This window comes from Arachis hypogaea, chromosome 15 (genome assembly GCF_003086295.3).
Source record: "Arachis hypogaea cultivar Tifrunner chromosome 15, arahy.Tifrunner.gnm2.J5K5, whole genome shotgun sequence".
Lineage (NCBI taxonomy): Eukaryota > Viridiplantae > Streptophyta > Magnoliopsida > Fabales > Fabaceae > Arachis > Arachis hypogaea.
In genome coordinates this window covers 34,162,995-34,235,083 of record NC_092050.1, presented here as the reverse complement: position 1 = coordinate 34,235,083, position 72,089 = coordinate 34,162,995, and the positions used below count along the sequence as shown (strand labels likewise).

The 72,089-nt window shown below is 37.0% G+C and overlaps 1 long non-coding RNA gene and 1 other non-coding gene across 5 annotated transcripts; both read left to right on the top strand.

Moving 5' to 3' along the window:
• The first annotated feature begins 45,177 nt into the window (after window positions 1-45,177).
• LOC112752264 (small nucleolar RNA R71) lies at window positions 45,178-45,285 on the top strand. The gene has a single exon (XR_003176710.1). It is a non-coding gene; the product is annotated as a small nucleolar RNA R71 (small nucleolar RNA).
• Window positions 45,286-67,083: 21,798 nt separating this feature from the next.
• Window positions 67,084-70,850, top strand: LOC112750165 (uncharacterized). Of its 4 annotated transcripts, none has more exons than XR_011873372.1 (8): window positions 67,084-67,325; window positions 67,457-67,502; window positions 67,875-67,960; window positions 68,492-68,613; window positions 68,871-68,922; window positions 69,003-69,176; window positions 70,257-70,357; window positions 70,443-70,850. It is a non-coding gene; the product is annotated as an uncharacterized lncRNA (long non-coding RNA). The 4 variants fall into 4 exon arrangements; XR_011873373.1 differs by having other exon boundaries at window positions 67,451-67,502; XR_011873374.1 differs by lacking the exons at window positions 68,871-68,922; window positions 69,003-69,176.
• Window positions 70,851-72,089: the final 1,239 nt, after the last annotated feature.

The following is a 72,089-nucleotide window of genomic DNA, read 5'->3' as shown; positions in this document are numbered from 1 at the left end:
GAAGGAGCAATCTTCCCCATACTACAACAAGCCACACTCTCCCCTATATGAATATCAACCCCAAGGATATGAGAGATACCCCATACACAACCCTCAACCACCAAATATTCAAGTACTATACCATACACATCCATGGAACCAAAATGTCTATACACCTTGTTACCAATCATATGAACCATCACCCCTTTATACACCACCTCAATACCCCCACCCACATGAAACACCTGCCACATACACAACCTTCTCCCAACCTTTGAATCTTCTTTTCCACCTCAATATGAAGATTTCCAACCCTTGGCCTAAGAGGAACAAGACCTTCAAGCATTCTTCCAAGAGCAAGAAGGGTTCCAAAGGAAGCAAGGGGAGTGCTTGGCTACCATAGCCGAAGCGGTGAACCGCCTAGCCTCACTACGCTCAAGCAATCAAGACATTCTTCTTGAGGAATGTGGAGGAGCAACGAATGAGTGTAGAGAGAAGGATAACATGGAGCTTCAAGGAAAAGAGGAAGAGTTAGAGCTTGAAGTGCAATAAGAGGAAGAAAGGGAAGTATATGAACCGGAGGAAAGAAAGGGAGAATCGAGAATGATTGATCAAGACGAGGATTCCATCATTGGTAATTTTTTGTCCTCCTTGGTCAATCCCCTCAATGATCCTAAGGAGCCTCTTCCCGTTGAGTTTGATAGAGACATGGAGGTAGACTTCTCAAAACCTCCTTGTTATGACTTAAGTGATGGGGAAGGGGAGGAAGAAGTGGGTGAGAGAGCAATTCCAACCCAAGGACAAATTGAGTGGGTAACAATATCTTCAATGAGCTTCATAGGGCCACATCAATTTGCTCTCTTGGAAACGGATTACCAACTCAAGGTCCTTCTTGGGTTGGTACATGGTGGGGAAATGGATCTTAGTTGCAATAGGAATTCAAGGTACAAATGGTACAAGACTCAATTAGGAGGATTCCAAGGATCATTTGGATGCTTCAAAGGTGATTCAAGAAGTTGTTCATCCAAGTGCAAAAGCAAGAATCAACAAGAGGGTGATAGAGAAACTAAAGTATGGGATCCGGGCATTAATTTCAAAAGTCAAACCTCATGGATCCTAGTTGCTAGCTTGAAGTCTCTTAAGAGTTTGATGCAATTCATTTGGGACCCCGAAGGTCAAATTGATAGTAAACTTGGTTGGAGATTCAAGGAGGAGTGGAAACATAAACCGCCCTAACAAGGATCTCCTCAAAAGTCCAACTTAAGGACTTTAAACCAAAGTGCTAGGTGGGAGACACCCCACCATGGTAATATCCTTCTAACTTTCTCTCTTTTAGTTTTAAGTCTTGAATAATTGGTTATGTTGCTTAGTTGGTTAGTTTTATTTTGATGTTTGTTAGGTAATTTTAGTGGAATAATGTGTTTTTGGAGTTTTATGATGTTTTGGGACTTGAAAACATGTTTTGGATGTCATGTTTGGTGCCTTAGAGGCATAATTTTTGTTACAGGAACAGAGTCCTGTGCGTACGCACAGCATTGTGCGCGCGCACAGTTCCCCTGTTTTTTCATCCCTGTGCGTATGCACACTCCTAAACACCCACTTTGTTCACAGCACGCACACAGCTTGTGCGTGTGCACACTGCCTTCTTTTCTCCCTGTGCGTCCGGACACCTTGCGTGCGTACGCACACTTCACCTTGTTTCTCTTTAAAAAAAGAAAAAGAAAAAAAAGAAAGAAAAGAAGAGAAAAAGCTCCTCTGTGCATGCGCATAGCTCTGAGTGCACGCACAGCTTGTGACAACACCTCTGGTCGCGGCGCACGAACCCCTTGTGCGTGTGAACGCAACCCCTTTTTCCCTTCTGTGCGCACGCACAAGTCCTTGTGCGTCCGCACAGGTCGCGATACCTTTTTTGTTCGCAGCGCCCGCACACTGCTGTGCGCGCGCACACTCCTCATTTTTCCCTTCTGTGCGTCCACACACCACCTTGTGCGTACACACGAGTTGCTTTTCAATCGTTCATTCGAAAAGGGGACTATCGTGCTTCACAAACACCACCCCAACCCTTTCACTTCTTCTTTCTCTCTGAAACCACACCCACCTTCAACCATCGCCCAGACCACCACCAACCACCGCCACCTCCGTCAACGCACCACCACCGGTGACCACCGTTGCCCCCTCTCTCTCTCTCTTCCTTCCTCTCTTTCTTCCCCATTTCCTCCGTTTCTCCCCCATCTCTATGTCAACCCTGCCCGCGCCAGCCAGCCCTGTTTGCATCCTTCAGCGCCAGCGAACACCACTAGCGGCGGCAAGCTTCTATGCCGCCACGACATCCGCCTCCATGCCCCTCTCTCTTCTTCCTTTCCCCTTCACAGCGCAGGTTCTACTCCCATGTTCCCTGCCCCTGCTACGTTTCCTTTACTGTCTATAATTGCTTTTTAATTTTTGTTTAGTAATTAGGACGTCTTAGGTTAGTTTACTTCTGTTTTCTGGATTGAATGTTGATTGTTGGCTATTTGTTTTGGATCTCTTTGGGATAAATGCTGTTGTGTATGAACTGTGAATGCTGCTTGTATATCCTGCACACCATATGCCTGATATATTTCCTGAATGGATTTTTGATTCAATTTCTGTGTCTAATCAGCATAGGTTTTGAATTTTCCTTCTATTATGCATTGTTACTCATACCTGTGCAATTTTATGAGATTTTTGATGATGGTTAAGACTAAATTCATGGATGCACCTTGTGTTAATTTTGCTTGAACACCAAACTGAACTTGAATTTACAGCTGTGATTATTTTGTTTGGTGTCAACTTTTGTGGTGCATATCATACTTTATTTGATAATTTGTTAGTTATGCACTTAGTTGCAGATTTTGTGTAAAAGACGAAATAGAATTGAAATTACAGCTGTGATCATTCCATTTGGTACATTCTAAATGCATAACCTGATTTATTGAGTGAATTGAGGATATAGCTTATTCATGTGGTTTTGAACACAAATAATCACACACAGGGCCACTTGTTTTCTTCACGTTTTTGAGCAATTCAAATTGAACCTTTTCAACTTATTGCTTTCTGAACAAGGGCTGTATGTGTTTGATTATTTTCCACTTTTCAACATGAATAAGCAAGCTTTTCATTGTCAAATTGGTTATTGATGAGCGGATAATTTATACGCTTTTTGGCATTATTTTTAGTATGTTTTTAGTAGGATCTAGTTACTTTTAGGGATGTTTTCATTAGTTTTTATGTTAAATTTACATTTCTGGACTTTACTATGAGTTTGTGTGTTTTTCTGTGATTTCAGGTATTTTCTGGCTGAAATTGAGGGACTTGAGCAAAAATCAGATTCAGAGGTTGAAGAAGGACTGCTGATGCTGTTGGATTCTGACCTCCCTGCACTCAAAGTGGATTTTCTGGAGCTACAGAACTCAAAATGGTGCGCTTCCAATTGCGTTGGAAAGTAGACATCCAGGGCTTTCCAGAAATATATAATAGTCTATTCTTTGGCCAAGAATAGACGACGCAAACTGGCGTTCAATGCCAGCTCTCTGCCCAAATCTGGCGTCCAGCGCCAGAAAAGGATCCAAAACCAGAGTTGAACGCCCAAACTGGCACAAAAGCTGGCGTTCAACTCCAAGAAGGACCTCTACACGTGCAACACTCAAAGCTCAGCCCAAGCACACACCAAGTGGGCCCCGAAAGTGGATTTATGCATCAATTACTTACTCATGTAAACCCTAGTGACTAGTTTATTATAAATAGGACCTTTTACTATTGTATTAGACATCTTTGGACACCTGGTTCTTAGATCAGAGGGGCTGGCCATTCGGCCATGCCTGGACCTTTCACTTATGTATTTTTAACGGTAGAGTTTCTACACTCCATAGATTAAGGTGTGGAGCTCTGCTGTTCCTCAAAGATTAATGCAAAGTACTACTGTTTTCTATTCAATTCATCTTATTTCGCTTCTAAGATATTCATTCGTACTTCAATCTGAATGTGATGAACATGACAATCATCATCATTCCCTATGAACGCATGCCTGACAACCACTTCCGTTCTACCTTCGACTGAATGAGTATCTCTTAGATCTCTTAATCAGAATCTTCGTGGCGTAAGCTAGAATGATGGCGGCATTCAAGAGAATCCGGAAGGTCTAAACCTTGTCTGTGGTATTCCAAGTGGGATTCAATGAATGAATGACTGTGACGAGCTCCTAACTCGCGATTGCAGGGCGTTAGTGATAAACGCAAAAGGATAGTAAATCCTATTCTAGCATGATCGAGAACCGACAGATGAATAGCCGTGTCGTGACAGGGTGCGTTGACCATTTTCACTGAGAGGATAAGATGAAGCCATTGACAAGGGTGATGCCTCCAGACGATTAGCCGTGCCGTGATAGGGCATTGGATCATTTTCCCGAGAGATGACCGAAAGTAGCCATTGACAGTGGTGATGTATCACATAAAGCTAGCCATGGAAAGGAGTAAGACTGATTGGATGAAGATAGCAGGAAAGCAGAGGTTCAGAGGAACGAAAGCACCTCCATTCGCTTATCTGAAATTCCTACCAATGAATTACATAAGTATTTCTATCCCTATTTTATTATATTAAATTCGAAAACACCATTATCAATTTATATCTGCCTAACTGAGATTTGCAAGGTGACCATAGCTTGCTTCATACCAACAATCTCCGTGGGATTCGACCCTTACTCACGTAAGGTATTACTTGGACGACCCAGTGCACTTGCTGGTCAGTTACACGGAGTTGTGAACTGTGGTTTTGGCATCATATTTTTGGCGCCATTTCCAGGGAAAGAAAGAGCAATGAACTTTACATAATTAAAGTGTAATCACGATTCCGCGTACCAAGTTTTTGGCGCCGTTGCCGGGGATTGTTCGAGTATGGACAACTGACGGTTCATCTTGTTGCTCAGATTAGGTAATTTTCTTTTTGTTTTATTTTCAAAAATTTTTCAAAAATCTTTCAAAAATTTTTCTTTTGTTTTCGAAAAAAAAAATTTACTAAAAATAATGTTTTCAAAAATAAATTATTCTATGGCTTCAAAAATTTTTAAGAATGAATTCTAGTGTTTCATGAAGCATGTTGAAGCCTATCTGGCTGTAAAGCCATACCCAAACTGCTTTGGGATTGGCTAATCACCTCAGTGGAGTCATGCCCAATCCTTCTGGATAGGGTATGTCAGGCTTGTCATGTCTAAATTACACTCATATTTTTATTAAAGCTTGGCTGGCTATTAAGCCATGCCTGACCCTTTGATTGGAGCTTTAAGACTAACATGACAAGATTTCTGGAATTCATATTAAAGATTTTGAAATCCTTATCTTTGTTTTTCAAATAATTTTTGAAAAAAACCAAAAAAATTTAGAAAATCATAAAAATAAAAAATATTTTTGTGTTTCTTGTTTGAGTCTTGAGTCATATCATAAGTTTGGTGTCACTTGCATATTCATCTTGCATTTTTCGAAAATTCATGCATTCATAGTGTTCTTCATGATCTTCAAGTTGTTCTTGGTCAGTCTTCTTGTTTGATCTTGATGTTTTCTTGTTTTATGTTTTTTCTTGTTTTACATGTGCATCTTTCGTTTATTAGAGTCTAAACATGAAAGATTTCTAAGTTTGGTGTCTTGCATGTTTTCTTTGCATATAAAATTTTTCAAAAATATGTTCTTGATGTTCATCATGATATTCACGGTGTTCTTGGTGTTCATCTTGACATTCATAGCATTCTTGCATACATTCATTGTTTTGATCTAAAAATTTCATGCATTGCATTATTTTACTTGTTTTTCTCTCTCATCATAAAAATTCAAAAAAATAAAAAAAAATATCTTTCCCTTTTTCTCTCATCAAATTCGAAAATTTGGATTGACTTTTTCAAAAATTTTTAAAATCAAATCGTTTCTTATGAGTCAAATCAAATTTTCAATTTGAAAATCTTATCTTTTTCAAAATCTTTTTCAAAATCTTTTTCAAAAATCAAATCTTTTTCAAAATTCTTAGTTATTTTCGAAAATTCTAAAAATATTTTTCAAAAATCTTTTTCTTATTTTTATACCAAATTTTCGAAAATAACAATAACAATTAATGTTTTGATTCAAAATTTCAAGTTTGTTACTTGCTTGTTAAGAAAGATTCAAACTTTGAGTTCTAGAATCATATCTTGTGATTTCTTATGAATCAAGTCATTAATCGTGATTTTAAAAATCAAATCTTTTTTCAAAAACTAAATTCTATCATATCTTTTCAAAAATATCTTCTCATCTTATCTTTTTCAAAAATTTGATTTCAAAATATCTTTTCTAACTTCCTAACTTCTTATCTTTTCAAAATTTGTTTCAACTAACTAACTAACTTTTTGTTTGTTTCTTAACTTTTCAAAACTATCTAACTAACTCTCTCTCTCTCATTTTCGAAAATGTCTTCCCCCGTTTTCAAAATTTCTTTTTAATTTATTAATTATTTTAATTTTTAAATCTTAATTTTCGAAAATTACTAACATTTTTCAAAAACTATTTTCAAAAATCACTAACTCTTTTTCAAAAATTATTTTCGAAAATTCCTTCTCTCTCATCTTATTCTATTTATTTATTCATCTACTAACATCTCATCTCACATCTCAACCCTCCTCACAGTTGTGTTTCTTCCATTATATTGCATTCTTTGTCTCCCCCTCTTCTTCTACTCATACAGGGATCCCTATACTGTGGTATAAAGGATCTCTATTATTATTATTATTTTTCTGTGCCTTCTTCTTTCTCATATGACCAGGAGCAAGGATAAGAACATTCTTGTGGAAGCAGATCCAGAACCTGAAAGGACTCTGAAGAGAAAATTAAGAGAAGCTAAATTATAACAATCCAGAGATAACCTTTCAAAAATTTTTGAACAGGAAGAGGAGATGGCAGCCGAAAATAATAATAATGTAAGGAAGATGCTTGGTGACTTTACTGCACCTAATTCCAATTTACATGGAAGAAGCATCTCCATTCCTGCCATTGGAGCAAACAACTTTGAGCTGAAACCTTAATTAGTTTCTCTGATGCAGCAGAACTGCAAGTTTCATGGACTTCCATCTGAAGATCCTTTTCAGTTCTTAACTGAATTCTTGCAGATATGTGATACTGTTAAGACTAATGGAGTAGATCCTGAAGTCTACAGGCTCATACTTTTCCCTTTTGCTGTAAAAGACAGAGCTAGATTATGGTTGGATTCTCAACCCAAAGACAGCCTGAACTCTTGGGATAAGCTGGTCACGGCTTTCTTAGCCAAGTACTTTCCTCCTCAAAAGCTGAGCAAGCTTAGAGCTGATGTTCAAACCTTCAGACAGAAAGAAGGTGAATTCCTCTATGAAGCCTGGGAAAGATACAAACAGCTGACCAAAAAGTGTCCTTCTGACATGCTTTCAGAATGGACCATCCTGGATATATTCTATGATGGTTTATCTGAGCTATCAAAGATGTCACTGGACACTTCTGCAGGTGGATCCATTCACCTAAAGAAAACGCTTGCAGAAGCTCAAGAACTCATTGACATGGTTGCTAATAACCAGTTCATGTACACTTCTAAAAGGAATCCTGTGAGTAATGGGACGCCTATGAAAAAGGGAGTTCTTGAAGTTGATACTCTGAATGTCATATTGGCTCAGAATAAAATATTGACTCAGCAAGTCAATATGATCTCTCAGAGTCTGCATGGAATGCAAGCTGCATCCAACAGTACTCAAGAAGCTTCTTATGCAGAAGAAGCTTATGATCCTGAGAACCCTGCAATAGCAGAGGTAAATTACTTAGGTGAACCTTATGGAAACACCTATAACTCATCATGGAGAAATCATCCAAATTTCTCATGGAAGGATCAAAAGCCTCAACAAGGCTTTAATAATGGTGGAAGAAACAGGTTTAACAATAATAAACCTTTTCCATCATCCACTCAGCAACAGACAGAGAACTCTGAACAAAATGCTTCTAATTTAGCAAATCTAGTCTCTGATCTATCCAAGGCCACTATGAGCTTCATGAATCAAATAAGGTCTTCCATTAGAAATTTGGAAGCACAAGTGGGCCAGCTGAGAAAAAGGATCACTGAAATCACTCCCAGTACTCTCCCAAGCAATATAGAAGAGCTCAAGGACATCATTGGTTTCTCAAGAAGGAAACGCCACCATCACTAAGGTGGATTCATTCCTTGTTCTTATTTCTTCTGTTTTTCGTTTTCTATGTTATGTGCTTATCTATGTTTGTGTCTTCATTACATGATCATTAGTAGTTAGTAACTATGTCTTAAAGTTATGAATGTCCTATGAATCCATCACCTTTCTTAAAAGAAAAATGTTTTAATTCAAAAGAACAAGAAGTACATGAGTTTTGAATTTATCCTTGAATTTAGCTTAATTATATTGATGTGGTGACAATGCTTCTTGTTTTCTGAATGTATGCTTGAACAGTGCATATGTCTTTTGAAGTTGTTGTTTAAGAATGTTAAATATGTTGGCTCTTGAAAGAATGATGACTAGGAGACATGTTATTTGATAATCTGAAAAATCATAAAAATGATTCTTGAAGCAAGAAAAAGCAGCAAAGAACAAAGCTTGCAGAAAAAAAAATAGGCGAAAAAAATAGAAAGAAAAAGAAAAAGCAAGCAGAAAAAGCCAAAAGCTCTTAAAACCAAGAGGCAAGAGCAAAAAGCCAATAACCCTTAAAACCAAAAGGCAAGGGCAAATAAAAAGGATCCCAAGGCTTTGAGCATCAGTGGATAGGAGGGCCTACAGGAATAAAATCCTGGCCTAAGCGGCTAAACCAAGCTGTCCCTAACCATGTGCTTGTGGCGTGTAGGTGTCAAGTGAAAACTTGAGACTGAGCGGTTAAAGTCAAGGTCCAAAGCAAAAAAGAGTGTGCTTAAGAACCCTGGACACCTCTAATTGGGGACTTTAGCAAGGCTGAGTCACAATCTGAAAAGGTTCACCCAATTATGTGTCTATGGCATTTATGTATCCGGTGGTAATACTAGAAAACAAAGTGCTTAGGGCCACGGCCAAGACTCATAAAGAAGCTGTGTTCAAGAATCATCATACTGAACTAGGAGAATCAATAACACTATTCGAAATCTGAAGTTCCTATAGAAGCCAATCATTCTAAACTTCAAGGGATAAAGCGAGATGCCAAAACTATTCAAGAGGCAAAAAGCTACAAGTCCCGCTCATCTGATTGGAGCTATGTTTCATTGATAGTTTGGAATTTATAGTATATTCTCTTCTTTTTATCCTATTTGATTTTCGGTTGCTTGGGGACAAGCAACAATTTAAGTTTGGTGTTGTGATGAGCGGATAATTTATACGCTTTTTGGCATTGTTTTTAGTATGTTTTTAGTAGGATCTAGTTACTTTTAGGGATGTTTTCATTAGTTTTTATGTTAAATTCACATTTCTGGACTTTACTATGAGTTTGTGTGTTTTTATGTGATTTCAGGTATTTTCTGGCTGAAATTGAGGGACTTGAGCAAAAATCAGATTCAGAGGTTGAAGAAGGACTGCTGATGCTGTTGGATTCTGACCTCCCTGCACTCAAAGTGGATTTTCTGGAGCTACAGAACTCGAAATGGCGCACTTCCAATTGCGTTGGAAAGTAGACATCCAGGGCTTTCCAGAAATATATAAGAGTCCATACTTTGGCCAAGAATAGATGACGCAAACTGGCATTCAACGCCAGCTCTCTGCCCAAATCTGGCGTCCAGCGCCAGAAAAGGATCCAAAACCAGAGTTGAACGCCCAAACTGGCACAAAAGCTAGCGTTCAACTCCAAGAAGGACCTCTATACGTGCAACACTCAAAGCTCAGCCCAAGCACACACCAAGTGGGCCCCGGAAGTGGATTTATGCATCAATTACTTACTCATGTAAACCCTAGTGACTAGTTTATTATAAATAGGACCTTTTACTATTGTATTAGACATCTTTGGATGCCTGGTTCTTAGATCAGAGGGGCTGGCCATTCGGCCATGCCTAGACCTTTCACTTATGTATTTTTAACAGTAGAGTTTCTACACTCCATAGATTAAGGTGTGGAGCTCTGCTGTTCCTCAAAGATTAATGCAAAGTACTACTGTTTTCTATTCAATTCATCTTATTTCGCTTCTAAGATATTCATTCGTACTTCAATCTGAATGTGATGAACGTGACAATCATCATCATTCCCTATGAATGCGTGCCTGACAACCACTTCCGTTCTACCTTCGACTGAATGAGTATCTCTTAGATCTCTTAATCAGAATCTTCGTGGCGTAAGCTAGAATGATGGCGGCATTCAAGAGAATCCGGAAGGTCTAAACCTTGTCTGTGGTATTCCAAGTAGGATTCAATGAATGAATGACTGTGACGAGCTCCTAACTCGCGATTGCAGGGCGTTAGTGACAGACGCAAAATGATAGTAAATCCTATTCCAGCATGATTGAGAATCGACAGATGAATAGCCGTGCCGTGACAGGGTGCATTGACCATTTTCACTGAGAGGATAAGATGAAGCCATTGACAAGGGTGATGCCTCCAGACGATTAGCCATGCCGTGACAGGGCATTGGATCATTTTCCCGAGAGATGACCGAAAGTAGCCATTGACAGTGGTGATGTATCACATAAAGCCAGCCATGGAAAGGAGTAAGACTGATTGGATGAAGATAGCAGGAAAGCAGAGGTTCAGAGGAACGAAAGCACCTCCATTCGCTTATCTGAAATTCCTACCAATGAATTACATAAGTATTTCTATCCCTATTTTATTATATTAAATTCGAAAACACCATTATCAATTTATATCTGCCTAACTGAGATTTGCAAGGTGACCATAGCTTGCTTCATACCAACAATCTCCGTGGGATTCGACCCTTACTCACGTAAGGTATTACTTGGACGACCCAGTGCACTTGCTGGTCAGTTACACAAAGTTGTGAACCGTGGTTTTGGCATCATGTTTTTGGCGCCATTTCCAGGAAAAGAAAGAGCAATGAACTTTACATAATTAAAGTGTAATCACGATTCCGCGTACCAGTTATTCTCTTGGTGATGAATTTTGATTGAATCTTATACTTTGAATGCACTAAGGCAATAACCAAAATGTTTGGAATCAATTCACTTCCATTGATCATACCTAAGTTGTTTATGCTTTGATTTTCATTTATTCTTTTGTTGATTACTTAGGTTGCTTGATTATGGAAAAATACATTTCCTTTTTGAGTATATCACTTGTTTTGAACATGTTTTCCTCAATTGAGTGTTTGTTTACCTTATTGGCTCTAATATGCTTCATTTAACTATTTCCTCTTGGTTTCTGTGATTTTTATCTGTTTCTCCTGAGTTGTATTCTATTTTTGTCTTCTTCAGGATGCGTTGCAGAAGAAAGGAGAAAGCCAACCCTTTGGCTCCTCCCCCTCCTGTGCCTCTGAGTACCCAACCGGATATGTTCGTCAATCAAGTAGCCCAAGAATAGTATAATAAAGTGGAAATGAAAGCCTTCCACTACAAGAGGAAGCTGAACTTACCAGAGAAATATGCGGACCAAATACTTAACAGACTCAATTTCTACTAGTGGAAGTTCGTAGGATTCAACCAGGTGGAAATCAATGAATAACAGGTCAAAGAATTTTATGGGAATCTGCTTAAGAGGGATGCCACAATTGTTTTTCTGTGACACCTCTGATCATGCTTTAGAGGCCCTCTTGCAGATTTCGCATATTCCTCCGGCCCGAGATACTTACCCTCAGATAATGAAGGACTTGACATCAGGCAAGCTTTCATTAGATGTCGTTCTGAAGAAGATTGGCCTACCTGAGGCTAAATGGGAATACAGCAGGGGGGAGAATGCAGTCCCACAGAGCATCCCGTCCACCGACTTGACTCCTGAGATGAGGATCTGGTAGCAGATCATTGCTGACTACATCCTGCCGAGCACGCATGCCACTCACATTTGGGTCCGTGTGGCAGTTCTCCTTTGGGCTATTCTGGAGGGGAAGAGGATCTCTGTTCTTTCCTTTATCAAAGATTCATTGTAGAAAGTGACTCAACAGCAGAAGTACAACATTCCCTTCCCTTCGATGATCACCAGATTGGCTACCTTATCTGGGGTGGAGAGATGTCTGACAGACCGGACATCCGTCTTGAGCAGCACCCAGCCATTCCTACTATACGGCGAGTATGAGGGACCGCCATAGAAGAAGAGGAAGACCACTGAGCCACCGTCATCATCAGTAGAGCCCTCAGCACCTCCTGCACCTCCCGTGCCCATACCTTGACTTCAGACACCCTATGAGCTGGGTCGGGAGATTCTTCAGACCCTCCACCGTTTCGAGCACTACAACGCTCACCGCTTTCAGTGGATTGTGGCAAAGTTTGAGGGTAGAGACCCTGGGCCGCCTCCTCCAGATACACGAGAGCCCGAGCCTGAGACTGAGCCTGCTGAGTAGGAGCAGCCAGCCGAGCCTACTGAGCAGAGAACCGGGGAAAGGGCGGAACAGGCATTAGTTCAAAGAGTTCAGGAGCCAGCAGCTGGAGTCGAGCAGACCATTGAGATGGCAACAGAGCCAGCTGACCAGGCAGTTCAGGAGCCGGCAGCTGAGACTACCACAGAAACTTCTCACATCATTATTGTCTATCAACGTCATCACCACCCACCACTGCCAGACGGTGGAGCTTCTCAGAGTTGATCATCCCTGGTCCATTTCTGGCACAGATCACCGTGCATCATCTAAGTGTGGGAGAGGATCTACGATTTTTTAGGTGTAAACATTCTCTTCCAAACACTATCATTTAGTTTATTTTGAGTTTTATTATTCTCTTTGTGAATATTTTAGTACTTTATCTTTTGCTACATATTGGTACTTTGGTATATACATATATATATATATATATATATATATATATATATATATATATATATATATATATATATATATATATATATATATTGCATTTTATATTGCGTGGTATATAGTATAGATATGGATTGTGATTGGATGATGTGAATAGATATGCCTAGTTCAATTTTGGTCCTAATTGTTCATGTTAATTTTTGTTTCTTGAAAATTAGGAAAAGAACTAGGAAATTTTGAAAAATTTGCATCCATCACAACATACATACATATAGGAAATAATTTTGGTGAAAAACAGCAAGGATTTTCCAAGAATTTTGTTTTAGGGCACTCTATTGAATTGATTGGAAAATTATTTTTCAAACTTGCTTGAATGATTTCTTGGAACATAGAAGAGGAAAGAACAAATACCATGTGAGTTTTTGAGCTATATTGAGTGGTTACACATTTTAACCACTAATTTTGTTATTGTGTGTTATATCTCTTCTATGATTGTAATCTTGATTTTTCTTGATTCTTTATTTCCAAGGATTGATGTTTTAAATTGCATTGAGCATGGTTGAGGCCATCTTTGTTAAAAGCTCACTTTACCCATATAGCCTACCCTTTGCATTTACCATTGTTAAACCCTTTGAGCTTTAATTACCCCCATTGTTCTTGATATTAGCATATCACAACCTTAAGAGAAAAACCATGATTTACCTTGGATTGAATCATTGATTAGCTTAGGTTGAGGAGTGTGTTTCATTTAAGTGTGGGAGAATTTTGGGAAACATTGGTAGTGAAGGAAAATGTTTAATTTGGGTATTTCATTGAAAATATTGGAAAATGGGAACAACCATGTATGAACTACTAAACCATATGCATTTATCTTGATTCAAAAAAAAAAGAGAGAGAGATAAAAGAGAAAAAAGAGAGAAATGAATAAGAAATGCATATGTGATGTGAATGATAAAGCATACATGAGTGTTTATGAAAAAAAGAAATGATGGGAAGTTAGGAGTGCATATTTTTGTTATTGGATTGATAAAGGTTGAGTTGGATGCTTAAAATAATCAAGGATTCAAACCATTTTAATCCACTTAGCCATATCTATCTCACCTCAACCCTAACCCCATTACAACCATATGAAGTCCTTATGATAATTGCATTCATGCATCACTTGTTTGTTGATTGTTATATGAAAAGCAAATCCTTGAAAGCATGATTAGGAAGAGATTTGAGTGATTAAACCCTCGACACCGAGTGATTAGAGTGTATACACACCTAGTGAGGGTTCAATTACTCAACTCTATGTTTCCACACTTCTTATCATGTATTCTTGAAAGTTGCTTCATTTTGATGAGTTGAATCAATTCTTTAGATTTTGCTTGCATTGGATTATTTCCTTGCTTAGCCCTAAATGTCTATACTCTTGCTTGGAAATTTAATTGTTTGTTTTCACCAATTTCATAGGAAAGTATATATATGTATATATAGTATATACATACTTGCATGCATATAGATAGTTGCATTTCAATAAGTTGATTACCCCTTTTGATCTTTCTCCTTGTTAGTTTAGCATGAGGACATGCTACTGTTTAAGTGTGGGGGAATTGATAAGTCCATATTTGATGATATATTTTGACTCAATTTGGATGGATTTTATCACATAAACTCACACTTAAGCACCAAAATAGCATACTTTTGTGTTTTCTCCCTAATTTTATCTTAAAAATGAAAACATGCAATTTTATGCTTAAATTGAACAATTTAATTCTAATTTTATGCCATTCGATGCCGTGATATGATTTTGTGAGTGATTTCAGGTCATTTAAGCAAGATTGGCTAGGAAAAAGTAGAAGAAAGCATGTAGAACAGAGAACACATGGAGAAAACAAGGAAAAGAACATACAGCGAAGTGTGCGTGCGCACAAGAAGGAATTTACATGTGTACCCTGCACGTGATTTCATTAATGAAACACGTGCTGCGCGATTTCTGAAGGCCTTTAGCCCATTTGGGAAGGCTTGAAGGCTGAAATGGAGTGCTATATCAAGGGATATCAACACATATGAAGGCATTAGTTAGTAGAGCTCACTTAGATTAGGAAAAACACATAGTTAAGTAGGAGTAGGAGTAGAGTAGATTGCTCTCCTAGGGTTTATTTCAATTCTCCATTGTAGAATTTTATAGCAAGTTTTGATTTTGGATTTTGCTTCTTTACTTGTAAGTACTCTTAATTTCCTCTTTAATTAAAGCACTTTCACTTTCATTTTCTTTTGGTTCAAGTTACTTTGTTTATATTTACAATTTTGAGTTTCTTGAAGTTTTGATTAATGAATTTCATATCTTATGATTTCTTTATGCTTGATTGCTTGTCTCTTGTTGATATTGTTGATAGTTGGTTATAGTTTTCTAACTTTCCTTGCAAATTCTCATGTTTTGGTTTTATGCCCACCAAGTGTTTGTGAAAATGCCACTTGGTAATTTTGAGTAGAATTTTACACCTTGGCTTGGGGTTTGAATTCTTAGGATACTAGACTCATAATGTCCGATATTTAGTGGTAATTCTTGGGGAGTTTGTTGACTCTTGTTTCCATTAAAGCTAGCCTTTTATCAAATAGTTTGGTAAGTTGTTTAGGACTTATGGATTAAGGTCAATTATGCTTGCTTGACTTACTCCTCGATGTTTGGGGTTAACTAAGTGAGATTAACTCATGATAATTACCATAGTTGTGGTTATGACAATGAGAGGATTCATTGGATCCTCATTCCCAAGTCAAGGCTTTTTATAGCATTTTCGCTAGTTTTGATCTTGTTTCCTTTTTACTTGCATCAATACCAATTTTTATCATTCCCTAGTTCTTTTATTTCTTAGTTCTTTTAATATTTCGTTCTTTGATTTAAAACCCCTTTTCCTCACAACCGAAAGAGTAACATTTCAATTGCATTCCTAGGGAGAACGACCCGAGGTTTCATTACTCTCGGTTAATTTGAATTGAATTTAACATTTGATTAAGAGAGTTCACTGTTGGTTTAGACTATGCTACCAACAATTTAATTCTTGTCTTGATTTATTCTAAACCAGCAAAAATTCTCTCATTAGTAACCTAAAAACTAGGCATCGGGCCTTAAATAGAAGCTAGTGAGGTTTGAAAAACTAGAGGAATGGTTTAAAACTAAGAAAATACAATTTCTGCAAAACAGGGTGTCATGCATACGCCTGCCTCATTCGTATGCATGAATACAAAAACTCGGATAGTCACATACGCATGAATCATCCACATACACGGGAGTGCTGGGCAGAGCCCAATCCTCGCGTATGCATGCATCGAAATTTTTTGAAAAGCTGCTAAGTTGCAGAACCAGCTTTACACACCCAACTTTAAACACGCATAACCTTTTTCGTTAAACATAACTTTTAGTCCGTTCTTCAAACGTTATAAACTCCATAGACCTAATCTTTATTCAAACAAGTTTTACAAAATTTGAGAGCCCGGAAACCAAGTTATAGCTCGCCGAAGTTGGTCAAAAATCAGTCTTTACCAAAAACACCCAAAACTCTAGTTTTCTAAAATCCTCAATCCAAAAATCAATTCAACTATAACCAAAATCAATACCAATTACCTTCCCATCTTTCCACAATTTTTTCACACCCAATTACTCAATTCAATTCACAATTCATCATGCATAACTATCACCAATCTTTATCAATATCAATAATTATCATCGTTTTATAATCATCAAATCACACTCCAACACATTCAACTCATTCAATCCTCATGCACAATTCATATGCTACAATGTCAAAATACAAATTCACTCAACAATTCTATCAATAACCACTAATCATCGAAAATTCACATAGTTCAGCTTATCCTATAGTCAAATAGCCTAAATTTTTACGTAACATTATACATTAACTATGAGAAACCAAAATCACAACTTGACTGATTCCTCCCTAAACTCGGAACACCTCATAATTTCCCCTTCCACAAGCTCCAAGTCTCTAACTCTTCATACAAATTGAATTTCTAGCTTCCAAATCTCAAATTAAGTATCCAACATCCACCATTTTGATTCCAATTCACCACTTTGACTCTAATTTCATATGAATTCTATCTAACACCACACAATTTCATTCATAGACACAATTTCAATACCTAACCTTATAAAATTAGAAATTCACAAGAGATATAAGTTTCTCACCTTTTTCACGGATGATTTGGGTGAAGCCCAACAATTTGCCGCCACTAGAGTACACCTAAATTATAAAAAATACCAAATTTCTCAATACCCCACACTGAAATTGCAAAAATGGGGAGACTAACAAAATGGGCACGAAATTTACAATTTCCTACCACAATGTTTGGCTAAAATTGAAGAAGACTCCAAAACAAATGCGTGGCCACAAACGGCTCGTCAATCGGAGCTCCGAATTGAAGGTTAGAAGGAAATGAAGTTAAGAGTGATTTAGGATTAGGGTTCTTGATCTCTCCTTCTCCTCAGCGTAGATGACCATAATAAAGGGGAAAAGAGGCCAAAGGCAAGCTTATATATGGGTTGTGTTGGTGGGCTTGGGTCCAGTTCACTCGGTTTAGCCTGTTAGCCAAACTTTAGGCCAAAATCTTTAAAATTAGGGTAAAAATTTATATTTTAAATATTTTTATTTTTTTAAATTATAATATTTAATTTTCTAATTTTTTTAATAATAATTAATTTATTAGTTAATTATTTATTAATTTTCCAGAATTTACAACCTACCCCCCTAGCAAAAATTTTCGCACTCAAAAATATCGATCACTTAAAAAAATAGATGGAAGCATCCTTCTCGGCCTCAATTCCTAGTTCAGTTCCAAGTTTGGTACTACGCCTGACATTTCCAACCCTAAACTCTGTCATGCAACATGAACGAATGCAAGGTTCCAGCTTCAAACATAACAAATCCAAATTACGTGTCCAGTATCACACTTACCTCGACCCTGTTACGACCAACCCGCATCTGTGGCTCTCCCACGTGGACAATCCCTGGACATGTACCCTGGTACCCCACATCGACAGCATAGACATAACCTAAATCTGCACGGCTTATCTGGAGCAATCTCTTCATGGCCTTCCAATATCAATGCCTACTTCATGGAGTAATCTTCTGCGAGCTGGCTCTGCTAACCAACTCAGTAAAACTCCTTATCCTTTATGGAGATACATAATTGAATATCTCCCTCCTGAGTCCCCTCTCATACTGGTAACAAGCCCATTCTTCATAATTAGTTAGATTTTCTTGACTAGTCTTTGAGAAATGGCATAAGTTATTAAATTCCTGGGTATACTCAACAACAGACATATCCTTCTACTTCAGCTGCATTAACTCCAACTCATTTGCGGTGCAAATTGTTTGAGATAAATATTTCTCGTAAAATTCCGTCTTGAACTTATTCCAAGGAACATCAGTTACTTCCACCTACAAGGTATAACACACCTCTTGCCGCCAACGTTGAGCATCTTCCTTTAATATATGGGTTACTATCTCTACATACTATACATCAGCAACACGTCTCAAAACCATCCATCAACCTCCAAAGCATTTATATTTTCGTTAAACTTAGGAGGATAAATTTTTAGAAAGTTAGCAAGGGTCATGGACCTATAGTCTCAAACTACGTTGCTTGTACCAGCATCAATGTTCATGTCTTGACGTCCTCGCACCGGTTTGACCATGGAATTTTCTCTCCGAGTACCTCGCCCAGGTCCGTGAGACACCATTTGGCTCATGTTCACACCAAATAATTTATATCATGGTGATTAGTCTCAATATCTCAAGTTTATTACTTCAAAGTCCTGAATGTATGCTCATGAACAAGTATGCTACATATATCAGTCAGATATCCTAAATAGCATATACACATAACACAGAGAATGCCAGAAGCATAGTCAGTCTGTCCCTCAGGTTCTACAGGAATGAACTGCTCTGATATCATAATGTAACACCCTACCACACAAAGCTTTACGCTTAAGTTGTAAATCAGAGGTGATGAGGCATGACGACCTCTAAAAAAAAGATACACATCTATATAACTATATTTGAAGAAAATTATAACTAGGAGTCTTGAAGAAGAAGCTAAACAAAACAGAATCGAAAAATGAATCACACTCGCATAACTACACATAAAACGGATAAATAAGGTCGAAAAAGAAGGATAAAGCATATATAAAGGACAGAGTTTCAAAAGATACAAATATGCAAGCTCCGGACTCGACCTGTGAAGCTAAGGTAGGTCATTGTTTATATATATATATATATATATATACAACCCAAAGGTATCCCAAATGACAAAATACAAACCCTGCTTCTCCAAGTCAACCACTAAGAGGGACAACATATAAAATATACAAGACGGAGAATCTATATACATATATATACAAGTAGAAACAAAATGCTAAACCCAAAATATAGTTTTTCGCTTCTAGAAGGTCTCCAGTATCCTGAGTAAGGTGCCTCTTGACCTGCATCTGAAAAACAGTAGAAATATGTATGGAATGAGAACCTAGGGTTCTCAGCATGGTAAAAGTGCTCGCATAGTTAATATGTATGGTCCCGGAAAAGCCAGAGACATTCCTAGAACTCCGACACTCAGAAATTCAACTTAAAATCAATACTAAACCATAAAGTTTGGTACTCTAACTACGGGATTTCTAGCTTTAACCTAATTTTTCACCTTCAATTCCTTCAAACCTCCTAAACACCAAGTATAGAACATCCCTCATCACACGTCAACCACATGAGGAATCCCTCAGACGCAACCACATATAATACAATCAAGGAAAACACAAATATGGATAGAAGGTACAATAGATAGGACAAGTAGCAGTTAATTATAGCTAAAAAATTAGGCAGCCAAAATAAAGCATACTTAAACAAAACATACAAGTGCATATGATGCATGCCTATCCTATAGCTGATGATATCATCTATCGGTTATATAGCCAACCCGATATGTCCGGTAGCTACCCCGGACATTGTCTCTCTGTTGTGCTCAATTATCTCAACACATCAGCTGACCGTTAGAGGGAGAGTGCCCTATCACCATTAGAGGGAATATGTACCCTGTCACCATTAGAGGGAATATGTGCCCTGTCACCAATTTCAACCAGAGAGAATTCATAGACCTATTCATCATTAATCATTCTCACATCTCATTATCATAATCATTCTCATCATATCTTAATCAAACTCATTCGTCATTATCTCATAAGATCATAGTCATTCTCATCATCATCATTAATAACTCATTTAGCATTTTCATCACTTCATTAATTAAATTCTTTTCTTCACAACCCTCCTTCCATTAAAAACTAGGCTTCGGGCCTTAAATAGAAGCTACCGATGTTCGAAAAACTAGAGGAATGGTTTAAAACTAAGAAAATACAATTTCTGCAAAACAGGGTATCATGCATATGTATGCACCATCCATGTACGCGGGAGTGTGATGCGTGAGGATTTTTTCTATATTTTCTTGGTATTTTAGATATACATTAATTAAGTTTTTATAAGATTTTAGTGTTTTATACCTATTTGGATGCTACTTTGATGTGCATTGTAGTTTTATTAATCCTAGAAAAATTTGGGCGAGTTTCACAGAGTCATGCAGAAGAAAAAGGAGGAAATTGGATCCTGTCAAGCTGGTGCTAAACACCGCTACTTGGCGTTTGGTGCCAGGCACCTCGATCTTCATGCAAGCTTTCTGTTGAGCTGGCGCTAAACGCTATGACTCGGTATTTTGTGCCAGTTGCCTCGTAAAATGTGCTCAGAACCACATATTAGTGGCGCTAAACACTAACCCTATCATTTAGTGCTTGAAGGACAATAACTTCCACAACACTTTCTGCCTCAGCGGTGCTACATGCCGAGCCTAGCATTTAGCGCCAGTAGCGCGTTTTGGAGTTCTAAGAAAGGGCTTCGTAGCTTTAGTTTTAGTTTTCTTTATTTATTTTATATTCATTATTTAAAAACAAAACATTATCTTTTATATTTTTAGTAATTATTATTTTATTTTATTTTCAAATTAATTAGGTTAGATATAAAAAGGGAAATGATTCAGCCCTTCGGGCTCTTCTCCTCTTCTCTTCCTCATTCCGCACTTTACACAATTTTTAGAACCCTAGTTTTCTTGAGCCATGAGCAAATAAACCTTTTCTGTTAAGGTTAGGAGCTCTGTTTATTTTGATGGATTAATACTATTGTCATTCTACTTTTAACTAATGCATTGATTTAAATTCAAGGGTTGCTTTCATTCTTCATCCTAGGAATTAGAATGTATTGGAAGATAATTCTCTTTCAATTTGAATTCTTGTTGAATCTTGAAAAAGTTAACTCACTTGAATAACATCTTGAAAGTAATTCCTCATAACTCGCTAATTTGCTGGATTTAACGTGATATGTGACATATAATCACCTTGTCTTTGGGTATTTTGGATTTGTGTGGCTAATAAACTAGAATTGGACTTAAACCTTTAATCTAAATTAAGTGACCAAGAAATTGGCAATTGATTAGGTTAAAGGAGATTAAATCACTAAGAAATTATGGTTTAATCAATTAAAGTTTGCCATGAATTGAATCTTTCATGATTAAAGTAAATATCTCCAAAACTTTAACTGTTTTCCCATATAATTCTCATTATCCGTTTACTGTTTGCTTTCTTAAATTCTTTTATTACTATTTTATGTAATTTAGAACATAAATCACTCTTTTTAGCTTGTTTGCCTAAGTAAATCACTCAACTATTATTGCTTAATACATCAATCCTCATGGGATCGACTTTCACTCACCTGAGGTATTACTTGGTACGACCCAGTGTACTTGCCAGTTAGTTTTATTCATTTTATTTTCACTCTGATGTAGAGATTCTCTTCTTCTTATTTTTACTGGGAATTCTCTTCACTCTGACGTAGAGATTCCCACTTCTTCTTATTTTCTGTTGGTTTATGAGTAGTAATAGAGACAAGGATCCTCTTCTTGACTTTGATCTTGAGACTGAAAGAACACTTAGAAGACACCAACAACATGTTAGAGCTTTTAGAGCTGCTAGAGTCTCAGAGAAAATTCTAAGGAGGAAGCTGAATAGTTCATCATGGAGCTAAACAACAACAAAATGTTGTCATTCCCAATGCTCCTAATTCTCCCAATATTCCTAAGCAACCTAGAAGAACTCTTGCTTCTTACACTGCTCCTAATCGCACTTTCTATGGAAGTAGCATTGTTGTACCTCTTGTGGCTGCTAACAATTTTGAGTTGAAACCTCATCTCATCACTTTGGTGCAACAAAACTGTCAGTTTCATGAACTCCCGCAAGAAGACCCAAACTTATTCATCTCAAATTTCCTATAAATTTGTGATACGATGAAGACCAATGGAGTTCATCCTGATGTTTATCGGTTGTTATTCTTTCCCTTTGCTATACGGGGCAGAGCCAAGCAGTGGCTTGACACACAACTCAAAGAGAGTTTGGATACATAGAAAAATTTAGTCAACAAGTTCCTAACCAAATTCTTTCCACCTAGCAGCTGACCAAGCTGAGGACTGATGTTCAGACTTTCAGGCAGAGAGAGGGTGAATCTCTCTATGAAGCTTGGGAGAGGTAGAAGATGATGCTCAAAAAGAGTCCTCCGAACATGATCTCGAACTGGATACAGTTATAGATCTTTTATAATGGAGTTACTGAGACCTCCAAAATGTCTTTGGATAATTCCACAGGAGGATCTCTTCACATGAAAAAGACCCCTGATGAGGCTTTGGATTTGATTGAAATGGTTGCTAATAAACAATATCTGTATTCTTCTAAGAGGAGTGCCGTGAGGAAAGGAGTCATGGAACTAGATGCTTTAGACACACTTTTTGCTAGGAATAAAGTCATGTCTCAACAGATTAATTCAATTACTCAACACTTGAGTGTATTGCAAGTCTCAGCCATCAATACCCAATATGTTTCCTATGACATAAGTGGTGGCTTCCCTCAGGATGAGAACTATGATTATGGTCAATTTCCCCCTAAACAGCTCAATTACATGGGCAATTCCTCTAGACCCCCAATAATGATCCTTTCTCTAAAACTTACAATCTGAGGTGGAAGAATCACCTAAATTTTGGGTGGAGAAATCAACCATAGAGGAACTAAATTCAACAACAATGCCTCTCCTCAGGACAATTTTAATCAGAATAACTTCAACAACAACCGTCAGTTTTAGCCCTCTCAACAACATCAAGCACTTTCTCATTCTTAGAGATCATCTGACCTGGAATCTATAGTTGCAGAACTCTCCAAGAATACTCATAGTTTATGCAGAAAACCAAAGCTTCACTCAGAAACTTGGAGATTCAAGTAGGCCAGTTAAGCAAGCAAGCACCTGAGAGGCCTCCTAATACCCTCCCCAGTGACACAGTGCCTAACCCAAGAGAGGAGTGAAAGACCATATATCTGAGAAGTGGTAAGGTAGCAGGTTCAAAAGCAAAAGTTAGTGAGGAGCCGATTAAAAAAGAAGCTCAGGAGAAGACTCAAGACAGAGTAGAGCATGCCCCTTCAAGGCATCTGGATAAACCCTTTCCAGTTGATCTTAAGCAATATCCAGTGAAGTCTCCAAAACCTAAGTACAAGCTAAAAATGCCATATCCTCAGAGGCTTCAGAAGGCATCCAAGACAAGCAACTTTCAATATTTTTAGAGATCTTCAGGAAGCTTCAGATCAACATTCCTTGTGCAGAGGCTCTTGAGAAAATTCCTCTTTATGCTAAGTTCATGAAGGAGTTGTTGACTAATAAGAGGAACCGGAAAGAGAGTGAAATAGTGGTACTAACAAAGGAATATAGTGCAATTATTCAGCAGGATCTCCCTAAGAAGATACAAGATCCAGGAAGCTTTTTAATTCCTTGCACCATTGGAGACATTACCATTCAGAAGACATTATGTGATCTTCGAGCTAGCATCAATCTCATACCACTTTCCTTGATGAGAAAGATCTAAATTGATGAGGTAAAATACACTCGTATTTCTCTTTAACTTGCTGACCGTTCAATTAAATTTTCTTTTGGAGTTGTTGATAATTTACTGGTGAAAGTATGACCTTTTTATTTTTTCTATTGATTTTGTAATATTGGATATGAAAAAGGACAAGAATGCCTCTATTATTTTGGTAAGACCCTTTTTAGCCACAGGGAGAGCCCTTATTGATGTGCAAAAGGGTGAGTTGACTCTGAGAGTTAATGAAGAAGAGGTTGTCCTTAATGTGCTTGAAGCTCTGCAACACCTTAGTAATTCTGAGGGGTGTATGAGAATTGATCTTATTGAGCCACTAATTTAAGAGGACTTTGAAGCTAAAGTTCTTGATAGTGTTTTGGAGCCCCTTCTAGAGGATGGTTTACTTGAGACTGATGATTTACCACCTTAAGAGAGGGAGCCACATGCCTCTAGTAAAGAGGAAGTACCGCCGAAGCTTAAGTTGAAGCCCTTGCCTCCCTCTTTGAAGTATGCATTTCTAGGCGAGCATGATTCTTATCCAGTGATTATTAGCTCGTCTCTGAGGCATGAGGAAGAGGAAACCTTGATACAAGTACTCAAGAGCTATAAAATAGTTCCTGGGTGGACCATTAGTGACTTGAAGGAGATTAGTCCAGCTAAGTGTATGCACAACATCTTACCTGAAAATAATGTTAAACCAGTTGTGGAACCACAAAGGCGACTCAATCCAACTATGAAATAGGTGGTCCAAAAAGAAGTAATGAAGCTTTGGGAAGCCGGAATAATTTATCCAATGTTTAACAGACTTTGGGTGAGTCCTGAGCAAGTGGTTCCCAAGAAAGGAGGGGTGACAGTGGTAAAAAATGACAAGAATGAGCTTATTCCCATAAGAATCATCATAGGGTGGCGTATGTGCATTGATTACAGAAGGCTCAACACTACAACTAGGAAGAACCACTTTCCCATATCTTTCATTGATCAGATGCTTGAGAGTTAGCCGGCCATGCTTTTTATTATTTTCTAGATGGATATTCTGGCTATAATCAGATTGTTGTAGACCCTCAAGATCAGAAGAAGACGATATTTAGTTGCCCCCTTTGGAGTATTTGCTTACCGGAGGATGCCGTTTGGACTATGCAATGCCCTAGTGACTTTTCAGAGGTGTATGCTTTCTATATTCGCAGATATGGTTGACAAGTTCATTGAGGTATTTATTGATGATTTTTTTTCTTTTTGGTAATTCTTTTGATTCTTGCCTAAAACATCTTTCCATGGTCTTAAAGCGATGCCAAGAAACAAACCTTGTTTTGAATTAGAAAAATGCCATTTTGTGGTAACTGAAGGCATTGTTCTTGGGCACCAGATTTCAAGTAAAGAAATAAAGGTTGACAAAGCTAAGGTGGAGGTAATTGAAAAATTACCACCACCCACTAATGCAAATGCAATCCGAAGTTTCCTAGGACATACAAGATTTTATAGAAGATTTATAAAGGATTTTTCTAAGATTGCTAAGCCTCTAAGCAACCTCTTGGTTGTAGACATTCCTTTCTATTTTGATGATGATTGTTTGCATGCCTTTGAGACTTTGAAAGCTAAGCTTGTCTCTGCTCCCATCATAGCTCCTCCTAACTGGAATTTACCATTTAAATTGATGTGTGATGCCAGTGATCATGCTATAAGAGCTATCGTGGAATAGAGACAAGACAAGCATGTGCATGTCATTTACTATGCAAGCCGTGTGCTAAATGACGCGCAAAAAAATTATACAATAACAGAAAAAGAGTTATTAGCTGTAGTTTATGCATTTGATAAGTTTAGGTCCTATTTAATTGGTTCTAAGGTTATTGTTTTTACTTACCATGCTGCTCTTAAGTACCTTCTAACTAAACAGGATTCTAAACCAAGATTGATCAGGTGGGTGCTCCTTCTTTAAGAGTTTGATATTGAGATTAGAGACAGAAAAGGTTCAGAGAAGCAAGTGGCTGACCATCTTTCTAAGATTGAGCTTGAAGAAGGAATGCAACAACCCACTCCTATAATTGAGACCTTTCCGGATGACCAACTCTTTGTGATTTAGAGAGCTCCATGGTTTGCAGATATTGCAAACTACAAGACCATTAGATTCAACCCCAAGGAGTACACTAAATAGCAAGTTAAGAAGCTATTGAATGATGCCAACTACTTCTTGTGGGAGGAACCTTATCTTTTCAAGAAATGCTCAGATGGTATTATCCTGTGTTGTGTCTCAGATGAGAAAACACAGTAGATTCTCTAGGATTGTCATGTTTCTGAGTACGGAGGCTACTTTGGTGTTGAGAGACAGCAAGTAAGGTCCTCTAGAGCATATTTTATTGGCCGACTCTATTTAGAGATGCTCGGGATTTTGTGAGGAACTGTGACAAGTGCCAAAGAGCTGGAAATATTTCCAACAACTATGAGATGCCACAGTAAGAAATATTAGAGATTGAGTTGTTTGATGTGTGGGATATTGACTTCATGGGGTGGGGCCTTTCCCACCCTCATACTCAAACACTTACATTTTGTGGCGGTTGAGTATATGTCCAAGTGGGTGGAAGCAGTGGCTTTTCCCACTACCGTTGGCTTTACTAATGGATTTTATGGAGGGTTTTCATATAGAATTCGTTACATCAAATTGTTACCAGCGAATTTACTTTTCCGACGGTAAATTCGTGGGTAATACTTGGAGGAAAAAGGGAGGGAATAGGCACGAACTTTAGCATGGGATTTACCGTCGGAAACCATTTTAGTTAAATGTTGCATTTTGATGACACACAACGAGTTACCATTGGGTTTATTCTATGGTAATCAGCCATAAAATTGAAAGTGCAAATCCTTTCCCCATTCATTTCAAAAGTCCTTTCTATCTTAAACCTTTTTTCTCCCTTTCTCTCTCTAGTTGTTTCCTCTCCCCACTGCTCCAGCACTACCGCTGTCAGTCCTGATCTCTTGCCACCACCTCTCCCTCTCAGGGAAACTAGCCCATTCATCCTCTCCCCTGGTACTAGCCGCGACTCTGTAACATTTCCCTTGCTGTCATCACCATTGCTCTCCAGCAACGAACTGCCGGGATCATCGTCTAGCATCGCTGCATCTCCCTCCGTCACCGTTAGGTTCCATGCATCTCCCTTTTGATCAAATTATAATTTAAAATTTACTTACATGTTAATTTAGGATTTAGTTAAATGTTAATTTAGGATTTGATTATTATATACTAATTTAGGGTTTAGGGTTAAGTTAATTTAAGATTTGCATTTTGGTTATCATATGCTAATTTAGGTTTTATTCTTACTTGTTATTAGTTATTATAAAATAGAACTTGTGTTGATTATTATGGGTATAAAAATTGGTTTGATGATGAAGAAATTAAAATAAATTATATGATTTAGGATTTGTTTGTTTTACAAAGTTAGAATGCTTTGAAGGTTTAGTAAATATGTGCATTTGAGTTTATTAGTAAAAATAATTGAAGCCTCTTGGTGGGTGGATTAGGATTTGAACCCTTGTATGTTGCCTTGATAATAATTAAAAAAATTAATAAGTTAAATTTAATTAAACATAACAAACCAAGGGTTGATACATACTTGGTTTGGATGGAACCCTTAAAGAGTGGAGAAACTCGAGTTTTAGGAGAGACTCTGTCAAAATTTTTATAAGATTTTGAGTGAAATTAAAAAATTAGAATTATGTTTTCGAAAGTTTTAGTGAATTTTAATCAATTGTGAAGGAAAAATGAGTTTTATGATTGTGTTAATTGTGAAGTTGCTTGGTGAGTTAACTTTATTGATTTGCTTAGCAATGAAAAGATTTAATAAATGTTTTTAATTGGTATAGTTTAAAACTTTACTTTTGCACAAATTCACCATAATTTGTTGTTGTTTTTTGTATCTGTATTAATATATTTAAAGTTGGTGAATTTAATTGTGTTTTGACTGATGCTATAGATTGAGGTTGGTTAAAATTGTGAGAATCGTAAAGATTGATATATGTCCAATTTTAGGGGAGGTTATGTCATTTTTTTTGAAATAAACTAAATGTTAAATAATTCATGTAGTATACATGTTGATTAGTGTTAATAATATGTTCTCTTTACAGACATGACGACAGGTAGTAGAGGTAGATCGAGTAGGTCTCGTGGTCGTGGTAGAGAGCGGGCTTCCACCGAATCCCTAAGGACTGTCCACTCATCGCCCTCTACCCTAACTACCCCGTCGACCCCTGTGACGTCACAAGCGGGTCCAGTAGACCAGCAGTTTATCATGGTCCCAAACCCGAATTACGTTCCTCCTTTTGCTACGTTCCTCCTTTTGCTTCGTCCTCCCTACAGATCCAGTGGCAGACCCGGCAGTGAGTGATTCCTCTGGTTTTCCGCCTGTCATCTTGTTGAGAATTTGCCCTGATGGTCTGCAGATGTGAGCACATACTATTTTAATCCCTTTTATCCGTAATTTATTTTGAATTTGTTAAGGTTTATATGTTTCTGTGTGTTTGTTAATCATAAGTTTTTTCATTGATAGGTTTTCCCCAAACAACGATGCTTACATACAGGAGATCACCGAGGTCATTAAGTCTATGTACGACCAACCGTGGCCGACCTACACCAAGATCCCTGCTGAGACCAGAGAGCGATGGTTTTAGAACTGGGTGGAATGATTTTAATTTGTTGAACTAATTAACTGTATTTGAACGGTATTTTATTTTGACTAGCTAATGTTGTTGAATCACTTTGTGTAGTTGAAATTTATTTGGGATAAAGAGCATGATCTAATGACTCGCAAGATCTTCGACCACTGGGCAGGGAAACCCCTTCAGCAGATGATGAGTGACATTTGTCAACGGTGCAACAATCTAATGATCTGGATCCGTCCAGACATCAAGAAGGCGCTAGAGACCCATTTTAGTATAGATGAAGGGTTCAAGCTTCACCGGTTGACAAAAGTCGCTAATCGGGCTTCGCCAAGGTCATCGAGCTATACAAGTGGGTCGGCGACCTTCATGAAGACCAAGAGCAGACTAGTAAGTAGTTCGATAATTTTTGTTAATAGTCTGGTATTAAGTTATGTTAATAATATATGTTAATTAGTTGTTGGTTGATTTATTTTATTCGTTGGCTTGAATTCATGTAGTCTAAGTCGTTGGATCGTAAGTCCACACTGGTAGAGACCTTCAAGTATACCCATACTTTGAAGGCGAACAAGGAGAGATTTTCTGACGAGCGGTCTGCGACCCATTATATGAGTTTCAATTAATTATATGTTTGAAATTTATTTGGTTTAATTTAAAGTCAATTAAATATTATCCTAATCACATGTGTGACACAGGAGGATTACACGTAGAGATTGGAGGCCACGACCCAACAATCTCAGCCGCCTAGTGAGGACGACGTTACTGGCACAGAGACCTCAGTGGTAGATCCTGACAGGGTTTGCCACAAGACCACCTCTAAACCCCACAAGAATTGCCGCTTCGAGTTAGGGTCGTTCTTGGCCAGTGGCATCCGCTCCTCTGCATTGGCGGCTTCCTCTACCTCTGCCACCAGCCCTGCCGATCCCCAGAAAGTTGTAGACTGGAGGGAAGAGGTGCAAAAGCTGACACAGAAGCTTCGTCAGTAGGCGAAGCAGTCAGAGCACAGGTACAACGACCTTCTTGTACGCGTGGGAAGAATTATTCCCTTTCTCTCAAACCTCAGGGACAAGCTGGAGCAGGTAGATCATTTGCGAGAGCAAATGAAGGTGTACAATGCGCAGATGCAAGTTCGAGCAGCGCGCTACTGATAGGGCACATCAGCACCTACTTCGCCGCCTCAGTAGGGTGTAGACGACGACGATGAAAATTACCGTAGTCTATAGGGTTTATGGATTTAGTTTGTTTATTTCTACTTCGTTGTATTCTACTTCTATGATATTTTATTATATTCAGGCTATTTTTTTAATAAAATAATTTATTAATTTCTGGTAATTTTGATTTCTGCCCTAATTTTGTTATCAAGAGTTTTAATAAAATAATTTATCGATTTCTACTAGTTGTGGCTTAATTGAGCCAAAAAAATACACTACCGTAGGATTTATCGGCAGAGAAATCTGACGGTAAATTGGCGCTAAAACACGTGATCTGGCACCAATGTTACCGTCAGAAAAATCCGACAGTAATAAAAAACTCAATATCGACAAATTCATTGAAAACCGTTTTGGTGATAAATCTGAAGGTAATTACCGGAGGACGAAATAATCTGCTGGTAAATAATTTTCGGTCCGTTTATACCATCAAATTCAAGAAGACAGTAAATCCGATGATAAATTATTTTTCGGCGGACTTATTCGACGAATCCAACGGTAAATTTGACGGTACTCAGTACATTTGACATGGAATGTTTAGAGTTCTGATGCAAACATCCGATAGTCTACACCTATGTGAATAGCATAATCTTTTACTGCGAGAATCAGAACTTTTCGAGAACTAAATTCCATTCTCATAACAAATTCATCATCTACCACAACAGGAGGCACTGCTACAACAAATTAACACCATGACATAAATTTAAACAACTATATATAATATATAAAATTTAAATATACAAATTTTAAATACCTAAAAATGAATATATATATATATATATATATATATATATATATATATATATATATATATAATGTGTTTACAAACAAACTATAAATTATATAATATGAATATATAAATACATATACATTTTAAATTTTAAATTTATAGTATGTATATAACATATATAAATAAATATACAATATAAATATATACATTTTCAAATTTAATTATATATAATATATAAGTAATTATGTAAAGATATAATATAAATATATATAGATATATATACATTCTAAATTTTAAATATAATATATAATATATAATCTGTTTAATATATTAAATATATAAAAATATATAATATAAATACGTATAATATATATTTATAATTTTTAAATTTTAAATTTTAAATTTTAAATGTTAAATTATAGATATATAATATAAATACATAAATATAAATATAAATATAATACATAAAATATATAAATATAATTTGGAAATTCAAAAATTACACATACAAAAAATAAACAAATACATAAAATATGTAAAATAATACTATTTATACTAGACATCTAAAAAATTAATAGGTCCTCACTAACTGCATAAAGAACTTAATAATAATCATGTTATTTTACACCAAACTTAACTATTTCTATGTTATAAAATTATTATATAATTATCTAAATTACATATTTACATTAATTACATATTTACATTAATGTATTCATAAAATTTTGGTGCATGCATAGCCTCCAGATCCAACGCACACATGAAATATGACTCTTCGAATAGATGTTGGTTTGCTACTATATTTTCTACCTCCGTGACATCTGCCTCTATGGTGTCATCTGTTTCATCATCATTTTCATTTAGATCAACAATTTCATAGTGTTTTTGAACTCATCCTCGTTGTCGCTGTTGTAATCTCTCATTCAATATTTCAATCGGCTTCAGATTGTTCAAAGTCAATGTACAACTTGATAAACGACACTTGTGATCAAGTTTTATAATAGATTGAAAAAATCTCTTGCATGCTCATCTTGTCAGTGACATACTTCATCTGAAAATGAACGAACCCACCAAACACTGATCGAAGATGCCAATACAAAATACACATACTTTTTTTGATATACGTGGATCTAGGCATGGCAATTTTCTCTGGCATTGTGGGTATCCGTGGGAATCTACCGACCAGAAAGCAGGGTTGGGGGTATTTCTTTCCCCACGCGGGGAGGGGTACGGGTACCGTGTAATAAACAGGGCGGGGTAGAGAGAGACGTACCCTCCCTGTAGGTATCTGTTTATTAATTATGAGTTTAAAATTACAAAAATATCCTCATATATATATATATATATATATATATATATATATATATATATATATATATATTATGTTGAAACACTATCCCAAATCACAGTCTATGCGCCTCTCTTCTCACTTCACTTTCTATCAGATGAGCCTCTTTCTCATTTAATCTCTCAAGTACCTTGCCACCTCCTCATTTAGTCCTTCTTCCAATCTTCCTTCTCACTACGCCGTCAGCCTCCACCCTCTTAGTCCTTCACGTTGTTGTCCCTTACCTTCCTTTGTTGCAACCGCTGCTCACTATTTGTTGCTCAAAGCTTTGCGCGGCCTCTGCCTCTGCTCCACGACACCCCTGCCTCTACTCTACGATGAAGTCTCAGATCTGTCGACGGCAACTCTACTTCAGCAACGCCTCTATTCCACGCCATTTCTGATCTGTAGCCGACTACCTTGCAGTAAGTTGGATATTTATGACTTTCTGTTAATTGAGAAAATATGTTTTGATTTTTAATTGATGAAATTGTTATGAAATTGGGTTTAAAGTTTGAATTCTGATAATGTGAAATCAGGTTTAGGTTTAGGTTTAGGCTTTGGATTTTGTTAATTGATAAATTTTGATGTAGAGTTAGATTTGTTGTTGTGAAACTGAATTTAAGGTATGGGTTCTTACTATAAAATTGAAACATTAGATTATAATACTGAGTTTATTGGGATGTTATTGTTTACTAATTTTTTTCTTTTTAATTTTCTTCTTATTCGTTTCCTCCAAACCCGTAGATATCTGAATATCCAACGGGTATGGGGTCCCCGTTACCCGTCATAGGGAGGAGAGGGTTTTTTGAGGGGGCGGCGGAAGGGGACATGTCCCCACCCCCATGGAGACCCATTTCTAACGCACGCATTGATGAGTCCAATTCACACCACATTCAAAAATTGGTGAATTAGTTCTTTTGGCAAGCGCACCAAAATTATCGTCAAGTAATAACCCATAGTAGAGTGGGATCGTATCCACAGAGATTGGTAAATTCGAGCAGTTTTAATTAATTGATGAATTAGTCAAGCGGATCAATAAGATTGTGAAGTGCAGAATTGTAAATGACATAAATGTAAATGACTAGAATATAAAGAAAAGCAATAAAGTGCAGAAATATAAATGGCAGAATGTAAAGTGCAGAATCATAAATGACTTGAATGTAAATGGGAATGGGGAATTGCTGAATGTAAAATTAAGCTATAGAGAAATGGATAGATAAGAATGGGGAAATTCATTGAGATTGGGAGATGTTGTCTCTTTGGATCAAATATAGCTTATATCCTCTTCAATCATGCAACTCAATGACCTCTTGGCAATCATGATTGATTGAGCCCCAATCCCTTGGTGACTCAATCTCTCAGATCTTGATCAATAGCTAATTTCTTGGTCTAATTGCTCATGAAGAGAGATATGCTTGGTCCCTGATTATACCACACACCATTATAGGTCTAAGTAGAGGGAGGATTATATGTCACATATCCAAACACCAAAACTCATATTCTACTCAAGTGTGAGAAGGGATTTCAAGCATGGTTTCATGTTTCCTTTCCCAAGGTTCCCATGAAACACAATTGCATTCAATCTCTTTTCCAAGATAATTGAACATTAAGCATTAAAAACGAAATTCCTTCTAGCAAATCAAAGAGAAGATGAAGGGAAGAAGAATTTCACTATTATCAATCCATCAAGTACAACAGAGCTCCCTCTCTCAATGAGAGGGAAGTTAGCTACTCATAGCTCAAAAAGTACTCAAAAATGAAGTGTAAAAGTGGATCTAAAACTAACTGCTTAACCCCCTTCTTCAGTACTCCTTGGGGGTATTTATACTACTCCTAGTAAAATAAAAGAATTACAAAAGTGAAAAAGGAAAATTACATTTTGGAAGGAAAAGAAGCTCAATAAGTGTGACCTCCAGCTGGCGTGTGATTGGCGCTTTAGTGGCGTGTCACGTGTTCTTCAATTTTGGCTTGGCGTGCCACGCCCAGCCCTTCAAGTGGCACGCTTATCTCTCTAACAACCTTGGCGTGCCACGCCCTAGTCTTTTTCCACTTTTCTTTGCCTCTGGAAACTTGAACTGGCGTGGCATGCCCAGGGTCTGGCGTGCCACGCTCTTGCTCTATGCTTGGCTAAGCTTCTCTGGAAAGTTGCACTAGCATGGCACGCCCAGGGTCTGGCGTGCCACGCCCCTTTTGTGAGTGAGTGGTTCCTCTGTTTGGTGTGCCATGCCACGAACTCAAGTGTCACGCCCTAATGCTTCCTTGCTCTCTGAATGACACTAGCGTGCCACGCCTGGTTGCTCAAGTGGCACGCCTAAGTGAAGAATGGTGAGTGGCGTGCCACACCTTCGATACCAAGTGGCACGTCCCATCTAATTGGCCTCCTTCATCCTCTCTGGAAACTTATACCAGTGTGCCACGCCTAAAGGCTGGCGTGTGGTGCACGAATTGTAAATCACACTTTTCACAACTCGTACCACTAACCAGCAAGTGCACTGGGTCGTCCAAGTAATACCTTACGTGAGTAAGGGTCGAATCCCACGGAGATTGTTGGGTTGAAGCAATCTATGGTTATCTTGTAAATCTTAGTCAGGAAATCAATTATAATTATCAGTATGAATTTCGAAGAATAAAAGAGCATGGATTAAATACTTGTTCTGCAGTAATGGAGAATATGTTGGAGTTTTGGAGATGCTTTGTCTTCTGAATCTCTGCTTTCTCCCTGTCTTCTTCTTCACGCACGCAAGGTTCCTCCTATGGCAAGCTGTGTATTGGTGGATCACCGTTGTCAATGGCTACCATCCATCCTCTCAGTGAAAAAGGTCCAAGTGCGCTGTCACCGCACGGCTAATCATCTGTCGGTTCCCACTCATGTTGGAATAAGATCCATTGATCCTTTTACGTCTGTCACTACGCCCAGCCCTTGTGAGTTTGAAGCTCGTCACAGTCATTCAATCCCTGAATCCTACTCGGAATACCACAGACAAGATTTAGACTTTCTGGATTCTCATGAATGCTGCCAATGGATTCTAGCTTATACCACGAAGATTCTGATTAAGGAATCCAAGAGATGTTCATTCAATCGAAGGTAGAACGGAGGTGGTTGTCAGGCACGCATTCATAGATTGAGGATGATGATGAGTGTCACGGATCATCACATCCATCATATTGAAGTGCGAATAAACATCTTAGATAGAAACAAGCGTGTTTGAATAGAAAACAGAAATAGTTGCATTAATTCATCGAAACACAGCAGAGCTCCTCACCCCCAACAATGGAGTTTAGAGACTCATGCCGTCAAAGAGTACAAAGTTCAGATCTAAAATGTCATAAGATACAAAGTAAGTCCCTCAAAGTTGTTTAAATACTAAACTAGTAACTTAGGTTTACAGAAAATGAGTAAACTATAACAGATAGTGCAGAAATCCACTTCTGGGGCCCACTTGGTGTGTGCTGGGGCTGAAACTAAAGCTTTCACGTGCCTGGGGATGTTTTGGGCATTCAACGCCAGCTTTGGATCCTTTTCTGGCGTTGAACTCCAACTTGCAACTTGTTTCTGGCGCTGGACGCCAGAATTGGGCAGAGAGCTGGTGTTGAACGCCAGTTTACGTCATCTATCCTTGAGCAAAGTATGGACTATTATATATTGCTGAAAATCCCTGGATGTCTACTTTCCAACGCAATTCGAAGCACGCCATTTGGAGTCCTGTAGCTCCAGAAAATTCATTTTGAGTGCAGGGAGGTCAGAATCCAACAGCATCAGCAGTCCTTTTTCAGCCTGAATCAGATTTTTTCTCAGCTCCCTCAATTTCAGCCAGAAAATACCTGAAATTACAGAAAAACACACAAACTCATAGTAAAGTCCAGAAATATGAATTTTTCCTAGAAACTAATGAAAATAAACTAAAAATCAACTAAAACATACTAAAATCTATATGAAATTAACCCCAAAAAGCGTATAAAATATCCGCTCATCAGCGTGCCACGCCCATGATCTTGTCTTGGTTCCAGTAGTTGGCGTGCCATGCCTTCGATACCAAGTGGCATGCCCAGTCCTTGCTTTTGTTATCTTTATGCATTGGCGTGCCACGCCTGGTTGCTCAAGTGGCACGCCTAAGTGAGGTTGAGGGGTTGGCGTGCCACGCCTTCGACTTCAAGTGGCACGCCCAGTCTTCAATTGCCTTTAGCCCCTTCTCTGGAATATTGTACCAGCGTGCCACGCCATGCTGTTCAAGTGGCACGCCCATGGATTTGTGAACTCTTCAAGCTTGGCGTGCCACGCTTGGGTTCTTAAGTGGCACGCTCAAGTGACTTCTTGGAGCTGGCGTGCCACGCCTTCGATACCAAGTGGCACGCCATAGTGAGGGTTCTTCTTGGAATGGTGGATTGGCGTGCCACGCTCCTTTGCTCAAGTGGCACGCCCATAGTAGTTGATGGATTAGGCGTGCCACGCCCAACCTGGCATGCCACACTCTTTTAGTGTCCTCCATTGTTGCTCTCTAGAACTTTGTACTAGCGTGCCACGCCCATTTCCTGGCGTGCCACGCCCACATGCATGCTTGGACTTCTTCTCTGGACTTTAGTACTAGCATGCCACGCCAAGCTCCTGGCGTGCCACGCCAGTGCATTTTTGTGGCGTTTGCTCCAAGTGGCACGCCAGTTTCACACGCCCAGCTTCTTGTTTGTCTTCTAGCCATTTTTTATGCCTTTTTCACCTGAAATTCAGCACAATTCATCTCAAAGTAGTGTACCATAATATCATCAAATAATGTATGAATTGTACTGATCAATTGAGATTTATGTTCTTTTATGGTCTTCTTTATGCAAGAAAGAAGGGTAGATGATGCAAGTCATCACAACACCAAACTTAAGCTTTGTTTGTCCCAAGCAAATCAATGTGAGTAAACCTTTATAACTTGAGACCTTGGCTTTGAATGATTGCAATACAACTAAGAGTAAAACTAAGTGTTCAACACATGTATAAATGATTTAATGTCATGAAAAGCTCTTGGATCCTTGAGGGTTCTTTCAGGTATAGGCTTTAGGGGTCCTTTCTATTGATTATCACCTTGAAGTAGCAAGGGTTATTTTGCTTTCTTGACTACGACTCTAAGTGTTTTGTCTCAAGACAACCCTTTAATTAGGCTTTCAATTAGCACTCCCAAACCAGTTGGTTTTAGGGTACTAGGTGTTGAGACACCCCTAAGAATTTACTTGCCCATGTCTCTTCTTGACACATCTTCACCACAAGCATCTACTAAGATCTTTAGTTCCTTTTTTTTTTGAGCTTTTTAATGTTTCTTTTTCCATCCCAGTAGTTGTTGCTCAGAGCCTTGGGCCTTTATTGCTTACTACCTCTTGGTTCTATGGATATTCAAGGAACACCCCTTAGCCTTCCCTTGTTATACCTTCTAGTACTAGTTGCTCTCCATGACTCATTTTCTTTTTAGTTCATCCAAGGTTCTACACTTAGTTTCTTATTTCTTAGTTTGTTTGATAATCTCTCTTGGCCTTGGTCTCTCTTATTGTTTTTGCATAACTCACAGTAACTCTTATGGAGACAAGCTCTACTTTTATTTATGTTGAAATGAAGACTTGAAATACATGGCATTTTCTTTCTTGATAAACAGGAATTAAAACTAAGCATAAAACATAAACTATCCTAGAATGACTGTTTATTCAAAGAGTAAATAAAGCAAAAACTTAAACAAGATTTCAGAAACTAGAAAGTGTCAACCATAGGACTCAACAACCTTTAGCAGCTTCATCTTTAGTTCCTTGGCCCCTTCCCTTTGTCCTTCTTTTTGGAAGGGGAGGAGCCACCTTCATCTGGCTTGGAGGAACCTTCTTGTGCTTTGGCATCCTTGGGCTTCCAAAATCCTGCCCTCCTCATATAATTCCTTTCATCTTCTTTATGTTTGGCTAGGATTTCCTCTTGTCTTGCACTTAGCTCTTCCATTCCTTGCATGAAGGTTGGGTATCCTGGGTTTAGAGCGGCCACGGCGTTATACAAGTGATTCAGCTTTGCTTGTGTATTGATGTCATACTGCCTCCTGGATATGGTTCTGGCATTATAGACATGTCTGAATTCAGCAAAGTTCCTCTGTTGCCATTTGCCTCGCTCTACTATTTTGTCCAGTGCACTTCGCACCTCTCCCCAGTCAAATTGTTCTTGCTGCTCCTTCCTCATATGCTCCCAATTCCCTTGGAGTTGTTCAATGTTTTGGTTGACTTGGCTCCATTATTGTTGCTGAGTCTCCTTGAGTTGATTGACATCTTCCCTCAAGTGGTGTAGGTCTCCCTTCATTTGATGTACATCTCCTTGCAATTGTTCCCAGTTGAATCCCTCTGTAAATTGCTGATATTGATAGTGTGGTGGTGGTGGTTGAAGTGCCAGGAAGTGAGGTTGCTCTTCTTCCTCTTCCTCTTCTTGTTGTTGTTGTGTTCCATGAGCCTGAACTCTTCGTTCTCTGGCCCTGTTGAGTGGGTGAACAGCCACCACCTTGGCCATCTTTTTGGCAGTTATGAATTTGTCTTTCTTCACAAGCACCTCATCAATGATCTTTTCAACTCCAGCCTCATCACATAGCTTCTGTATAATGCTGGGGAATGCCAACCTTGTGTTGTCATTGGTGCTTTTCAACACTTTGTTGATGTTGTTGGCGATCATCTCCCCCACGTTGATGTTTTCTCCTTTCATGATGCTATAGATGAGCACAGCTCTCTCCTTGGTCACCTCTGAAGTGTTGGATGTGGGGATTAGGGACCTCCTCACAAATTTTAGCCACCCTCTAGCTTGGGAGCTCAGATTTCTTCTCCTCAATTGGTTGATGGTGCACGAAATTGTGATGTCCAGGCTCAAACAATCCCTGGCAACGTGAGCAACTTGGTACGCGCAATCGTGATTACACTTTGATTATGTAAAATTAATGGCTCTTTCTTTCCCTGGAAATGGCGCCAAGAACATGGTGCCAATACCATGGTTCACAACTTCGATACAACTAACCAGCAAGTGCACTGGGTCGTCCAAGTAATACCTTACGTGAGTAAGGGTCGAATCCCATGGAGATTGTTGGTATGAAGCAAGCTGTGGTCACCTTGCAAATCTCAGTTAGGCAGATATAAATTGATAATGATGTTTTCAAATACTAAATAATAGAATAGGGATAGAAATACTTATGTAATCCATTGGTGAGAATTTCAGATAAGCAAATGGAGATGCTTTCGTTCCTCTGAACCTCTGCTTTCCTGCTATCTTCAACCAATCAGTCTTACTCCTTTCCATGGCTGGCTTTATGCAAGGGCATCACCGTTGTCAGTGGCTACATCCCCTCCTCTCAGTGAAAAATATACTCACATGCTCTGTCACAGCACGGCTAATCATCTGTCGGTTCTCGATCATGCTGGAATAGGATTCACCCTCCTTTTGCGTCTGTCACTAACGCCCAGCACTCGCGAGTTTGAAGCTCGTCACAGTCATTCAATCATTGAATCCTACTCGGAATACCACAGACAAGGTTTAGACTTTCTGGATTCTCTTGAATGCCGCCATCATTCTAGCTTACGCCACGAAGATTCTGGTTAGGAGATCTAAGAGATATTCATTCTAGCTTATTTCATGTAGAACGGAAGTGTTTGTCAGGCACGTGTTCATAGGGGAGAATGGTGATGAGTGTCACACATAATCATCACCTTCATCACGTTCTTGGATGCGAATGGATATCTTAGAAGCAAAATAAGATGAATTGAATAGAAAACAGTAGTACTTTGCATTAATCTTTGAGGAACAGCAGAGCTCCACACCTTAATCTATGGAGTGTAGAAACTCTACCGTTGAAAATACATAAGTGAAAGGTCCAGGCATGGCCGAATGGCCAGCCCTCAAATGTGATCTAAGATAGCATACAACTGATCAAAGATTCCCCAAAAAGACTAGTAAAAGGTCCTATTTATAATAAACTAGCTACTAGGGTTTACATGAGTAAGTAATTGATGCATAAATCCACTTCCGGGGCCCACTTGGTGTGTGCTTGGGCTGAGCTTGAGTGTTGCACGTGTAGAGGTCCTTCTTGGAGTTGAACGCCAGCTTTTGTGCCAGTTTGGGCGTTCAACTCTGGTTTTGGCTCCTTTTCTGGCGCTGGACGCCAGATTTGGGCGGAAAGCTGGCGTTGAACGCCAGTTTACGTCGTCTATTTTTTGCCAAAGTATGGACTATTATATATTGCTGGAAATCCCTGGATGTCTACTTTCCAACGCATTTGGAAGCGTGCCATTTCGAGTTCTGTAGCTCCAGAAAATCCATTTTGAGTGCAGGGAGGTCAGAATCCAACAGCATCAGCAATCCTTCTTCAACCTCTGAATCTGATTTCTGCTCAAGTCCTTCAATTTCAGCCAGAAAATACCTGAAATCACAGAAAAATACACAAACTCATAGTAAAGTCCAGAAATATGAATTTAACATAAAAACTAATGAAAACATCCCTAAAAGTAACTAGATCCTACTAAAAACATACTAAAAACAATGTCAAAAAGCGTATAAATTATCCGCTCATCACAACACCAAACTTAAATTGTTGCTTGTCCCCAAGCAACTGAAAATCAAATAGGATAAAAAGAAGAGAATATACTATAAATTCCAAACTATCAATGAAACATAGCTCCAATCAAATGAGCGGGACTTATAGCTTTTTGCCTCTTGAATAGTTTTGGCATCTCACTCTATCCATTGAGGTTCAGAATGATTGGCATCTATAGGAACTCAGATTTCAGATAGTGTTATTGATTCTCGTAATTCAGTATGATGATTCTTGAACACAGCTTCTTTATGAGTCTTGGCCGTGGCCCTAAGCACTTTGTTTTCCAGTATTACCACCGGATACATAAATGCCACAGACACATAATTGGGTGAACCTTTTCAGATTGTGACCCAGCTTCACTAAAGTCCCCAATTAGAGGTGTCCAGGGTTCTTAAGCACACTCTTTTTTTGCTTTGGACCTTGACTTTAACCGCTCAGTCTCAAGTTTTCACTTGACACCTACACGCCACAAGCACATGGTTAGGGACAGCTTGGTTTAGCCGCTTAGACCAGGATTTTATTCCTTTAGGCCCTCCTATCCACTGATGCTCAAAGCCTTGGGATCCTTTTTATTTGCCCTTGCCTTTTGGTTTTAAGGGTTATTGGCTTTTTCTGCTTGCTTTTTCTTTTTCTTTCTATTTTTTTTTCTATTTTTTTCGCCCCCCTTTTTTTTCTTTTTTTTTTTCTGCAAGCTTTGTTCTTTGCTGCTTTTTCTTGCTTCAAGAATCATTTTTATGATTTTTCAGATTATCAAATAACATGTCTCTTAGTCATCATTCTTTCAAGAGCCAACATATTTAACATTCTTAAACAACAACTTCAAAAGACATATGCACTGTTCAAGCATACATTCAGAAAACAAGAAGCATTGTCACCACATCAATATAATTAAGCCAAGTTCAAGGATAAATTCGAAACTCATGTACTTCTTGTTCTTTTGAATTAAAACATTTTTCATTTAAGAGAGGTGATGGATTCATAGGACATTTATAACTTTAAGACACAGTTACTAACTACTAATGATCATATAATGAAGACACAAACATAGATAAGCACATAACATAGAAAACGAAAAACAGAGAAAGCAAGAACAAGGAATGAATCCACCTTAGTGATGGTGGCGTTTCCTTCTTGAGGAACCAATGATGTCCTTGAGCTCTTCTATGTATCTTCCTTGTCTTTGTTGCTCCTCCCTCATTGCTTTTTGATCTTCTCTTATTTCATGAAGCATGATGGAGTGCTCTTGATGTTCCACCCTTAGTTGTCCCATATTGGAACTCAATTCTCCTAGGGAGGTGTTGAATTGCTCCCAATAATTTTGTGGAGGAAATTGCATTTGAGGCATCTCCGGGATCTCATGGAAATGAGTTTCTTACGCCTCTTGAGCTCCATGACTGGGCTCTCTTGCTTGCTCCATCTTTTTCTCAATGATGGGCTTGTCCTCTTTAATGAGGATATCTCCCTCTATGTCAATCCCAGCCAAATTGCATAGGTGGCAAATGAGGTGAGGAAAGGCTAACCTTGCCATAGTGGAGGACTTGTCAGCCACCTTGTAGAGTTCTTGAGGTATAATCTCATGAACTTCCACCTCTTCTCCAATCATGATACTATGGATCATGATGGCCCGGTCTATAGTAACTTCAGACCGGTTGCTAGTGGGAATGATTGAGCATTGAATGAACTCCAACCATCCTCTAGCTACAGGCTTGAGGTCCAATCTTCTTAGTTGAACTGGCTTGCCTTTGGAGTCAACCTTCCATTGAGCTCCTTCTACACATATGTCGATAAGGACTTGGTCCAACCTTTGATCAAAGTTGACTCTCCTTGTGTAGGGGCGTGCGTTCTCTTCCATGTTTGGCAAGTTGAACGCCAACCTCACATTTTCCGGACTAAAATCTAAGTATTTTCCCCAAACCATTGTAACATAGTTCTTTGGATCCGGGTTCTTACTTTGATCATGGTTCTTGGTGATCCATGCATTGGCATAGAACTCTTGAACCATTAGGATGCCGACTTGTTGGATGGGATTTGTTAGAACTTCCCAACCTCTTCTTTGAATTTCATGTTGAATCTCCGGATACTCATTTCTTTTGAGTTTGAAAGGGACCTCAGGGATCACCTTCTTCTTGGCCACAACATCATAGAAGTGGTCTTGATGGGCTTTGGAGATGAACCTTTCCATCTCCCATGACTCGGATGTGGAAGCTTTTGTCTTCCCTTTCCCCTTTCTAGAGGATTCTCCGGTCTTAGGTGCCATCAATGGTAATGGAAAAACAAAAAGCTTATGCTTTTACCACACCAAACTTAGAATTTTGCTCGCCCTCGAGCAATAAAAGAAGAATAGATGAAGAAGAAGAAGAAATGGAGGAGAAGGAGAGGGTAAGTGTTTCGGCCAAGAAGGGTGTAGAGGGGTGTGTTGTGTGAATTTGATGAAGAATGGAAGGCTTTATATAGGGAAGGGAGGGGGGAAAGGTTTCAGCCATATGGGTGGGTTTGGGTGGGAAGTTGGTTTTGAATTTTGAAGGTAGGTGGAGTTTATGAGGTAGGTTTATGGGGAAGAGTGGATGGATGTGAGTGGTGAAGAGGTGATGGGGAAGAGAGTTTGAGGTGATTGGTGAAGGGTTTTTGGGGAAGAGTGTTTATGGGGTTGTGTGAAAGAGAGTGGTGAAAAGAAGTGAGTGGAGGTGGGTGGGGATCCTGTGGGGTCCACAGATCCTGAGGTGTTCAAGGATTTACATCCCTGCACCCATTAGGCATGTAAAAATGCCTTTGTACACAACTCTGGGCGTTCAGCGCCAGGTTGGTGGCCATTTTGGGCGTTCAACGCCCATTTGTGTGCCATTTCTGGCGTTGAACGCCAGAACCATGCCTGTTCTGGCGTTCAGCACCCAGAAGCTGCCCATTTTGGGCGTTCAGCGCCAGAACCATGCTCTGTTCTGGCGCTGAACGCCAGACAGATGCTCCTCCAGGGTGTGATTTTTCTTCTGCTGTTTTTGATTCCGTTTTCAATTTTTATATTTATGTTGTGACTCCCCATGATCATGTACCTACAAAGACATATAACTAAGAGAAATATAGTTAGATAAATAAAAATTGGGTTGCCTCCCAACAAGCGCTTCTTTAATGTCAATAGCTTGACAGTGGGCTCTCATGGAGCCTCACAGATGTTCAGAGCATTGTTGAAGCTCTCCAACACCAAACTTAGAGTTTGGATATGGGAGTTCAACACCAAACTTAGAGTTTGGTTGTGGCCTCCCAACACCAAACTTAGAGTTTGACTGTGGGGGCTCTGGTTGACTCTGCTTTGAGAGAAGCTTTTTCTGCTTCCTCTCCATGGTTGCAAAGGGAGATCCTTGAGTTTTAAACACAAGGGAGTCCTTGTTCCATTGAAGGACTATTTCACCTCTGTCAACATCAATCACAGCTCTTGCTGTGGCCAGGAAAGGTCTTCCTAGGATGATGGATTCATCCTCTTCCTTTCCAGTATCCAGGACTATGAAATCAGCAGGGATGTAAAGGCCTTCAACCTTTACTAACACGTCCTCTACTTGTCCATAAGCCTGTTTTCTTGAACTGTCTTCCATCTCTAATGAGATTTTGGCAGCTTGCACCCCATAGATTCCCAGTTTCTCTATTACAGAGAGGGGCATGAGGTTTATTCCTGAACCAAGGTCACACAGAGCCTTAAAGATCATGGTGCCTATGGTACAGGGTATTATGAACTTTTTAGGATCCTGTCTCTTCTGAGGTAATGTCAGTTGATCCAGATCACTTAGTTCATTGATGAACAAGGGAGGTTCAACTTCCCAAGTATCAATGCCAAATAATTTGGCATTCAGCTTCATGATTGCACCAAGAAACTTGGCAGTTTGCTCTTCAGTAACATCCTCATTCTCTTCAGAAGAGGAATACTCATCAGAGCTCATGAAGGGCATAAGGAGGTTCAATGGAATCTTTATGGTCTCTAGATGAGCCTCAGATTCCTTTGGTTCCTCAGAGGGAAGCTCCTTATTGGTCACTGGATGTCCCAAGAGGTCTTCCTCCTTGGGGTTCACGTCCTCCTCTCCCTCATTGGGTTCGGCCATTTTGCTTATGTCAATGGCTTTGCACTCTCCTTTTGGATTCTCTTCTGTATTGCTTGGGAGAGTACTGGGAGGGATTTCAGTGATCCTTTTACTCAACTGGCCCACTTGTGCTTCCAAATTTCTAATGGAAGATCTTGTTTCATTCATGAAACTTACAGTGGCCTTGGACAGATCAGAGACTAGGTTTGCTAAATTAGAAGCATTTTGTTCAGAGTTCTCTGTCTGTTGCTGAGTGGATGATGGAAAAGGTTTATTATTGTTAAACCTGTTTCTTCCACCATTATTAAAGCCTTGTTGAGGCTTTTGATCCTTCCATGAGAAATTTGGATGATTTCTCCATGATGAGTTATAGGTGTTTCCATAAGGTTCACCTAAGTAATTCACCTCTGCTATTGCAGGGTTCTCAGGATCATAAGCTTCTTCTTCAGAAGATGCCTCTTGAGTACTGTTCGATGCAGCTTGCATTCCATGCAGACTTTGAGAGATCATATTGACTTGCTGAGTCAATATTTTGTTCTGAGCCAATATGACATTCAGAGTATCAACTTCAAGAACTCCCTTCTTCATAGGCGTCCCATTATTCACAGGATTCCTTTCAGAAGTGTACATGAACTGGTTATTAGCAACCATGTCAATGAGTTCTTGAGCTTCTACAGGCGTTTTCTTTAGGTGAATGGATCCACCTGCAGAAGTGTCCAGTGACATCTTTGATAGCTCAGATAAACCATCATAGAATATATCCAGGATGGTCCATTCTGAAAGCATGTCAGAAGGACACTTTTTGGTCAACTGTTTGTATCTTTCCCAAGCTTCATAGAGGGATTCACCTTCTTTCTGTCTGAAGGTTTGAACATCAACTCTAAGCTTGCTCAGCTTTTGAGGAGGAAAGTACTTGGCTAAGAAAGCCGTCACCAGCTTATCCCAAGAGTTCAGGCTGTCTTTGGGTTGAGAATCCAACCATAATCTAGCTCTGTCTCTTACAGCAAAAGGGAAAAGCATGAGCCCGTAGACTTCAGGATCTACTCCATTAGTCTTAACAGTATCACATATCTACAAGAATTCAGTTAAGAACTGAAAAGGATCTTCAGATGGAAGTCCATGAAACTTGCAGTTCTGCTGCATCAAAGAAACTAATTGAGGTTTCAGCTCAAAGTTGTTTGCTCCAATGGCAGGAATGGAGATGCTTCTTCCATGTAAATTGGAATTAGGTGCAGTAAAGTCACCAAGAATCTTCCTTACATTATTATTATTTTCGGCTGCCATCTCCTCTTCCTGTTCGAAAATTTCTGAAAGGTTATCTCTGGATTGTTGTATTTTAGCTTCTCTTAGTTTCCTTTTCAGAGTCCTTTCAGGTTCTGCATCTGCTTCCACAAGAATGTTCTTATCCTTGCTCCTGCTCATATGACAAAGAAGAGGGCACAGAAAAATAATAATAATAATAGAGATCCTTTATACCACAGTATAGGGATCCCTTTGTGAGTGGAAGAAAAGAGGGAGACAAAGAGTGTGATGTAAAGAAAGAAACACAACTGTGAGGATGGCAGAGATGTGAGATGAGATGTTAGTAGATGAATAAATAAATAGAATAAGATGGGAGAGGGAGAATTTTCGAAAATAATTTTTGAAAAAGGGTTAGTGATTTTCGAAAATGGTTTTTTGAAAAGTGTTAGTATTTTTCGAAAATTTTTAAAATCAAAAATAAAAAATAAGAATAATTAGTTAATTAAAAAGAAATTTTTGAAAAAGAGGGAAGATATTTTCGAAAATTAGAGAGAGAGAGTTAGTTAGGTAGTTTTGAAAAAGTTAAGAAACAAACAAAAAGTTAGTTAGTTAGTTGAAACTAATTTTGAAAAGATAAGAAGTTAGGAGGTTAGAAAAGATATTTTGAAACCAACTTTTTGAAAAAGGTAAGATAAGAAGATATTTTAGAAATTATTTTTGAAAAAGATTTGATTTTTAAAATCTCAATTAATGACTTGATTCATAAGAAATCACAAGATATGATTCTAGAACTTAAAGTTTGAATCTTTCTTAACAAGTAAGTAACAAACTTGAAATTTTTGAATCAAAACATTAATTGATTATGTTATTTTCGAAAATTTGGTATAAAAATAAGAAAAAAATTTTTGAAAAATATTTTTGGAATTTTCGAAAATAACTAAGAATTTTGAAAAAGATTTGATTTTTGAAAACGATTTTGAAAAAGATAAGATTTTCAAATTGAAAATTTGATTTGACTCATGAGAAACAATTTGATTTTAAAAATTTTGAAAAAGTCAATCCAAATTTTCGAATTTGATGAGAGAAAATGGGAAAGATATTTTTTTATTTTTTTGAAATTTTTATGATGAGAGAGAAAAACACTAAAGGGATGCAATGCATGAAGATTTTGGATCAAAACAATGAATGCATGCAAGAATGCTATGAATGTCAAGATGAACACCAAGAACACTTTGAAGATCATGATGAACACCAAGAACATATTTTTGAAAAATTTTTAATGCAAAGAAAACATGCAAGACACCAAACTTAGAATTCTTTAATGCTTAGACACTAAGAATTCAAGAATGCATATGATAAACATGAAAAGACACAAAACAAAAAATCATCAAGATCAAACAAGAAGACTTACCAAGAACAACTTGAAGATCATGAAGAACACCATGAATGCATGAGAATTTTCGAAAAATGCAAGATGCACATGCAATTGACACCAAACTTATAACATGACTCAAGACTCAAACAAGAAACAGAAAAATATTTTTGATTTTTATGATTTTCTAATTTTTTTGGATTTTTTTCGAAAATTAATTGAAAAAGGAAAATAAGGATTCCAAAATTTTTAATATGAATTCCAGGAATCTTGCAGTGTTAGTCTAAAGCTTCAGTCCAGGAATTAGACATGGCTCACTAGCCAGCCAAGCTTTCAATGAAAGCTCCGGTCCAAAACACTAGACATGGCCAATGGCCAGCCAAGCTTCAGCATGTAATTCAGACATGACACGCCTGACATACTCATTCCCAAAGGAATTAGACATGGCTTTACAGCCAGCCAGGCTTCAACATGCTTCATGAAACACTAGAATTCATTCAAAAATTTTGAATAAAATTTTTTTTGAAAACATTTTTATTATTTTTTTTTCGAAAACAGATGAGAAAATTTTAGAAATATTTTTGAAAAATTTTTGAAAATAAAATAAAAAGAAAATTACCTAATCTGAGCAACAAGATGAACTGTCAGTTGTCCAAACTCGAACAATCCCCGGCAATGGCGGCAAAAACTTAGTGCACGAAATTGTGATGTCCAGGCTCAAACAATCCCTGGCAATGTGAGCAACTTGGTACGCGCAATCGTGATTACACTTTGATTATGTAAAATTCATGGCTCTTTCTTTCTCTGGCAATGGCGCCAAGAACATGGTGCCAATACCATGGTTCACAACTTTGATACAACTAACCAGAAAGTGCACTGGGTCGTCCAAGTAATACCTTACGTGAGTAAGGGTCGAATCCCACGGAGATTGTTGGTATGAAGCAAGCTGTGGTCACCTTGCAAATCTCAGTTAGGCAGATATAAATTGATAATGATGTTTTCGAATACTAAATAATAGAATAGGGATAGAAATACTTATGTAATCCATTGGTGAGAATTTCAGATAAGCGAATGGAGATGCTTTCGTTCCTCTGAACATCTGCTTTCCTGCTATCTTCATCCAATCAGTCTTACTCCTTTCCATGGCTGGCTTTATCCAAGAGCATCACCGTTGTCAGTGGCTACATCCCCTCCTCTCAGTGAAAAATATGCTCACATGCTCTGTCACAGCACGGCTAATCATCTGTCGGTTCTCGATCATGCTGGAATAGGATTCACCCTCCTTTTGCGTCTGTCACTAATGCCCAGCACTCGCGAGTTTGAAGCTCGTCACAGTCATTCAATCATTGAATCCTACTCGGAATACCACAGACAAGGTTTAGAATTTCCGGATTCTCTTGAATGCCGCCATCATTCTAGCTTACGCCACGAAGATTCTGGTTAGGAGATCTAAGAGATATTCATTCTAGCTTATTTCATGTAGAACGGAAGTGTTTGTCAGGCACGTGTTCATAGGGGAGAATGGTGATGAGTGTCACACATAATCATCACCTTCATCACGTTCTTGGGTGCGAATGGATATCTTAGAAGCGAAATAAGATGAATTGAATAGAAAACAGTAGTACTTTGCATTAATCTTTGAGGAACAGCAGAGCTCCACACCTTAATCTATGGAGTGTAGAAACTCTACCGTTGAAAATACATAAGTGAAAGGTCCAGGCGTGGCCGAATGGCCAGCCCTCAAATGTGATCTAAGATAGCATACAACTGATCAAAGATTCCCCAAAAAGACTAGTAAAAGGTCCTATTTATAATAAACTAGCTACTAGGGTTTACATGAGTAAGTAATTGATGCATAAATCCACTTCCGGGGCCCACTTGGTGTGTGCTTGGGCTGAGCTTGAGTGTTGCACGTGTAGAGGTCCTTCTTGGAGTTGAACGCCAGCTTTTGTGCCAGTTTGGGCGTTCAACTCTGGTTTTGGCTCCTTTTCTGGCGCTGGACGCTAGATTTTGGTGGAAAGCTGGCGTTAAACGCCAGTTTACGTCATCTATTCTTGGCCAAAGTATGGACTATTATATATTTCTGGAAAGCCCTGGATGTCTACTTTCCAACGCAATTAGAAGCACGCTATTTCGAGTTTTGTAGCTCCAGAAAATCTATTTTGAGTGCAGGGAGGTCAGAATCCAACAGCATCAGCAGTCCTTCTTCAACCTCTGAATCTGATTTCTGCTCAAGTCCTTCAATTTCAGCCAGAAAATACCTGAAATCACAGAAAAACACAAAAACTCATAGTAAAGTCCAGAAATGTGAATTTAACATAAAAACTAATGAAAACATCCCTAAAAGTAACTAGATCCTACTAAAAACATACTAAAAACAATGTCAAAAAGCGTATAAATTATCCGCTCATCAGTTGGGTATCCCATCCTTGTCATTTATCCAACGCACATTCATCACACAAATTTCATTCAAGATTTTCTCAAACCCAGGGTCTTGCTGCTTCATTCTTTCTTCATAACTCCGAGTGGAGCTTGTCCTCTTCACCATCAGCATTCTTTCTATCTAGAGGGGCTGTAGTCAATGGACTTTCCCCTTACATAGCTAATGTAGCCATAGTGTTGTCCTGGTTAAGGCACTGCATTGGCATAGAATTCCCTCACCAAGCTTTCTACCACTTTCCTTGGTGGGTTGCATAGAAGTGACCAACCCCTATTGTTGATCTCAATGTTAATTCAAGATGCTCATTCCTCCCTAGTTGAAACCCAACTTCTGGAATGATCTCCCTCTCACTCACCCAACCATAGAATTGATTTTGGTTGAATGTAGAGAGGAACTTGTAGTCATTGAAAGAGCTTGAGGATCCAGAGGTTGGTTCCTTGGTTTTCCTTTTCTTTGAGGCTGAGCTTTTTGGTGGTGCCATTAAGTTGAGAGAGTGTGTTTGAGGTTATGAAAAAAAAATGTGGGTTGCAAGAAAGAGTAAGAAAAACAAGGTTTTGCTCCAACACCAAACTTAGGACTTGATTGTCCCAATCAAGAGAAAGAAGAAAGTAGGGAAAGAGATAGTAAAAGATGAAAAGAGAAAGGAAAGTGAGGGGTATATGCGCTTCGTGTGTGATTGGGGGTTGTTGAAGTGGGATAGGAGATAGGGAGGTGAGGCTTTTATAATGGGTGAATGGTGTGGTTTGAAGGGTGAGAAATAAAAAGGGTTAAATGTTTTTCCATTTGGGGAGTGGCGCCTAGCGTGGAAAGAGGCGCCAACTCTTTTCTCACAGTGTCTTCTGCATGTTTTGAGTTCCAAAGTGCAAGTACACTTTGACTTCCTTGCTTTGTGAGTTTTTTACCATGTGGGCCCCATCTTCTCTCCTGAAATGAAACTGAACCCATTAGTAATTACCAAAGAACCCCTTCACATTCCTTCTCATTAAGAGTGGTTTGGGTTGCAACTGATGGGTGTCCCTTGGGACACCAAACTTAATTCTTTGGCATCTTAATAAATTGGTTTCATCATTGTGTATTTAATGTGTTCATAAGAGTGGAATAACACCAATCTTTTCTTTTTATTTTGATTCCAATTCATCTAAACTCATTAAACTACGTTCATGTTCTTACCCAAAACATTAAGTGCTTTCAAATTGGGTGACTTGGGCTGCTAGATGATCATTGGTGGTGGCCACACCAAATTTAATCTCTGTGCTTACTCTTTAAAACTAAGCTATTAATTGTTTGTAAGCCTAGATTAAGTGGGTGAGAAGCCACACCAAACTTAGCAATTTGGCTAGTTCTCAGCCCATTCACTCATCATTAGTTATGCCTTCATCAAGTTGCAATTTCATAATAGAAAGAAATAAAAGAGTGTACAGAATTTCTAGCTACTAAAGCTACTATCAAACCTTCTAATCTTCAATTGTAAACTAATCCTAATATGGTAATGTAACACAAATGTGAGACTGAAATTTAAACTATCTAAAGCACTAGATTTTAACTACTTCTAAGAAAAGCAATTAGATCAAAAAGGATAAAGTGTTGGGGTGCCTCCCAACTAGCGCTTCTTTATTGTCATTAGCTTGACATTTCTTCATCTTCAGCTGAGCTTGTAGCTCACTCTCTGCTCCTCTAAGGAGCCTCCCAAGTAGTGTTTGAGTTTATGGCCATTGACATTAAAAGTTCTCTGAGTCTTGTCCTCCATGAGCTCTACATGTCCATAGGAAAACACCTTGAGTATGGTGAAAGGCCCTGACCATCGAGACTTAAGTTTCCCAGGGAAGAACTTGAGTCTTGAGTTGTAGAGTAACACCTTCTGTTCTTCAGTGAACTCCCCTCTTGCTATCTTTTGGTCATGCTATCTTTTTGTGTTCTCTTTGTACATTTTTGCATTCTCATATGCTTGATTTCTAAACTCCTCCAGCTCATTGAGTTGCATTAATCTCTTTTCTCCAGCAGCTTGCTCATCATAGTTTAACATTTTTAGAGCCCAAAATGCTCTATGCTCAAGTTCAACTGGAAAGTGACAAGCCTTGCCATATACCAGTTGGTATGGAGACATCCAAATGGGAGTCTTATAGGCTATTCTGTAGGCCCATAGTGCATCATCCAGCTTCTTAGACCAATCCTTTCTTGAGCTTCCAACAGTTTTTTCAAGGATTCTTTTTAGCTCTCTGTTGGAAATTTCAGCTTGCCCGTTGGTCTGTGGGTGGTATGGAGTTGCCACTTTGTGCTTTACTCCATATCTGAGAAGGAGTGTCTCGAGTTGTTTGTTGCAGAAGTGTGTCCCTCCATCACTAATGAGAGCTCTGGAAACTCCAAATCTGCTGAAGATGTTCCGTCTCAAGAAGCTTATCACAACCTTGTTGTCATTTGTTGCAGTGGCTATGGCTTCTACCCACCTTGAGACATAATCAACAGCCACCAATATGTAGCTATTTGAGTAGGAGGTTGGAAAGGGTCCCATGAAATTAATCCCCCATACATCAAATAGCTCCAGCTCTAGCATGAATTGCGGTGGCATCTCATTTCTCTTGGTTAGATTACCAGCTCTTTGGCATTCATCACACCTTGACACCATTTTCTTGGCATCCTTAAACATTGTTGGCCAGTAAAATCCGGATTGAAGCAATTTTGCTTCTATTCTTTCTCCACTGAAGTGACCTCCATATGCGGATCCATGGCACTGCCATAACACTTCCTGCCCTTCTTCATGGGGTATACACCTTCTTAGGATTCCATCAGCACATTTTTTGAACAAATAGGGGTCATCCCAGATGTAGTGTTTGGCATCCTTAATTAGCTTTCTCCTCATGTGCTTATTGATGTTAGTTGGTAGTTCCCCAATAGCCTTGAAGTTAGATATGTCTGCAAACCAAGGGGATACTCGAATCATCATCAATTGTTCATCAGGAAAGCTTTCATTTACTGCTACTTGTTACATTTCTTCTTGTTGTGGGATCCTTGAGAGGTGGTCAGCTACCTTGTTCTCTGCTCTGCTCCTATCTTTAATCTCAATATCAAATTCTTGGAGCAGCAAAATCCACCTTATTAGTCTGGGCTTAGATTCTTGTTTAGTAAGCAAGTATTTGAGTGCTGCATGATCAGTGAACACAATTACTTTTGAGCCAATAAGATATGATCTAAACTTATCAAAAGCAAAAACTATGGCTAAAAGTTCTTTCTCCGTGGTGGTATAGTTTCTTTGATTCTCATTAAGGACCTTGCTAGCATAATAAATAACATGTACTAGCTTGTCTTTCCTCTGTCCTAGAACGGCACCAATAGCAAATCCAGATGCATCACACATTAGTTCAAAGGGAAGATCCCAGCTTGGTGGTGCTATAATAGGTACAGAGGAGAGTTTCTTCTTAAGTTCATCAAAGGCTACCATGCACTCTCTATCAAAAACAAAGGGAGTATTTGAGATAAGTAGGTTACTAAGGGGTTTTGCAATCTTTAAAAAGTCTTTGATAAACCTCCTATAGAACCCAGCGTGTCCCAAAAAAACTTCTTATTGCTTTGACATTACAAGGTGGAGGTAATTTTTCAATTACTTCCACTTTTGCCTTGTCCACTTCTATGCCATCTTTTGAAATCTTGTGACTAAGAACCACCCCTTCAGTCACCATAAAATGGCACTTCTCCCAGTTTAAAACCAGGTTGGTTTCTTGACACCTTTTTAGTACAAGAGTAAGATGGCATAGGCAATCAGAATATGAGTTCCCAAACACAGAGAAGTCGTCCATGAATACTTCTATGAACTTCTCAATCATGTCAGAAAAAATGGAGAGCATGCACCTTTGGAATGTTGCAGGTGCATTGCAAAATCCAAAGGGCATTCTCCTATAAGCAAAGACACCATATGGACAAGTGAATGAAGTTTTTTCCTGATCCTTGGGGTCTACAACAATTTGATTGTAGCCCGAATATCTATCCAGGAAGCAATAATACTCATGTCCTGCCAATCTTTCAAGCATCTGGTCCATGAAAGGTAGGGGGAAGTGATCCTTCCGGGTGGCTTCATTAAGTTTCCGGTAGTCAATGCACATACGCCATCTGGTCACTATCCTTGTGGGTATCAATTCATTTTTCTCATTTGTCACAACAGTGATCCCTCCCTTCTTAGGGACTACTTGCACCGGGCTTACCCAAGGGCTGTCTGAGATGGGGTAGATCACCCCTGCTTGCCACAATTTTAACACTTCTTTCTGAACCACTTCATTCATAGTTGGGTTCAGCCTCCTTTGTTGTTGTCTTGAAGGTTTGGCATCCTCTTCAAGTAAGATTTTATGCATACACATTGAAGGACTGATCCCTTTTAAATCTGCAAGTGTCTAGCCTATGGCATCCTTGTGTTGTCTCAGCATTTGGATAAGCTCCTCTTCTTGTTTCTTACTCAGACTTGAATTTATGATTACTGGATGAGTGTTGTTGGCACCCAAATATGCATTTTTCAAGCTGGGCGGTAAAGTTTTCAGCTCTAGTTTTGGTGACTCTGCATCTTTGTTGTCTGTAGTGGTTGGCATGATTGAGTTTCTCATGGTTGCTTGTGGTGGTTCTCCATCTGGTGCTTGTTCCAGCTCAATGGTTTCTCCACATTGTTCTTCTTCCAAGACTTCTTGAACTATCTGTTCCATGGTGTCTACCAGAATGCATTCTCCTATGGATTCCTTAGGGTAACTCGTTGCTTTAAAGATGTTAAAGACCAGTTTCTCTTCATGCAATCTCAAGACTAGTTCCCCTTTCTGCACATCAATGATAGCTCCAGTAGTAGCTAGAAATGGTCTTCCTAGGATAATTGATGTGTTGGCCTCTTCTTCCATGTCCAGCACAACGAAATCAGCAGGGAAAATGAATTCTCCTACTTTCACTAGCAAGTCCTCCACCACCCCATGTGGAAATTTAAGTGTTCTGTCAGCCAATTGGAGTGCCATTCTTGTTGGCTTGGTTTTCTCAATCTTCATCCTTCTCATCATGGTTAGGGACATAAGATTTATGCTAGCTCCCAAATCACACAGGGCTTTCTCAATAGTGATGTCCCCTATGATGCAGGGAATTTGAAAACTCCCTGGGTCTTTCAGCTTTTAAGGCAGCTTCTTCTGTATGATGGTGTTGCATTCCTCAGTCAATACTATGGTTTCTTTTGCCTCCCAGTTCCTCTTTCTTGTTATAAGCTCCTTCAAAAATTTGGCATAGATTGGCATTTGTTCTAATGCCTCAGCAAATGGTATGTTAATTTGGAGCTTCTTAAAGATCTCTAGGAACTTAGAGAACTGGCCATCCTTCCCATATTTTCCCAGTCTTTGTGGGTATGGTGCTTTTGGCACATAAGGCTTCAAGACTGGTTTTGGTGGAGGTGGAGTAGGGATCTCTCCTTCATCCTTGTTCCCATGCTTTGCTACAAATTCTTCATGCTTGTCTTTGATTGGGGTTCCTTCCTCCACAACCTTCCCACTTCTTAGAGTAATGGTTTTGCATTCCCCTCTTGGGTTAGCCATGGTATCACTGGGAAATGTGTGTGTGGGAAGTGGGATTTGCTTGGATAAAATCCCCACTTGTGCTTCCAACTTTGAGATTGCTGCGCCTTGATTTTTCAGATTTGACCTGTATTCTTCTTGATTAGCATCTATCCTTCTTTTAGTTTGTGCTTGTCTGTCCATGAGGGTGGAGACTGCCCCTATAATCTGTGAGGACAGTTGTGCTATTGCAGCCTCCATCCTTTCGAAGTTGCTCTTGATTTCACATGGTTGCATAGTTGAGAATGGTGCATCTTGATTGAGATTGTTGTGTATGGGTTGGTTACTATGGTATGATATATTTTGTGAGTTATGGTAGGATCTATGGTTCCGTTTTTGATGGTTGGGGTTGTGGTTGGAATGCTGATTTGATGAATAAGGCTTGTTGTGGTCCTGGTTGTAGTTTTGTTGATTTCCCCACCCAAAGTTTGGGTAGTTCTTCCAACCTGGGTTGTATGTCTTAGAGTGTGGGTCATATGGTGGTCTGGATGAATTGTTCACATAATTAGCTTGTTCCCAGTCACCTTCAGATTCTGGTGCATTCCCTTCTTGTTGAGGAGTTTGGTCTTCAATGACTGAGGCTTGGTTGGCCTCCATCCTCTTGGTTAAGGCAGCTATTTGTGCTGCAATTGCCTTGTTCTGAGCTAACAAAGCATCTACAGAGTTGATTTCTAGCACTCCCTTCTTCTGAGTCCTTTCTGAAGCATAGAAATACTCATTTTCAGCTACAGTTTTAATGACATCTATGGCTTCTTCAATGATTTTCTTCTTGTTGAGTGAGCCTCCTGAAGAATGATCCACTGCCTTCTTTGCTTCATAAGATAACCCCTCATAAAAGATATGTAGTTGTACCCACTCATTGAAAATTTTCGGTGGGCATCTTCTTGTCAGATCTTTGAATCTCTCCCATGCCTCATAGAGTGTTTCTCCATCTTGTTGTCTGAAAGTTTGCACCTCAGCTCTCAGCCTGTTGATTCTTTATGTAGGGTAAAATCTTGCAAGGAATCTGTTCACGACCTCCTCCCATGTAGTTAGGCTATCCTTGGGGAATGATTCCAACCACTTTGCTGCCTTATCTCTGAGTGAGAAAGGGAACAAGAGTAGTTTGTAGATATCAGGGTGTACCCCGTTGGACTTTACAGTATCACATATCCTCAAGAATGTGTTGAGATGTTGATTAGGGTCTTCTTGGGCACTTTCTCCATATGAGAAATTATTCTGAACAAGTGTGATGAGCTGAGGCTTCAGCTCAAAATTATTGGCATGAATTGTTGGCTTTAGGATGCTGCTGCCACAATTTCCTAGTTTAGGGTTGATGTAGGAACCTAAGACTCTCCTTTCTTGCCCATCATGATTGACTGGGCCTTCTCTGGCATGGTTGTGAGCTTCTTCTTCATGGTGGTTCTCCATATTCTCCTCCATGTTTGTTTCAAAATACTCTTCCTCTTCCTCAGCACCAACGATTCCCTTCCCTCTTGCTTCCCTCCTTAATCTAAGGAAGGTCCTCTCAGGTTCAGAATCAAAGGAAGTTGAAGCCCCGCTTCTTCTACCTGTCATACAACCAACAAGGCAAAAAGCAAGAAAGAAAATGAATGAAGAAATTACTCTTGTTAGAGTGGTTATTAGTGTGGGTGGTGCAATTAATTAAACAGTTAGAAGAGTGGAAATATGGATGATGAATAAAAAGAATCAAAGAAGAAAGAAATAGAACTCAAAAAAAAAATAAATAAAAAGTGCTAAATAAAATAAAACAACAAGGAATCTAAATTGCTTAATCTAGCTCTCCAATCAATTTAATCACTGTCAAATTTTAAGCCAATCCTCGGCAACGGCGCCATAAAACTTGATGAGTCCAATTCACACCCCATTCAAAAATTGGTGAATTAGTTCTTTTGGCAAGCGCACCAAAATTATCGTCAAGTAATAACCCACAGTAGAGTGGGATCGTATCCACAGAGATTGGTGAATTTGAGCAGTTTTAATTAATTGATGAATTAGTCAAGCGGTTCAATAAGATTGTGAAGTGCAGAATTGTAAATGACATAAATGTAAATGACTAAAATATAAAGAAAAGCAATAAAGTGTAGAAATATAAATGGCAGAATGTAAAGTGCAGAATCATAAATGACTTGAATGTAAATGGGAATGGAGAATTGCTGAATGTAAAATTAAGCTATAGAGAAATGGATAGATAAGAATGGGAAAATTCATTGAGATTAGGAGATGTTGTCTCTTTGGATCAAATCTAGCTTATATCCTCTTCAATCATGCAACTCATTGACCTCTTGGCAATCATAATTGATTGAGCCCCAATCCCTTGGTGACTCAATCTCTCAGATCTTGATCAATAGCCAATTCCTTGGTCTAATTGCTCATGAAGAGAGATATGCTTGGTCCCTGATTATACCACACACCATTATAGGTCCAAGTAGAGGGAGGATTATATGTCACATATCCAAAGACCAAAACCCATATTCTACTCAAGTGTGAGAAGGGATTTCAAGCATGGTTTCATGTTTCCTTTCCCAAGGTTCCCATGAAACCCAATTGCATTCAATCTCTTTTCCAAGATAATTGAACACTAAGCATTAAGAACGAAATTCCTTCTAGCAAATCAAAGAGAAGATGAAGAGAATAAGAATTTCACTATTATCAATCCATCAAGTACAAAAGAGCTCCCTCTCTCAATGAGAGGGAAGTTAGCTACTCATAGCTCAAAAAGTACTCAAAAGTGAAGTGTAAAAGTGGATCTAAAACTAACTGCTTAACCCCCTTCTTCAGTACTCCTTGGGGGTATTTATACTACTCCTAGTAAAATAAAAGAATTACAAAAGTGAAAAAGGAAAATTACATTTTGGAGGGAAAAGAAGCTCAATAAGTGTGACCTCCAGCTGGCGTGTGATTGGCGCTCTAGTGGTGTGTCACGTGTTCTTCAATTTTGGCTTGGCGTGCCACGCCCAGCCCTTCAAGTGGCACGCTTATCTCTCTAACAACCTTGGCGTTCCACGCCTTCGAGCTCAAGTGGCACGCCCTAGTCTTTTTCCACTTTTCTTTGCCTCTGGAAACTTGAACTAGCGTGGCACGCCCAGGGTCTGGCGTGCCACGCTCTTGCTCTATGCTTGGCTAAGCTTCTCTGGAAAGTTGCACTAGCGTGGCACGCCCAGGGTCTGGCGTGCCACGCCCCTTTTGTGAGTGAGTGGTTGATAAACCCATATTTTATGATATATTCTATGCTTAGTTTGAGTGATTTATTCAATCCTTCATATTAATTGCATGGTTTTACTTTCCCTTCCTTATTATGTGATGTATGTGAAAAACATGTTTCCTATGCTTTAAAATTAATTATTTTAATTACCTTTATTTCCATTCGATGCCGTGATTAGTATGTTGAGTAGTTTCAGATCTTCTAAGGCAGGAATGACTTAAAGGATGGAAAGGAAACATACAAAAATGGAAGAAAATCACAAAACAGAGTTTTTGAAGAAACTGGCAGCCACGCGATCGCATGGGCGACGCGGTCGCATGCCAGCGCGAAAAGGCATTGACGCGGCCACATGACTGACGCGACCGCATGACAAGAAAAACTCCGAAGGACGTGACCGCGTGACCCGGGCGGACGCGTGACAGAGGCCACGGACCAGAAATTGCAGAAAACGCTCATAGCGAATTCTGAAGTCCTTTTTGGCCCAAATCCAAGTCCAGAAGGCATAGACCAGAGGTTATGAAGTGGGGGAATGCATCCATTCAAGAGAGTCTCCACTTTAGTTAGTTTTCATGATTTAGATTTAGTTTTAGAGAGAAGTTCTCTCCTCTCTCTTCTCTCTTTAGGATTAGGATTTAGAATTAGGATTTTATTCGCTTTCAGGATTATCTCTTTATCAGGTTCAATATTCCCTTTTATTTACTTTTGCAATTTAATTTATGAATTCTTCCATGTTACAGATTACTCTTTTGAATTAATGTTATTTGAGGTATTTCAGTTTATTATTGCTTTCTTTTATTTACATTATTGTTATTCCCATCTGAAGACATTTTTATTCCAGTAGATTTACTTTTCTCCTTTTGGTCTTGGTTAAGAAATCAGTAACTCAGGAGTTATCAAACTCAAACATGATTGATAATTGTCATCTTTGTTAATTAAATTGAACTTCAATAATCCCAATCTTTTCTTAGGAAATAAATAGGATCCGAAGATCAAACCAATTAATCCCTTGACCTTCCTTTGCCTTAGTAAAGGTTAACAAAGTGGAATTAAGATTCAATTCTCATCATCATTGATAAGGATAACTAGGATAGGACCTCCAATTTCTCATACCTTGCCAAAAGTTTATTTACAGTCATTTATTTATTTTACTTGCCATTTAAATTGTTTGTTCTTCATTTACTTTATTTGCTAATTAGACTATTCGCTCCTCATTCTCAAAACCCCAATTTACAAGACTCATAACCAATAATAAGAACATACTTCCCTGCAGTTCCTTGAGAAGACGACCCGAGGTTTGAATACTTCGGTTATCAATTTATTTAAGGGTTTGTTACTTGTGACAACCAAAACGTTTGTAAGAAAGGTTGATTGCTTGGTTTAGTAACTATACTTGCAACGAGAGTTTACTATAACCTCTAAACCATCAATCTTCCACCTCTTTCACTGGTTCCTCTGTTTGGCGTGCCACGCCTGGTTGCTCAAGTGGCATGCCTAAGTGAAGAATGGTGAGTGGCGTGCCACGCCTTCGATACCAAGTGGCATGCCCCATGTAATTGGCCTCCTTCATCCTCTCTGGAAACTTATACCAGCGTGCCACGCCCATGATCTTGTCTTGGTTTCAGTAGTTGGCGTGCCACGCCTCAGCCTTCAAGTGGCACGCCATAGTGACATGCTTGGGTTGGCGTGCCACGCCTTCGATACCAAGTGGCACACCCAGTCCTTGCTTTTGTTATCTTTATGCATTGGCGTGCCACGCCTGGTTGCTCAAGTGGCACGCCTAAGTGAGGTTGAGGGGTTGGCGTGCCATGCCTTCGACTTCAAGTGGCACGCCCAGTCTTCAATTGCCTTTAGCCCCTTCTCTGGAATATTGTACCAGCGTGCCACGCCATGCTGTTCAAGTGGCACGCCCATGGATTTGTGAACTCTTCAAGCTTGGCGTGCCACGCCTGGGTTCTCAAGTGGCACGCCCAAGTGACTTCTTGGAGCTGGCGTGCCACGCCTTTGATACCAAGTGGCACGCCATAGTAAGGGTTCTTCTTGGAATGGTGGATTGGCATGCCACGCTCCTTTGCTCAAGTGGCACGCCCATAGTAGTTGATGGATTAGGCGTGCCACGCTCTTTTAATGTCCTCCATTGTTGCTCTCTGGAACTTTGTACTAGCGTGCCACGCCCATTCCCTGGCGTGCCACGCCCACATGCATGCTTGGACTTCTTCTCTGGACTTTAGTACTGGCGTGCCACGCCCAGCTCCTGGCATGCCACGCCAGTGTATTTTTGTGGCATTTGCTCCAAGTGACACGCCAGTTTCACACACCCAGCTTCTTATTTGTCTTCTACCTATTTTTTATGCCTTTTTCACCTGAAATTCAGCACAATTCATCTCAAAGTAGTGTACCATAATATTCATCAAATAATGCATGAATTGTACTAATCAATTGAGATTTATGTTCTTTTATGGTCTTCTTTATGCAAGAAAAAAGGGTAGATGATGCAAGTCATCACGCATGAAAGGTGACTCTTCGAATAAATGTTGATTTTCTAGTGCATTTGCCACCTCCGCGACATCTGCCTACATGGTGTCATCAGTTTCATCATCATTTTTATTTGGATCAAGAACTTCATAGTTACTTTTGAACTCATCTTCGTTGTCACTGTTGTAATCTCTCCATTTGATATTTTGATCGGCTTCAGATTATTCAAACTCAATATACAGCTCGAGAAATGACAAATGTGATCAAGTTTCATAATAGATTGAAAAATCTCTTGTATACTCGTCTCGTCTTTGATATACTTCGTTTGAAAATGATTGAACCCACCAAATACTGATACAAGATAACAATACAAAATACTCGATACCTTTTTGATATATGTGAATCTATCCTTTCACAAAGAACACCTTTTAATTCTTCAAATGGCAATGTAAAAGGAACAATAAGATCACAACGCTTTTCACATATAAATCTCACTCTCTCAAGTGTTTGTAATAAAATCTAACCATGATAATACAATTTTAACATAACTCCATCTTCTATTTTTTTTTAAAAAAAACAATGTTACTCTCTTTCCACTGGTTCATATTACAAATCAGACCCTCAATGGTATTTTTTTAAAATTTAAATTTGTTTTTTACTCACAATTCTGACCCACCGATTTAGGCTTTCTGGATTTTTTTCATTTTTTTATCCACAAAACTGACTCACCAATTTGCTTACATTTAAAATAAAAAACGTTAACTAACTTGAGTTGGTCAAATGGTGAGTTCACTCGTCCGCTTAACCAAGTGTCGAGGGTTCAAATCCTGCTTTGTGCATGCAGCAACCCATTGACCAGCGGCAGATCCTTAAATGGAGTTCAGATCCACGATGGATTAGTCTTTAGCTTGTTGGGTTGGGGGATACCGTAGACAACAAAAAAAATAAAAAATAAAATAAGATTTAATTACTCTGTTGGTCCTTATAATATCACCAAATTTTTAATTAGGTGCTTATACTTTTTTTTTTCTTTTTGATTAGATTTCTACACTACTTTTTATTTTGTAATTAGATCCTTCTTAGTGTAAAAGATGTTAAAGTTAACCGAATATTTTTTCGCAAATTGAATATATCTATAATTAAGAACCTAATTAGATCTTTAATTACATATTTTTTGAGATAAATATTCTGTTAATTTTAATATTTTTTATATGAAAAAGATTTAATTATAAAATTAAAAATAATGTAAAAATTCAATTAAAAAAATATAGAGACCTAATTGTAAATTTAGTGAAATTATAGGAACCAATAAAATAATTAAACCTAAAAAAAAACCACCTAACGCAAATAGGAAACTCCGATTTGAGCCCTGAATTTGAATTCTTTGTTCCGTGGAACCTAAATTTTTTTTAACATGCCAAATCTGTGCCTTTGATTTGTATTTTGTAATTAAAAAAAAAAAATCTTCTTCATACCTATAAAAAATACACAACTATCCCATAACTGAGTATAACACAAACAGATTTTTCATTACTATAAAACAAAGACCGTACCGTGGATATCACTATTTTTTATTTTTCAAAGCACATTTTTTTATCTTATGCATGTAGAGTTATAAACAAAAAATTTATATTTTGATATATTCCAACAATTTTTATAAATATAAATTTTAGTTTAGAATAATTTTTGCCAATTTAATATTTGCATAAAAATCATGTTATATTATAATTTTTTATTATTATATCAATATAAAATTAGAATTTATTGATATATTAGTAGAAAAAAAATTTAAAATATATATTTAACTGTTAAAAAGAAGTTATTCAATTGTTTTGATTAACAAAATGAAATTAATAAAATAATATAAAAATAACATTATACGTAATTGTATTGAAGGATTTGTATAAAAATTCAAATTTTAATGTGCACTTATGAAATAATCAGCTAAATAAGTCAACCTTCTCTACTTACAAGTTACAAGGCTGAAGCTCCCTCTACTTATGAGTCACATGCACGACTCTTATTTGTGTTATAATAATCTACATAGAATTTGTCATTTTTTATTTATAGATAGAATGAAATTTTAATTTGTCCCTATAAATATTAGCTTCACCCTCTATTATTATTAAAATTTAATAAATAAAATTAAATTTTAAAATTTATATATATTACTTAAATTCAGTTCTACTCTTTTCACCTAAAATCTCGTCCTGTCAAAATTCATTTCAAAAACTAAGTAAGACTGTGTTTGGTTTAGCTTTAGAAAGAAGAAAAATACTTGAGTGTATTGAACTCTTTCTCTTTATATTTGGATACAATTTTTTTCTCTAAACGCTAACTTAATTTTACATTTTTAACGTGTATTTACAAGTTAAAAATCGTAACTTCTGCGTTTAGAAAATCATGTTAGAATTGAATTTTTTTTTATCAATTTTACCTTTTATTTTCCTATTTTGTAGTCTCTTTAATATTTAAATATTTTAAATATATAATTATATTTTTTATTAAATTTTTACTTTTAATTTTGTATAAAAAAATTTATCTTTTGTTTGACTTGTGTTAAAATTTATAAGTATAATTCTTGTATATTAATTTATTATTACAATTTTGTAGTGTAGAAGGTAACTCAGATTAAAATAAACACCCAATTAAAATGTAACACATCAGAAATTAAGGATAACTTACATGTTACTTTATAGAGGGTAGGATAGCATTCACCAAATTATTAATCCTATTAAAAAGAACAAAGTAAATAAAAAACTAATAATAACTAAGAATAAAGTCATAAATAATTAAAATTTATATTTTAAAATAATATTAAATAAAAGAATACCGAGAGTACTAAAAAATTATAAGTAATATAATGTAATAAATTATATTTTGATATATTTTTCATATATTATTTTTGCTTTTGATATAAAAATATATTTTACCAATTTTTATATATTATTTTTATTTTAATAAATAAATATTAATTTTATTATAAAATTAATTAATAATATCTATTTAAATATTTAAATTAAAATGATAGAATAATATAAAAAGTTTATTTAAGTTGATGTCTATTTTAGTAATTTTTTATCTAAAAATAATTTTAAATAGTGTAATCCAAATAATATTTACTTTACTATAATCTATTTTGATATAAAAATTATCAAACATAAATCATTTTAACACAAACTTATTTTTTATCAAAATCAAATTTACAAAATCAATTTTATGTTATAAACTGAAATACAAACACACACTAAGAATAAATTAAATACCCATATTTATTTTATCTCAAAATTTTCCCACATCACCACCTCCCTTATAAAGTGTAGGAACCGAGTCCTTATAATATATATTCTTATTTCATTTTTTAAGAAATTTATATAAACAATTCCTTAGTAGTTAGTATTTAAGACAATCTGTATGAATATTCTAGCTCATATACAAAACTTTTCGTTAAGGTTTGTAATCAGAACCCTCCCATGCATTCAATGCTTTAAGATCTTCAACTTCACAGAATCTTTGAAAATATTGAAAAAGACGGTGACGCATGCAGCTTGGCCTTCTGGTAAGTGAATTGATGTAATTAGGAGCACCATTCTGTTTCAATCATGGCACAACTGAAAAGACAGTTTTATCGTACTATATGCACTAGACCGCTCCACTTGCACTATTACCTACTAAACCGTTCACACTTTTGCTTTGATCATCACATGCATCAGACATCAGTATTCAATATTCTACATCCTTCTGTCAGCTACACAAACATAAGTGATAAAATTACCAGTGTTTTTTCAGGTATATAAAATCAAAACAATATTTTAATTATCCTTGTATTTCGTTTTAAAAAAATTAATATTTGTCATATTTTTTATTATAAATAAATAAACTTCAGCAGTAAACTCTATATAAATCGCGACTGTCGAAAGAAGCTTATTCTAATCGCAGCAACTTGTCAAGATTTACAAAAATGCATATAAATCTAGGATTTTTAAATAAATTAATTAATTCTATATTTATACTTATATGCAATTTTAAAATTATTTGCATTCTTTCACTTTATTTCTGATTTTGTTGTCATTGCAAACAAAATATGTAAAAAAGAGTAGTTTTGATACTTGAGAAGATTTAATACGTACAAGTTATGTTATTGTTTGTTTGTGTATGTTTTGCAAGCTAATTTTGATGCTCGTCAACATCAGAAATAAAAAATTTATTAATTATTCATGAATTGTATAGATGTTTGGTAAAAATTAAAAATAGAAAAAAATAAAAAAATAAAATATTTAATTGATAGATTAATTCGTGTAATATTAATTCTTTCAATTTTTATAGTTATTACAGCGCAATCATTTTTAGTAATAAATTAATAAAGACAAGATTAAGAAGACTAATTTTTTAGTAATGAAAAAAAATTGTGTGTAACCTAATATAATTGATGTATTTTTTTATATGAATTTTATTTATTTATTTTAAAAAAATAAATCGAACTCTCAAATTTCTCAAAATTGGGTCTAATTTTCATAGTACACTAATCGAAAGATCTAATTTGTAATGAAATAAAATTTTTTTATGTAAAGCAAATCGGAAAGTCCTATTTGCATATTTCAAAAATTTTTAAACGTTAAAACATATATTTGCTCAGATTTGTAAAATTTTAAAAATAGAAAAATAAATTAAATTTGTGGTATCTATATATACAAAAAGAAAAAAAAACCACAAAGTATCCACATTATTAGGAAATACCAGCTGATCTTCAACACAAAAATAAAAAACGGATTAAGAAACAAAATGGAGGACGATTTTTTTGAAAATAGTTTAGTTATTTACATTAAAAAAAAATTGTTAAAAAATTTAGTTTTGATTCAATTATTAAAGATTTTAAATCACTCGAAATTCGAAAAATATTATTATAAACTATTTTATATTTTTTATCTATAAAATTATTTATTATTATCATATTAGTAACAAATTTAAAAAATAATTATATTTATAAATTTTATTTTAATATCAATATTATTATATACTTTTTATGTTAAATTATTTATTCCTTCAAAATTTTTCTTCAAACTAGCTCCGCGACTGGTAAGCTTCGCTTTTACTATAGGCTAATCCTTGATGACATTGAAGGGGCGAGTTAGTGGTCATAGAGAGCTTAATTTATGTTTTCCTCTTTTATTGGGTCGAACTATTACGAACAATGTAAAAAATATACATATATTTAGTATATTTATTTTGTTTACAGTCACAATGGGATCAGTAATAAAATGTAAAAAAGTGTACGAATATAAATAATTTTAAGAATATATACAAATGTAAAAATAGAATTTAATTTATTTAAAATAATTTATATACGAACTTTGATGTGATGAAATTAAACTATTATTTTTAAAATAAATTAACAATATTAGCTCTTGATGATGAGTTGATGACCGTGTGAGAAATAGAGTAAATATACATGGAAAGTTAGGGAGATGGAAGATGGCGTGGTATGAGATGTTTGGGGGTAAAAAACAAAGCATGGACCATTGTCTTCGGCCGAATGCTACTACTCATCGCCTTTGGACCAACGCTTGTTTACCCACACCACCTTTTAGTACACACATATTATTACCTATCTTAACCGTAAAAGTTTCAAAAAAAAAAAAAGAAAGATATTATTATCTATCCTCATATTACTAATGCCAAATTGATATATAACACACGACGTGGTAAATATTTGGGTGCTTTCGCTTGGTTTTAACTTTTAACTTAGCTAGAGGTTTGAGTATATTGAAAATAATAAAAAAAATTATAATCATATTAAGTGTATACTAAAATTAACTACTAAAATCAGTTATTAATATAAAATACATGTTGAAATATAAATATACATTAAAAATAATTTGAATAACATATGTATTTATACGCAAATATATTAATAACTGATTTTAATATACAAATAGCATTTTAAAAAAAAATTATTGGATAGATAAATTAATTATTTTTACTGATTTGACAATTATAATATTAATTATTTATATAAAACTCTTTTAGACAGACATTGCAAAAAATTGAGTTCTTTGTTAATAACAAAATCACTACTAGAAAACTACTTAAGGAAAACGGATATTTCTAATAGATTTTATCTCACGGAAATACAGACAGATTTTGCAAAAAAAATTTTGTCGGAAACAAAAAAATGAATTACATGAATTACAGACGAAAAAGAAAATTTGTCAATAATTCTGTCAGAAAAATTAGTATTTTTTTGTAGAAAATAATTACCAACAGAAAATCCATATGTATTTAAATGAACAAAATGTTGTATTTTATTAAATTATTATAGACAAAAAATCTGTTTGTCATTTAAAATATTCCATCGGAAGATATTGAGTTAAACCTAACTTAACACCACTCTCTCGAGCTCCATTCACACTCCACATAAATAAACACGAGTTTCTTCCTCTCTCCGTCGCATGAGCTGCTTCTTCTCTCCATCGCACGAGCTTCTTCCGCCGCTGCTCACGTCGCATGATATCTATCTGTCATCCCTTGTACCGCACGAGCTTCCTTTGTTGCCGCTCTCGTCGCGTCTGCTCCCTCCATCGCCATCGTTATAGAGCTCTCTTCGCCACCGCTCTCATCTCCTTTCGTGAATTTTAGGTATACTCTGATTTTGTGATTTTGTTGCTTAGGGCTTAATTTTTCTGTGCCAATTTTAGGTTTATCAATTTTCTTCGCAATTTCTGTCTTCTTATTGCTGTTGATGCTGATTGAGCTTGTTGTAGTTGTAGTGATGAAAGAGGTTCATCTTCACATGCTGGTATCTCGAAACTGATGGTAATTTTTCTCTTTTTATTCTCTTTTTTCTGTTTAAATGTTTCTAATTTCCAGCTTAGGGATTTGATCACCTGTTTTGAGCTTGTTCCACGATTCTACTCTATTTGTGATTTTTTTTTTATGGATAAATGTATTTGCTTTAGTTTGAAATGAACAATATTTTATCTCAATTTGAGCTTGAACTATTTATATCGAGCTATTACATGAATAATTCTTGTTGTAGTTCTTAATTCTTTAGTTGCTACTCTAAATTCTTGGCTCAGTTTACCGGTATTTGGAATTTATTGCAATTCCCTAATATATGAATTTGTAAATTTTAGTTGTATATAAATTTACTTATATTTAATTAGTTTTACTTTTATTTCATCCCAGACAGAGATTTCATTGCTCCTTGCAAATGGTAAGGTACATCAAAATATGTACATCAAGAGTGTTTGGATCACTGGCGTGCGGTTAAGGTATGGATGCTGTCTATATTTTAGTTTCAACGGTTTGTATACTATCACAATATCAATCTATATACTGTTTGCATAGGGTATCAACTATGTAGTTCATAAGTGATGAATATGATTACTAGTTAAAGGTTTCCAACTTATATGTGACGAGTAAATGCCAATTTTGTTGATGTTTGGGCAGAACAAAAGAGCATTGAGTGTGATCAATCAAAATCTAGTGTAAGGTCGACATTATCCTTGTGTTGTTAACAAGAGACCTTTGTCATTATCAACTAATCTTATTTTACTTTACTTTTTGTTTTGGATAGAAATATTAATTCCATATGACTTCTAAGATAATTATGTTAAAATCTTAAATGCCTTCAACTAGGTGAATATATTTGTGATTAGATTTTATATTGATGTTGTGTCAAATGTTAAAATTTTATTTTTAAGTAATTTTGATGCTTTTATGTTACCTTGCTTTTGATGGAACTAATTTGTTTCACATGCTTCTTTATTTATTTATTTTTTTCATTTCTTTGAATTTAAAAGTTTAATTTGGAAGTCTAGTAGCAGAAGAAGGAAAGATGGAGAAGAGGAGCAGGACAACGATATATGTGCACGTCATTTCATAAGAAATTCTATGTTTGATATCTTATTTCTATATCAACGATGTATGTTTAATATCTTATTTCTATATTCCATGAAGTTTCTATACTTTGAAAAGTCCTTTCTTTTTGTTCTAAATTATGTAGGATCGGTTCCTTGACAAAGGCCACTTGATATATCTTTTATAAATACCATTTATAGATTTGAAGTTTGATACTTTAAAATTTCTTTTCATTGTTATCTCCACACAATTGTGATAATTTGATTATAAAAGCAAGCTTTTTTGTGATAAAGATACATGCCTATGTCTCTTGTTTTGAAGGCTTCCGCTTCTAAGTTTGTCAAGCTTTGAAAACTCCAACACTCAAATTCTGGTAATATGAGTTATTATGCTAGGACTAAGTTTGTTGATCATAGTGTACCTGTAATTTTACTTATTCTTTTTTTGGGGTAGGGATTGTCGAGGTAACTTTGGATAGGGCTAAAAATAAGAATGTTATAGACACCAAATTAATGAGAGGGTTAATTAAAGCATGCATTAGAGGTGATTAATCAAGATTCTTCCACTAATGTTGCCATCATCACCAATTCAATTCCTGGTGTCTATTGTGCTGGTGCCGATTTAAAGGTATAATAAATAAATATATATCACCTTTGCATTTTGAAATTAAATTCATCCAGATATTATGTTATTATTGACTTATATGAATGCAAGGCATTTACTACATCTGAGGTTCGGGAATATTCAAAAGCTCTTCATGCAACTTTCTCATTTCTTGAGGCATATGATATACATTTGTGTGTTTCGTTTTGAATCTTGTATTCATGGGCAGAGCCACGTGGTAGGAAAAGTGGGCAATGGCCCCCTAATTTTAATTTTTTACATGTAAATTATATGCAAATTTCAGTTTAGCCCCCCTTAAAATTTTATTTTAGTCTTATTTTATTGTATAAATATTTTTATCCTGCACATCACATATTTTTGTTGCTATTGTTTATTGAATCAAAACATTTGGTTGTATGGTGCTCAATATTTTCTGTTTTTCTTAAGGTTTTAAAACCTGCATCAATTTGTTGAAATTACCATGATGTAATAACATGCTTTATATCATTGTCTTGTATTTGATATTGTGATCACAAGCAATCTATAAAACCTGAATCTCTTTTCCAATGTTATTCCTGGAAAATCACAACTAGTGAAGGTGGATATTGTCTACATGAGTTACTGATAGATCAAAAAAGTGTTCTTAGTAGTATGTTCCTTTAAACTCTTTTTTTCTTGTAGCGTACACTTTCTAGCACAACTTCTAAGGGAATTTCATGTTTTAGAGAAAGCTAAAGTGGATGCATATTTTCTCCATAGTCTATTTAGAATAAGATGCTTGGGTATCTGTTCATTTGTTTGCTAATCTGGACTTACATGCCCTTCAAATACTAATTGATATATGTAAGTATTATTTCAGAGAAGTTTTCTGTACTGTATTTGTGGCCTTCATATCTGGTTGACCCTGTTTAATTTTTTTTCAATCTTCAAGTAATGCTTGGGTCTGGAAATCTCGTACACTTTGATTCCTTTGATATCCGCTATATTAGTAGAAACCTCTTAAATTTCAACTTATGTATTTTCGTTGTCTTTTAACATTTGATATCTGTTCTACTTTTTAAATACAGTTGTAGATTTGCTAACTCATGCTTTTAAATTGAACAGAAATTAATTTATCTCATGTAGCACTAGTATATTTTATCAATGAAGAGAGTGAGCCGCCATTCTTCACTCGCTTCTTTAAATGGGATTCTTGAAAATTTGCAGTAAGTTTCTCAATGCAATTATCTAATATGACTTCAAACGGTTTTTAAATTTTGACTATTGTTCTTTCCTTTTCTTACCTTGTAGATGTTGGGAAATTCATTTCAGAGGAAGCTTAGAATAGTGAAAATGGGGGTGCTCCACTTCTGGATGTAAGGTTTAAAATTCCATCAGGATTCGTCACAAGAAAGTGGTTTCCTTTGACAATTTTATGAGGCACTGTGGTTTGCTTGCTAATGAACCCATTTTTGATGTTGGGTTGAGTCATTTTGATGTGAATAATGATGATGATGATGATAGTGCATTATCAAAAAATGGCATCTTGATCAACAAGAAGAATTTGTATGATTCAGACACTCTTTTGTGATGTATTCTTTACTCAAATTAGCATACTTTGTCAATTAATCATGAGTCCTTTTATTCTTGAATGATAATTAGATATGATGTAATGAATATTAAGTTTGTCTATGTGATTTTTGGCTTTCGTTTTTTCAATTCACAGTGTGTTTGATGGAGTAAATTTAGAAAACAAATCTAAAGTATTCATTTTGCAATGAAAAAATCTAAAAAAAATTATGTTTTACCTTACTAACAAATTTACAGACGGAAAATTCATCTATATTAAGAGTTATGAATGCTTTTTCAAACTCTAATTACTGACAGAAAATCTGTCGAAAAGTTTGACTTTAGTTACTGACGAAAAATATGTCAAAAAATCTGACGTTTTAGGAAAAATGGAGGGGATGATTACTGAGGAAAAATCTGTCGATAACAGAGACAAATTTTTTGGTAAATTACCGACAAAAAATCTGTCAGAAAATTTGACGTTTTTAGTGAAATAAAGGGGACGATTATCGAAGAAAAATCTGTCGGTAGCAGAAAAAAATCTGTTGGTAAATTACCGATGGAAAAAAATCGGTCAGTAAATAATTTCCAACGAAGCTTTTACAGAGGGACAAAATCGGTCGATAAACAAAAATCTATCTGTAATAAAGACCAAATATGTCTGTAAATCTGTTTGTAATAAGCAATTTTCTAGTTGTTAACGTAAATATCATTTGTTCTTATTCTACTATGGAGATTCTCTTGTATAGCTCATCCTCTTCAAGATGATATGCTTGATCTTTGGGTTGAAAGAGTTATATGCCAGCCATTGAAAAACAGGGAGTGTGAACACCTGCAAAAGACACTTCGATGCTCAAATTAGCATTTGGGGTATTTTCTTATGAACTAATTAACTGGGCCTGAGAAAATACCTTATCCTTCTACTTAAGCTGCTTTTATAAGATAAAGAGAAATATAATCATTTATCCATTTCGATTATCTTGCTCATGGGAATGAAGTCTCATTATCGTTTTCAAATCATTTATAGCTATCCATCTCAATATTCAAGTTATAGTCTGTTACAACTAAATTATAATGAATGGATCATAGTCTCCAAATTTAACCTAGAAGTATTTATTTTGGAATAAAACAAATTGTATTTAAATAAATTGAGCTATAACTCAATTTTGGAGGTTAGAACTCCTAGATCGACAGTGCTTTATGAATATAAGTTTCTGAAAATGAAAAGATTAGTATCAGTTTAAAAAGTAATTAAAATCTATTAAAAAGTTTATATATATTAAAAAGCTGAAAGTTGAATCGTTTTGGTAATAGTGTTATAAAATCATATGACGTCATAAGAAAAGTAAATAGTTATCATTACTAGTTTATTAAAAAAAAAACTAACAT